This window comes from Papaver somniferum, chromosome 7 (genome assembly GCF_003573695.1).
Source record: "Papaver somniferum cultivar HN1 chromosome 7, ASM357369v1, whole genome shotgun sequence".
In the NCBI taxonomy this organism is placed as follows: Eukaryota; Viridiplantae; Streptophyta; class Magnoliopsida; order Ranunculales; family Papaveraceae; genus Papaver; species Papaver somniferum.
The window spans coordinates 80,889,850-80,961,938 of NC_039364.1; the positions used below are offsets into that span (position 1 = coordinate 80,889,850).

Here is a 72,089-nt window from a genome sequence, read left to right on the forward strand (position 1 = left end):
AAATCCGGTAGCTAAGGTACGCATACCCGTACGCGTACTCAAGCTGGTTAATTCTCAAATCGGTTGTTCATGAGGAATGCGATATTTGCAAACCGTGGCTATATTGTTCATGAATTGATTCAAGTGAATCAAACTGATTTTGTTTCAATTGTGTCTATGAATAAAGACCTAAACAATTGAACAACTCTTGAACTAGTTCTTATGAGTCATTTGAACTAGTTATGAGAAAGATGAATACGGTTAATATGAAAGTGCTCATATGGCTAACCATTGGTTAACTATTTGTGAACCAACTAAGTGTACACATTTAGGTACGGTTACTCAAACCTAAATGAATACATTTCATTTGTGTGTGACAAGCTAAGTTTCGATCCAACGGTTGAAAGATATTAGCTTTGAGAAATCAGGTTTTTCATCTAACGATGAATATTGAATGCTTTGTTACCAAGGTAACTTGGATTGCAAACCATGATTTGAAAACTATATAAAGGAGACGTCTAGCAACTGGAAAAACTAATCCCCACACCTCCTGGTTTTGCTAGAGTCGATTCTCCTTTAACCGTAGGTTTCTTCTCGAGACCCTTTCGGTTAACGACTGAAAGACTTCATTGGGATTGTGAAGCCAGACGAAACTACTTTCTTGTAGTTCATCGATCCGATCTTGCCATTTTCTATAGTAGGAGTTCAATTGAATAATTGACTTGAGATTATATCTCCGATAGGGCAAGATAAAAAGAAATCACAAACATCCTCGTCTCATCGTTTGTGATTCCGCGATATCTAGTTTCGCTACCATACGATTTAGATTATTGTGAGGTGATTGATAATACTAGGTTGTTCTTCGGGAATATAAGTCTGTGTTATCAATTAGTTCCTGTTCACCTTGATTTATCAAAAGACGGAACAAAAACTCTTGGGTATTTCTGTGGGAGACAGATTTATTCAATCCTATAGACTTTTCTGTGTGAGACAGATTTGTCTATCAAGTCTCCGATTTTGGGTCATAGCAACTCTTAGTTGTGGGTGAGATCAGTTAAGGGAATCAAGTGCGTAGTATCCTTCTGGGATCAGAGACGTAAGGAGCGCAACCGTACCTTGAATCAGTGTGATATTGATTAGGGTTCACCTACAGTCCAGGCCGAAGTTAGTTTGTAGTAGGATAGTGTCTGTAGCGGCTTAATACAGTGTGGTGTTCAATCTGGACTAGGTCTCGGGGTTTTTCTGCATTTGCGGTTTCCTCGTTAACAAAATTTCTGGTGTCTATGTTATTTCTATTCCGCATTATATTTTGTTATATAATTGAAATATCACAGATTGTGCGTTGAGATCAATCAATTAGAATATCCAACCTTTGGTTGTTGATTTACATTGATTGACACTTGGATATTGGTCTTTGGTACCATCCAAGTTTATCTCTCTAGTATTTGATAAAGACTCGCAGATTCCCATTTGCTTTAGTAAAGATCAAATCGAGAGATAGAGATATTAACTTCTTGATATACCTTTTATTAAGATTGAGTCTGACTGTCTAGTTGAATCTCTCTTAAAAGTATATTAGAGTTATTCCATACAGACTGCTAATCGAAATATTAGGTGAGGTTGTTGTACCCCCGCTTTTTCACAAGTCATTTGGAAATGATATATATATGTCTCATGGCCTCTCTGATCATGATATAATTTAACAGATTTTACTTTATATATCGTCCAAAAAACTAACCATTATTTACATTTTTGTGACACTTCACAACCTCATAACATATATCTTCCTCACATGGGGTTTTGAGGTGATCACTATGTCTATTCTTTCTCTTAGTTTTTGTTAGTTTCGACCATAATTAATGTGTTATTGATGTAACATGTTGGTTAGCACTATTCAATTTTCTTGGTCATATTCTTTTCGTTGGAGTTTTTTACTAATTATAATATTTTGATTCATACATGTAATTCCATTGTTGTTGTTATTCCACTTGGGATTGAGATGGATGGCCTCTCTATTGGCAGCAAGTACTAGCAATATATGAAGGTTTATGTGTGTGTTCTTTTTTGGAGTTAAGGTGACTAAACTTCGTTAAGTTGTGAAACGAACTTAAATTTTAAACATAATGTAAATGATTGGCGGAAGAACTTACCAACTGGAATATGGGAATTTTGCACTTTGGTTTTGACAAGGTGCACAAATTTGCATTCTCGGTACATTGTATATGTAGCGATGCTGTATTTTTATTAACTAAAATTATAATCAGTGAACACAACTCAAATTATAAAATTGCCAAAATATGTTATTTTTGCGTACGTAAATATGATGGTAACCGAAACATATTAGTTTTTAAAACTTTTTTACTGACGTATATGGGTTGATTTTTCTGTGTATAAGAAACATTATATTTGGTTGATACAAATTGATAATTTCAATATGAAATCATATTAGTGCCGTTACGACACGGTTTTTTTCAAGTATACTACGATGTTGTATCAAACAAATTCTCTTCGTTAGATTATTTTATTTTTTTTGAGTTAAATTTCACTCACGCACTTTCCACTTCTTTATTAATATAAAATAGTTGGAAATAAATTTGAATTAAACCTAATTTTCATACTCTTGGAAAAGCATCATCAATGATAGTAACATATAAAAATCGGACAATGCATTGCGAAATAGTTTCTCTTTCTCGTTAATCTCTATCACTGGAATAAAACAATATGAGTTTATGCTACTAGATAAAGTCTTGTTATGTGGGAGAAAAAATTACTTTGAATAATTTTTAATGAAAATACATTTAAGTTAAATACATTTTTATTGTAATAAATATTTTATTTTTCATATCATACCTTTGTGATTAAATCTATTCCAAATTCACAAACCTATTAATCAAAGTCTATTCTTCCACTTTTTAAGCCCGAGTAACAAGAGGAAAAATTGAGAAATAAAAATATCATAAGTTCACAAATACATTTTTAACGACGTTAACTAACTCATCCATATTTTAAATCGTTGGTTGGGCAATCATAATTCAAAATTTTATGAATATCAGGACTAAAAACACGTATCTTGAAAAAATCATCTTTTATTGGTTGAAGCCATCGATTAAAACCCTAAAATCGTGGAATTGCTCAATGAATGTTGAGGTAGCTCCTAACCTTAAGCACGAAGAAGCTCAGCCTACATCTTATATATTCTCGGATTTATCATGTTATTTTCAATTTGAAGAATATAACGTCCTGATTTTTCGCGATGTTATCCTCTTGATTTATGATTATGGTGACTTGGTGTTGTTAGAAACTCTTTGTTTAACACTAATATTCTTTTTCAACTAAAGATTGTCGAAGAACCAGTTGTGGCAATACCTATCTCTTACAATGTGATTATTACTGGATCAAAACATAAAAAGAAATTGCTAATGCATATTCCTAACCTTGCTTGAAGGGTAATCACCCGTTTCTTAAGATTTCTGAAAAATGGATATCTTAGAGGTGTGGAGGAGTGCAAGAACAATCTTATATGTCGATTAATTCTTCCTAAAGGATCACCTCCATTGGATAATAATGATTCTAGAAAAAAAACTTCAAGCTTTGGTCTCAGCTAACTCATCTCTTCTTTAGGTAAAGGATATTACTGTTTCCGTTAATATTTGGTTAATGGACAACTAGATATGTTTCTTTGAAGCCGAGACCGTTACACTTGCAGGCGAACTCAAAATTTACAATCCACGCCAGAGTTTTTTTGGAAGTAGATATTTCAGAAAAGTTATATATAAAAAAAATCGAAAGGGGTTGCTTAGCATTCATGGATTATTTTACTTATAAGAGGTAGTCGTTCGTTTTGCGACTATTATAAGTCAACTGGTCATGGTTTGGGCGAATGTAAATATCGTAATGATATTTTAAATGAGAAGAAATGGTAAAAGGGGAGAACCCTGAACTAAAGGAAAAAAGGAAGATGTGATGTGTCCCTAAACAACAACACCAATATGCCTGGTCCATATTCGCTACTGCTAATCCCAATTTTTTCAGCTGAAGATAATGAGACGAATATTTGACAGTTGAAAACTCACGTGATATTTTGATAAGATTAGCACTCATATTTAGTTCCCAAAGGCATAAAAGGTTATCTTGTGGTCATGCGTGACATTAATGTGTCTAAGACTGATCCTACACTGGTCGAACAACTCGCATTAACAGTCGTTAACAGAGTGACTCAAGAAATATGATATATAAATACCGAGGTATCTAATGAGGTCTTATCGTTTGTTATTGTGAGTGCTTTTAATATTGCGAGTTCCGCCCTTTAAAAGGGACTCACCAGTCAGATTTGTCCGAGAAGAAATGTGAGGTTTGTTCATAAAAACAAGAAACAAAGAATAAATCTCCTCTAAAAACGTTAGTGCTAACACTGATATATTTAATTCGTACACATATAATAATGAATATGTGACTATCCAACGTTTTTATCATCTTTGGCATGAGAGAACATAGTGATAATGCTTCGAATAAAGTGATATCAAGTTCTGATTCTGACTTTCGTTTTCGGAGAAGCAATAGCACTACTGTTTTTGGTATCCAAATAGGATGTACTCCTTTTTCTATTATGCTTCTTTGTTTAGGAGATTTAGACTTTATGATGTTTGCAAGGTGTTTTAAAAAATTATAAAAATGATGAGGAAGATGATGTTCGGTTAAGGTTATTTTCCATTTTAGTAAAAAAAGAATTTTAATTAAAATCATGAAGTTTTTTTTTTTCTTTTTCTTATCTGGTTAGGCCTGTGCAATTCTTTTCTTCTAATAAGAGACATGAGCTTACATGCGTTTCCCAGTAGTTTCTTAGACAGTGACACAAAAGAAGTTAACGAGAGCAATGAATTACATTGAAATTTCCATTAATATCTCATTCTAGAGTCGTTTATTTTTTAATGATTCTAGAGTTAATACTCTGCAATCTTCATCATAACTTGATGATTAGAGAGATGAAAATAGGACGTTCATATCATGCATACGCAATGCATGTCAGCTAAACCAACGAGGGTGGTTAGTCTTAGTCGTTGTAGTCCACATTTTGACTTTTGATTTTTTGTTTTTTTCATTCTGAAAATTGAAGACGTAAATCTCTTCTTCTTTCTATATTCCCATTTTGGTTGTATGTTTGATATGCATCGGAAATTTAATAAAGCAAGACTTTAAACTCCCAACTGGAACTTTTCAGCTCCCTCCGCGAAATAGCTCTATAGTTGATTTTAATCATTAGATTCTAAAACTTGAATCAATAGTCAGCGAGAAAAATAAAACATCACTCAACCGTTTCAACAATAACTAGTGATTCGTAACTAGAGATTTCCCCTTTGCATCGGGACGAGTGCATATTTTTCTTTCTTTCCCTTGCTATCGTTTGAGTCGTGATTTTTAATTTTTGGGGTGAAAATGGTTACATTGCCAGGCCTCCGCGAACTTGGGGTAATTTGATCTAGCAATTCATTACGGGACCTCTAAGCGCACTGTTGGGGACACAGCCACCACCTTCTGTCATAAGTAGCTACTACCATCAGCAAACAAGCCACGCTTCAACAAATAAAAACAAAAAAAAGACAAGCCATTGAAACAAGAAAAATCAGACTGGATCCTTCATCATTCTCTGTCTCTTGAATAGACCACAAATTTAATGCAGGGGTAGAAAATATACAAATTTTTCAATGTCTGGTTTTTCTCCAACTGGTTAATTCAGAAGGGAGTAAACTTTCATCGCAGGAAAGTACAGCCTGAGCCATCAATTTTCCAAGCCAACCATGGTATAAAAGGCCCCTTGCTCCAAGCCCTCCAAATAACCAGTATTTTGTTTTACTGCTATGCTTGTGGTTGAGGTTATTCCCACCATCATGGAAAATGATATCATCCACACAACCCAAGAGAGGAATAGATCCATAAGGAGTCAATGGTGGCATGGACCTCACACCAGCTCTTGCTCCCGTGAATTCCCAGTTTACAACACTTGAGTATACAGCTGATGCCTTTGGTATAAGTTCCTCAAGAGCGTTCAAAGTTTCGCTTGCAGAGACATGTGGAGAATAGTTTCTTGAATTCCAATCCCATGTTGATCCCAGAACCAAGTTTCGTGGACCTTGGATTGCTAGCCATGCATCTGATAAGATAGACGGGCTGCGATCTCCATATTCTTTCCTGAGGCATAGAACAGTAGATTATTGATTTTAAGGAAACTTCATTAGAAGTAAATAAAATAAACATAAAATACAAGAGATATAAACTGAAAAAACAAAAATCATACCCCATGACATCATGAGGCAACTCAAGGTGAGTGACTACACCCCTGCATGTCCTCAAAGGGATCCTTCCAGAAAGTTCTTGAACCATGTCTGCTTTAGCCCCTAGACACACAATCACTGCGTCGTATTCCCCTGTTTGCTACAGTGAAATCACTCCCCATCAATAAACTATTATCCATTGCTAGGTCAAGCTAAATTCAATTTTACCATCCCCAGACAGAGTAATTAACATGCCTGAAAATTACAGACACAGTCACTGCCATCATAAAATTTTACGACAAAAAATCGTAAAATTTTGCGACACAATCACCGTTTGTATAATTTTGCAACTTTTTTCACCCAATAAAGACCTGAAAATTATTATATCTTAAGACTTCTGGAGCAAGTTTATCAAATTATTTCTTTCACCTGATAGTTCGAGGAGTGAATGAACAGACTTTTGGAGCAAGTTTATCTCTTTTGTGTCATAGCCCAACGTAGCCATATCATTCACTAGGTTCTTACAAGCTGTGAATAGTGCCTATAAACATACAAAGAATTTGTGAGATGTGCTGATAGTAAGTTCTTAAAGACCGGAAGGAAAATAAAAGAAGTTAAAGTATTCGGTTTGATTTTTTAGTCCCAACCTGAAGATATCGCGGTGGATGGACATTAACAGCTTGAGGCATATAGATGGCAGAATCCAAAGGCACACATATGTCAGGTACAAGTTTTTGTGCACCATATTTATCTATGGAAAGTAATCTGCAACTCTCAAGGAAGTTCTGGGAATTCTAATCACACGACAAGAAAGAAAATTCAAAGTAAGATCAGAGTAACATCAAAGTTTCAAAATGACAACCATTTTTATTATTCTTCTTACAGATCTACCTCTTTCAATATATCCACATTCTTTGTGTTTGTTACCGGTCTCAAGATTCCCCTGTAAGTACACCATATGAAATACAATTCAAGTTCAATAGCTACGTCATTTCAACAAAACAATAAGAAATACAATTCAAGTTCAATAGCTAAGTCATTCCAACAAAACAAAAAGAAGTAATTCACTACGAGTCTAGGATCCATAAATGATGAAAGATTACTGTAGTTACTCGAAAAAGTTAAATATAAGATTGATGCCATAGAAGGATCTCCAAATTAATAAATAAGTAAACTCGGAACTGTTTGTTATTTCTATGATTCAAGATATGAAACCTATACAGAGATCAAAATTCGAGACTTACTAAGTAATCACTATTTTTAGTTATAATCATTTTTGCCTGAAGGTTGAATGAAACAAATTTCTATTTCTCAATTGCCATTTGAACACTTTTACAACAATTCCCCCTCTAACAATTTTTAGATTTCTAAGGAACTAATCAACTTAGAAGCTTGTAACAATGGTCCTCTGTACTTTCGAGCAGCAATTAGTTTTATTATAATTACTAATTAGTTGAAAAGAAAGAAAACAATTAGCTCAAAGCGAACTAGTAGGTGGAAAGAACAAACTGAAAGCTAGTCAATCACTCAATGGTATTAATGGCTCTGCAGATAAGAGGCAACCGTGTCCTCATCAAATTCGATATGGAGAACAGAATTTTAGCTAACCTGTCCTTTTTGTTTGATCCATACTCATGAGAGATCTGCTTACAGGTAATAACATGAAAAGAAGGGGTCTCACTTATGTTGACACACACTATACGTTTACGGTTCATGAAGAGTTAATAAAACACCTTGTTATCCCTGTCATTGTGGTAGCTGAAGTCTGGAAGTATTTCCTGAAGGGTGTTAAGTCTTTTAGGGTATATGGACCCAACAAGTGACACTTTGGCAACTCAAGATAACCATGAGGTCACAATGGGAAAAAGGAAAGGCAGGCATTTGGGCTTCGCTCTCATATGCATTATATAGGGTGCCAATGACAAGGAATTGGTAAGGCTTTTGGGTAAGTTAAAGAATGTAAACAAAATAATTATTGAGGTACAGCCGTGTTATACTTTGGAGGCTCGAAGTCTGGCATCTTTAAGGACACTTTAGTGGCTTAGCCAACATGTGGCACATAATTGTAAAACATCTTTATTCAAAAATTTCCCCATTTCAATAAATTGTAACCTTTCGAACTCCTACAAAATGAACTTCAGCAATTTCTAGGAGTTAGGAGCTACTAGACACTGACATACTAGCCTGGGCATACAGACATTTATAGGTGAAAAAAATTCTAAGCCGGACTATAATCCATATAGATACTATACTACAGAAGAAACCAAATAAAAGCAAACCTTCTCCAGACCAAATTTTGTGTTTCAATGCTTGGATCCTTCGAAGCATTAGCCCTCTCAGCAATGTTTAACAAATCTAAAGACTCTTTCCAGCACTCTGAGCCTTTCCATAGAAGCTTAGCTGCAACAAACTGAAGAACTATAGTTGGCAACTTAACTAAAGAGTATTTTTCATAAAACCAAACCTCCCTTTTCAAAGAGATTATTTCATCTTTAGAAGTGGAGGAAAGACAGTAAAGCATGTAGACAAATTAGGTTATGCCAGGAGCTACATAAGGAAGAAACCAGAACCTTTAGGGGAATAAGGATGAAGAAGTCCTCCGGAAATCCCAGAAGCACCACCTCCAATGCCGATTTCATCGTAGATATCAATGCATACACGCGAGTCCTTAGAAGTATGCTGCAGATACACAATTCAATTGAAGATTCCGGACAGTCCCCATAGCTAAAGCAAAACATGGAAAACAATGCGAAAATATAGGAATTTCATCTTGCACTTCCACAGCTAATATTTGTTCAACATTTGCACAATGGTCACTGCACTGGACCAGAAAAAAATGAATCCAGTTTCCTGCTCTCACTATACTGCTAGGATCTGGAGTTCTATATTATATAAAAACGACTAAGAAGACCCATTTGCATTTCAATTGGGTTACAGGGGTTCACTTAGAACCATCTAAACAAAAGGAAGAATACAGAAACATAGAATACGAAGCCTATAAAGCTTTCATGACTGGGTCTAAACATTATGCTCATGAATTGGAGGACTATTCTTTGAGGAAACTGCCACAGCTTCATTTTATAAACCTTGCTGACAGGAGTGTCAAAAGCGATCTCATTGCGTTGCTGAAGGTCCATTCAATCCTATAAAAGGTAGACGAACAAAATTCAATGTATATTTCTACGCCTCTTGCAGTCTAAGCATGTTAGCATTGAGGCCAGTGACCCAGAAAAGGAAAGTACCACATAGCCTCGAGTTGCACGCACCTCAAAACTAAATAGGTCGTTCTATCAATCTTTAATTGGGAAAATTTAATTCAACAGTCAGTTTTCAATTTTTAATCTTCTTTATGCAGAAGTAAGTAAGAGTTGAAGGAAATCTTCACAGATGATGATGACTGAGAGAGGGATTAAACCAAACCTGTAAAAGATTCCAAACCACAGATAATCCAGCAAAACCAGCACCAAGTACTGCGAACTTGAGAGGTTGTTCTAAAATGGTAGAGGAGTGAGAAGAAGAAGATAGCACCATAGTATTCATATAAGAAGATGAATATTTTGCATTTCTTGAGAAACGGGGAAGGGACTTATTAGGGTTTGGCTTAGGCTTATTGTTTCTGAAGAAGAAGCAGCCTGACCAAATTCCAGTGTTGATAATCGAACTGCTCATGACTGTGTACGAAAAAAAAAAAAAGATAATCGAACTGCTCATCCTAAATAGAAGCGTATTTTCGAACATTCTATACAAAAAGCCACCTCGTAGGTATTCCTCAGAACCTCCCCATTCCGTTAGTCGTGTCGTTAACTGTGGATTTTTATTTTATTTTATTTTTGAAGATGCTGTGAAACTAGAAAAAAGAGAAGAAAAGACACAATGTAGAGACGAAGAAGGAGAGAATCTTTTTAGATGTGTACAATAGACTAATGTAGATCGGAAAAACGATTTGGTGGTTGTTTAGGGAATGGAGAGACGACCGTGTGGACGGAGGCTCCTCGACCGAGCAAACTGCCTATCCTCAAACAGATGCATTGCACGGGAGTGCTTTGAGTTCGAGAGATCAATCTGTAGGACTCCGGCCTAAACCAAGACAATGGTCGTTCCACAGTCAATTCGGTCACAAAGAGGGAAGAGGATTGATTTGTAGGAGGGGAGCTGAGAAGTGTAATGATGATCAAGGATTGAATGTGTTTAAGGTTTCTGCAAGTTTTCTGTGAACTGTTGAGTTCGAATAAGCTCTGGTCGATTGATTGAATAATTGAGAGTGATTGCTCGGATCAGAATTCTTCTGTTTTTGACGAATGTTGTCTTCCTTTTTCAATCGTGGATTCAAAGACTTATTAATATTGTCAAAATAGTAGACACATTGATCTCCAGTAAGTGTGACGGTTGCTCGAGTGACAGAGTGAGAAAGTGGGAAATCGTGATTTCACCAATTCCAGGTCGTGCCGAGACTTGGTTGATTGTCCACCCACTACTTTGCTAGCTCCCTCAACTGCTTGCACGACTTACTCAAATTTCTCATCGTGGATGAACACACGTGTTGTAGGTCGCCAGACCAAAACCCTAATTAATATCCCCCATGTGACGTGATTGATGTCTCACGAACGTGGAGTCTGCAAAGCAGACGTGTATTTGATTAGTCAGTCGTTGACTTGATTAGACGATGTGTCTAAGTATTGTTCAGTCGAGCATGATTGCTGAATGTCCTAGGATTCATGAATTGAACATGTCTGTTGGGACGTATAGTTCTCGAATGAATGATGTTGATAGTTGAACCAAATATTGCTCGTATGATGAATTACTGAATATTGATGGTTGAATCAATATTCGAGCATTTGAGCAAGTATTGCTCATTCGATAATTATTGAATATTGATAGTTGAATCAATATTTGAGCATTTGAGCAAGTATTGCTCATTCGATAAATTACTGATTGATGGTTGAGTCAATATTCAAGATGAGCAAGTATTGCTCACTCGATAAATTACAGAATATTGATAGTTGAATCAATATCTGAGCATCTGAGCAAGTATTGCTCATTCGATAAATTATTGGTAGCATGACCAAATAAAGTACTAATTAATATATTGGTAGCTGGACTGAATATTGTATAATTAATCTAGATGTTGATTGCTGGATCAACATAAAATTATTAGTGTTTGAATTTGCTCAAAATTATGATTTGCAGAGCATTTGTTCGAAACCCTAATTTTTGATCAATTGCTGATCAATTGTTGATTTACTGAAAATAAGTCACTGAGTGAAGGAGGGATCGGCTACATGGGATGATGGACGACAATGTAGCGCCCAAATGCTCGAGTGAGCATGCACCAAAGTTCTTTGTTGACCAGTTAGTGAAGGAATGATCAAATGTTGGTTTAATCATTTATTAAAATAGTGCTCGTGTGAGCGTTAGGTAGTAAAACCTAATTATGGAGAGATGAGGGACCGACCAAGGGGTCATGGGACCGGCCCTTGGTGGTCGATGGACCAGTTGACGGTCGATTGAGCGAGTTTCAAGTTGGTTGAAGAGAGTTTGGACCTAATACGAACAATTGATAGCAAATTAGGTCAAAATTATGAAGATGTGCGGGACTGGCTCATTGAAAGCCTTAGGGACGGCCTTGGTCGGTCAAGGTAGCATGCCCGTGTCACTACAGTGTCCGTGTCTCAGTCCTGAGAGTTTTGGTATTTTCTGGTGCGCGTTTGAGCAATATTTTGGATTTTCAGAAGAGTTTGATCTTGACTGAAACTCTCGATTTTGCTAGAATGACCAAGTAGAACTTTGCTTGTGCGACTTGTATTTTGAAATATTAAAATAATAATATTTTAATACTTGACGTGAGTAGCCTAGTCGGTTATGTGACCATTTGACTTTTGGCTTTTTTCATGGTTTGGGCAATGTTTGAGAAAATATTAAAAAATTAGGGTTTTCACTCAAACGATGGAGTTCCATGAGATGATGGAAATAATAATATGGGAAAATAAGGGATTCTAAGGTGTGGGACCGGCCACGGCTAGGGCTTGGCCGTCCGGCTAGGTGGCTCGGTCTCGTGACACCTTTCTTTATTTTTGTTCGATGAAAGTATGGAAAAACTAAGAGTTTCGCTCAAACTAGGGAGTTTGCTCAAATGAAGGAGTTTCCATGAGATGAGGGAAACAAATTAAAATAAAATAAAATAATGGAGACGGGGACCCCGGTCGGTGGGCCCGGTCCCACGCCTCTTTTTTATTTTGTTTAATATTATTTTCTTCATAAATTGTTTGTCCATATTTTCGAACGTTCGTTCGTGCGTTAGGGTGCTCGTTCGTGCACTATTGTCAAGTACACTTGCACCATTTTCTCGGGGATTACTCGGTGGTGGCCCAGACGCCCGATTGTTGAATATTTATTACTAAATCATGAAATTCAGGTGAGAATGATTCATGAAACGGAGTAATAAAATGAGTTGTGAAAAAGCGGGGGGTCTAACAACCTCACCCAATATTTTGCTTAGCAATCTGTATGGACTAACTCCAATATACTTTTAAGAGAATCAACTAGACAGTCGGACTCAATCTTAATAAAAAGTATATCAAAGAGTTATATCTCAATTTCTCGATTCATTCACAACTCAAACAAATAGAAATCTGCGAGTCTGAGTTGAATACAAGAGAAATAACTTGAACGGTACCAAAGACAAATGTTCAAGGATCAATCAACAACCAAAGGTTGGATGTACCAATTGATCGATACAACGCACAACCTGTGATATTTCAATTATATAAAAAATATAATGCGGAAAAGAAATAACATAGACGCCATAAGTTTTGTTAACGAGGAAATCGCAAATGCAGAAAACCCCGGGACTTAGTCCAGATTGAACACACACTGTATTAAGCCGCTACAGACACTAGCCTACTACAAACTAACTTCGGTCTGGACTGTAGTTGAACCCCAATCAATCTCACACTGATCCAAGGTACAGTTGCGCTCCTTACGTCTCTGATCCCATCAGGATACTACGCACTTGATTCCCTTAGCTGATCTCACCCACAACTAAGAGTTGCTACGACCCAAAGTCGAAGACTTTAATAAACAAATTTGTATCACACAGAAAAGTCTACAGGAATATATAAATCTGTCTCCCACAAAAATACCTACGAGTTTTGTTCCGTCTTTTGATAAATCAAGGTAAACAACAACCAACTGATATACCGTACTTATATTCCCGAAGAACAGCCTAGAAATATCAATCACCTCACAATAATCTTAATCGACTAGCGAAAAAGGATATTTTGGAATCACAAACAAAGAGACGAAGATGTTTGTGACTACTTTTCTATCTTGCCTATTTGAGAAATTAATCTCGAGCCAATTTTACAATTGTACTCAATACGATAGAAACAACAAGATCAGATCGCGCAACTACAGAGAAAATAGTTGGGTCTGGCTTCACAATCCCAATGAAGTCTTCAAGTCGTTCACCTACAGGGTCTCAGTAGAAACCTAAGGTTAAAGGAGAATCGACTCTAGCTTATACAACTAGTATCACACAGGAGGTGTGGGGATTAGGTTTCCCAGTTGCTGGAGTTTTCCTTTATATAGTCTTCAAATCAGGGTTTGCAATCAATGCTACCTTGGTAACAAAGCATTCAATATTCACCTTTAGATGAAAACCTGATTAGATTCAAGCTAATATCTTTCAACCGTTAGATCCAATCTTAGCTTGTTATACACAAATGAAATGCACGTTCATTTAGGTTTGTATAACCGTACCTAAACGTGTACACCTAGTTGGTTCAACAGTAGTTAACCAATAGTTAGCCATATGAACACTTTCATATCAACCTTATTCATCTTCACATAAGAACTAGTTAAAGAGTTGTTCAATTGCTTAGATCGCATAGAAGTATATAAGACACAATCGAAACAAAAACCATTTTGATTCACTCGAATCAATTCATGAACATTATAGCCACGATTTGCTAATATGCATTTCTTAGTTTATGTCTTAGTTCACGAATAAGCCGTTTTTAGAAAATAACCCACTCAAGTATGCATACCGGTACGCATACTTAAGTACTCGGATTGAGTTTCTTTTCAGTTCACAAACTCCAGCAGAAATTCACGGGATGTGAACTTCCGACAGTATGTGTACGGGTACGCAGACTTAGCTTCCGGACATCCTGAACCAGTAAAGTACACATACTTTAGTTCAAGGATTTTGGACTTACACAAGTATGAGTTCACATACAATATTTTTATTCGTTCAAGGTTATATATTCTAAACTCTCATTTCAATCATTTAAACATTCTTAGAGGATGTTAAATAGAGGTTATTCACACACTATTTTTCATCAAAGTGATTTTCAAGATATTGAAATAATCAACATGATTTTCATCACTTGTAAAGATGAACTTGGCCAAAGCGAAAGCTTACCAACACATATTTCGAGAAATAGATAAGCGAGATAAACTCGGCTCGAAATAATAAATATGTATAATCGAAGTCTTTATAGCAATACGACTTTTGTCTCAAGATGGGAGATAAAGTAGATAGACTTTTGAGTAATAGATAAGTTCAAGTGTCCACATACATTTTAGTCGATGAATTTCCACCAGTTCCTTGCGTAGTTCTTCGTCTTTGCATGATGAACGCCATGGAGTCTAGAGCTCAACTACACTTTCTATCCTAGTCCGAGACTTAGCTATAAGTAGACCAGAAATTAAGACTTATAGTTTTGGAAACTAAACTTGACAAACAAGCTTGAGATAGGAACCCTTGCGAGTTCGACCAAGCAGTGCTCTAACAAGTTGAGTGTCTATTACTAATCTATGGAATCCAGCTGGGGATTCAGGGAACGAAGTAATGAGATAAAATGGTTGTCTATTACTAATCTATGGAATCTAGCTGGGGATCAGCCATAGAATGGAGTAATGAGATATACTATATTATTTTCTAGGAATTCAGTTAGCGAATTGCACGCTAGAATTAATCTATTTGCAGAATCGAGATATGAGATAGTTGAAGCATCATATTCGTTTTGGGGGTGTACAGTCAGGGAATAACGAACGGCGTGACGTCTTGAAGGCGTTAAGCTCTCTAACAAACATTATGTCTAGGGAACCGTCCAATCATCAATATCCTATACACGGTCTCTTTACGTAGTCAGGGAACAACGAACGACGTGACATCCTGAAGGTGTTAAGCTCTCTAACAAACATTATGTCTAGGGAACCGCCCAATTATTAAGATTCTATGTAGAGGTGATGATGAAATGTATGAAGCGTCGAACGCTCAGCGGGAGGCCTTTCGAGAAACATATTCATCATAGCTCTGATAGGAATGTTCGCACAGTCAGAGATCGTGAAACGGTTCACCGATCATAAAATATGAATCATCACATACATTCTTGAAGCCGGGTCAGAAACATGCAGTATCATGATTTTACGATTTTGACCTTTGTCGAAAATCCACCATCAACAACTAACATTAGAGCCTCTATTTATAGGGCTAGACACAAGGACATCCCAGTATAACGGGATTTTCCCTAGATATTCTTAACATAATTATTACACGTTTATGACACTCCCCCTGATGATATTCTGTCTAAGCTAATTGCCTCGTTAAAACCTTGTCAAGAAATTCCAAAAGGACAAAACTTGATCGAAGGGAAAAGAGTACAATTGAGAAAACTTAGAAAAGATTTGGACACGCAAATGTTGCCTCATTAAAACCTTGACAAGGAAAACCCAATGAGAAAAACCTTGATGAAGGAAAAATAGTACAACGTGATAGTCCAGTAAAATACCTTCTAATTTGATACTCCCCTGATACGTACTTCAGTTAAATCTTGGCTTGCAAATCTTCGAGTCGAGCCAATTTCGATAAACTAATTTATTGAATGCTGGAGATAGCAATGCTTTCGTGAGAAATTTCCCAGTTGATGAAGTCTTTTTTTGTGTTAGTCTTCTAATGGTAGTGTTCTCCAGTCTTCACGCTTCTTGGATTACTAGCTTCTCGAAGATGATTTGTGGAAGTAGTTGATGTAATTTCTTCAACAAAGTGTCAATACGCAGTTACAGTACCATAGGTGTATGAATTTTGTAGTCATACTATGGATCAGAATGATATCCAAATTCATAGGAGATGGTTATGTTGATGTGGTCTAACAAAATAACCTAGTTAATGGTGGGATTCCACAAATTAACCAAAATCCATACAACTCTCCCTTGGATGACCACCATGTTGAATTAATTTGCCTCACTAAAACCTTGCCAGTAAAACCCAATGGGAAAAAAATTTGGACGAAGGAAAAAGAGCACAAATATCAACATTTTGAAAGAAAATTAAACGTCAACGAGATGTTGCCTCGTTAAAACCTTGTCAGGAAAACCACATGGGACAAAACCTGAAACGAAGGGAAAAGAGTACAACTTTTGACGTAAATATGGATGCTAATCAACTCAACTATATGAGCGTTATACAAACAAGCACCAAAATCACAACTATGGTCTATATTATAGACAAGTTTTAAGCAAGCATAATATTTTAACTGCAGATTTAAGAAAAATAATATTTATGCTGTTAAAGCATGGATTTTTGTGTTTTTAAGGACTCCTCGAGATACCTATAACGTTGAAATCATCAACTAATTAATCCGAATTTTTGTTTTTGCACCAAATTTCTAAAAACACATAAAGGATTGTTAAACCTTATGTAAGAAAAATAGGTGGTTGCCTAAATATAATTTGAATCCTCCGAGTATTACAAATAATATGTTCTCCGACCACATTTCTTGTGTGAATGCTATATGAGTCCTTCAAAGACTACCATGCCAAGTGCATTATGAAAAGCGGGGGTCTAACAACCACACCCAATATTTCGATTAGCAATCTGTATGGACTAACTCCAATATAATTTCAATAGAACAACTAGACAGTCAGACTCAATCTAGAGAAAAATATATCGAGGAGTTAATATCTCTCTCACTTGATTTGATCTTTACTCAAGCAAATAAGAATTTGCGAGTCTTTATCAAATACAAGGATAATAAACTTGGATGGTACCAAAGACCAATATCCAAGGATCAATCAATTTTCAATCAACAACCAAAGGTTGGATTTCACAATTTATCGATACAACGCACAACCTGTGATATTTCAATTATATAATAAAATATAATGCGAAATAGAAATAACACAGACACCAGAAATTTTGTTAACGAGGAAACCGTAAATGCAGAAAAACCCCGGGACCTAGTCCAGATTGAACACCACACTGTATTATGCCGCTACAGACACTATCCTATTACAAACTAACTTCGGTCTGGACTGTAGTTGAACCCTAATCAATATCACACTGATTCAAGGTACAGTTGCGCTCCTTACGTCTCTGATCCCAGCAGGATACTACGTACTTGATTCCCTTAGCAGATCTCACCCACAACCAAGAGTTGCTATGACCCAAAGTCGGAAACTTTAATAAACAAATATGTATCACACAGAAAAGTCTACGATGATAGATAAATATGTCTCCCATAGATAAACCTATAAGTTTTGTTCCGTCTTTTGATAAATCAAGGTGAACAGGAACCAATTGATAAACCAGACTTATATTCCCGAAGAACAAGCTAGTATTATCAATCACCTGATAATAATCTAAATCGTATGGTAGCGAAACTAGATATTGTGGAATCACAAACGATGAGACGAAGATGTTTGTGATTTCTTTTTATCTTTCCTTATCGGAGATATAATCTCAAGTCAATTATTTCAATTGAACTCGTACAATAGAAAATGGCAAGATCAGATCGCTCAACTATAAGAGAACTAGTTTCGTCTGGGTTCACAATCCCAATGAAGTCTTTAAGTCATTAACCGACAGGGTCTCGAGAAGAAACCTACGGTTAAAGGAGAATCGACTCTAGCAAAACCAACTAGTATCACACAGAAGGTGTGGGGATTAGTTTTTCCAGTTGCTAGACGTCTCCCTTATATAGTTTTCAAATCAGGGTTTGCAATCTAAGTTACCTTGGTAACAAAGCATTCAATATTCACCGTAAGATGAACAACCTAACTAATCCAAGCTAATATCTTTCAACCGTTAGATCGAAACTTAGCTTGTCTCACACACAAATGAAATGTATTCATTTAGGTTTGAGTAACCGTACCTAAACGTGTACATTGGGTTGGTTCACAAATAGTTAACCAATGGTTAGCCATATGAGCACTTTCATATTAACCGTATTCATCTTTCTTATAACTAGTTCAAATGACTCATAAGAACTAGTTCAAGAGTTGTTCAATTGTTTAGGTCTTTATTCATAGACACAACTGAAAAAAAATCGGTTTGATTCACTTGAATCAATTCATGAAAAATATATCCATGGTTTGCAAAGATTGCATTCCTTATAATTTATTGTTTTAAGTTCATGAAACTACCGATTTGAGAATTAACCAGCTTGGGTACGCATACGGGTATGCGTACCTTAGCTACCGGATTTGAGTTTACAAACTCAGCAGAAATTTTCGGTATGAAAACTTCCGCCAGTATGCGTACGGGTACGCGTACCTAACCTGTCTCCTTCACCAATACCACATTCACATATATGCACGCACTTGGTTTCCGGCACATGGATTTATACACTAATGTGCGAACACACTATATGCTTATATCCATAATTGCTAATCTCAATTCTACATTTCAATCATTGAAACATTCTTCTATAATGTTATAATAGTCGTTAGAAAAAAAGAATCGACTATCGTCACCAAAGTTATTTTCAAGATTGAAACATCATAATGACTTTCGTCACGGGTAAAGATGAAAATGGTTAAAGAAAAAGCTTACTAACAGATATTTCGAGAAACAGATAGGCGAGTAAACTCGGCTCGAAATAACAAATGTGTATGTATGAAAACTATCATACTTATACGACTTTTGTCTCAAGAGTAGGAGATGGAGTAGATAGACTTTTAAGTGACAGATGAGTTCAAGTCTCCACATACCTTTTGTTCGGATGAAGTTCCACTGGTTCCTTGAGTAGTTATTCGTCTTCGTAAGATAATCTCCATGGAGTCTGGAGCTCAACTATACCTAACTATCCTAGACCGAGACTTAGTCATAAGTAAACTAGAAATCAAGACATATAGTTTTGATCACTAACATTGACGAACATGCTTGAGATAGCAACGCATACGAGTTTGACCGAGCAATGCTCTAACAATCTACCCCTTTGTCAATTTTAGTGACAAAACTATCAATACATATGGATTACAAAATAGATAAAACTTTGTAGCTTCTCGTCCACATGCTTGATCTCCTTGGTGCTTCAACATTACTCGAAAACTTCGTCTTTTCCAAGTACTCTCATAATTCCATAGATGTTCAATTCAGCATCATAGTTGTTGAAGTTCCGTATCCATAACAATGAGAAAACAAAAGCTCTTGATCATTGTTATACAATGTCATAGTATTATCACATAGCATCAAAGTTCTTATATCACAACTTCGATAACAATACTATGGTGATATGTATCACCCCCCCCCCCCTAGTCAATACTTTCGTCTCAACATGAAAACCACTCCCCCTTAGATAATGACCCGTAAAACACGTAAATCATATGTATTTGTAGTGTGAACTACATATTAATTCTCCCCCTTTTTTTCAATAAAATTGGCAAAGGTACGAAAACGGGGTCCTAATGAAATTTCCACGAAGACGCTTCAAGACCAAAGAAAAGTACATATCAACTTATTTAGATGCAATCATAAAGCCTAAGCTAAATACATTCATCATGGAGTTTATAAAGATACAAGATAACCCCTAAATAATTCCACATCCGCACTTCCCACAAAGATATGGAAATTAAGCGCAAGTTCAAAAGAACTCCCCCCCATTTGATGTCATTCCCGAAAGAACAACAAGGGCGACCTTACTTTTACAAGAAAAGAAGGATTTTATTGGACACCAAAAACCATAATGGAATGATTTTTTATATCCAAAATTCTCAATTAAACTAACCACAAGTAAACCCATGATTAATTTAATCGGAGTACTCAATCAAATTAAACACAAAAGTGATCAATTTAATTGAACATGCTCGACATAAGAGAACTTACGGAGCTACGACTATGTTAACCATAAAAGAATGATTAACTCAATTGTTTTATGCTCAACACAAGAAAACCTTATGGAGCATTGCAGTATACACATAAAATATGGATCAGGGAAAGATCAATACTGCGGCATATACAAAGATTCATTCTATTTTCATCACTATTTGCATAACGACTTATAATAGACATAATATTTGTTAACAAATCTTCTATCAAAATTTGACATAATAGGCTTAACTTTTGTTTGTCAAAAGTTCATCGATCTTGTATCAATACTTGCATATCGACATATGAAAGAGATAACTTTTGACATCGTATGGGACAATAATAGTTCTCCGACGCAAACACACATATCCCATAACACATTGCAATATATAAAATCATAAAGATTAATACTGCAAAAATCATCTTCCAAACCAAACTTTAGAATTTAAACAAATAAATCTAAAAACATGATAATGAAAACGTTGGACATATCTATGTGTACTCACAATAATGGCTATTCAAAACTCTAGTTATTCTTCTAAACAAAACACGAAAATAGAAGATTTACTAGAAAAAATAACTCAGTTTTTTTTATTATTCCATACCTTTGAAAAGGTCCATCAAAATAGGAGTCACTGATATCCTTGATTTTCTTGACCGCGGAGACACCATGTTCATGAGTTAGAACATTAGTTTTTCAGTCAACAATGCGAGCAAGATGCCTGGCTTTGACGCAATCAAGGATGACCTTCTTATGGTTCCTGATCAAGATGTTTTGATTTTCAAGAACTTTTGATTGTCCATCAATGAGTTGGTTTATCTGCAATTGAAGGTTAGCAAGCTCGTTCTTAACCTCAGTCTGAGCGAAGATTAAATCCTTGACAGATTCTCCAATCCAAGAGTTATACTCTTTTCTTTCAAGCATCTTTTTCAGAATCAGATCTTGAGCTGAATCACATCCTTTGAGGTCTTCTTCCATTTCAATGTTTACTTCTTTTTGAGGTTCAACAGAGGTTCCCATAGACATATTTTTCTGGGAACAGGGTAAACACATACAAGGTACACATATGTTGTCAATCAAGGGAGACACCCTTGATAAAAACACTAGATTTCCTTAGAGAATACTTGGATGTTCGTAGACCTAGAAAATATATCAGAAACAAGAAGGACCCAAAAGGAAATAAATTGTTTCTCAAAATGTCTCTTTTAAACAAGGCTCAATATCTGAAGAGTTAGATAGAGCAAAAGAGATACATTAGATATAGAGAAAGTAACAGAAAAACTCAACTTGTAAAACAGACATCAACATAATGGATGATAATCGTCCTTAAGACTTGAGCATCTCATAAACAGACATCCTTGTGACTCTCAAGTTAGATACAAGGATGTGAATACATATAGTTAGGTAACAGGATGAGACATAATCTCACCATGAGTGTTTAGAGATATAGGGATATCATCAGTCAGTCTGTTTTTTGTATTCCTTTTCTCTCTTTGACTATTTTTAACTCCATAGAAGTTTCTTACAGTCCTTTGAGAGAATCCATTAAATGGAACCTTTTGATGACTAAGTCTAGGACCTCTAGAAATTGGTTCTAGAGGATTAACTGAGATAGGTCTCCACCTTCTAGACTTAGATCTACCAGTTTTATTCTCATAGACACTGGGAAGCTGTGTTTTTGTGATGTAGTTTGTACCATGAGTAAAAACATGATTCCGGCAAAGATTTTGAAAAGAGTGATCTTTAAAAATCTTTTTATGAGAATTCTGGTTTTCTGTGGGAGTGAGATCCATTGTTGATGCCGCCAGATGATTAACTCGGTTGGCGATAAATAGAAGAAGATTTTGAAGATCAGAGATCTGTTTCTTCCTAGCAAAACAATGTTTAGCACTATGATTCCTTTTCCCATAGATGGAACAATTTCGTGGAAAAGAATTGTTGAAGTATTTCTGATTCAAACCCATGTCTCGTTTGGAAGTGTGCCATTTATATTTTGCAGATACTTACTTTGGTGAGTGTGTCAGGTAACTCAGCATGTGACACAGAAGAATTTCTCATTACAGTGTTTTCTTTAGTTAAGGAGACAGACTGTTTTTGGGCTAAGTGAAGAGATGCAGCAATATTCTCTGTTTCAACATGAAGTTTGTTCAAATCAGAGAAGTGTGTCTCAATCAAACGTTTTTCTCTAATTGTTCCCTCTCTAACAATATTCTCAAGGATACTAATCTTTTCTTGTTGCAACATATTCTCCTGAGTGATTTTTTTAATATTGTTAGAAAAGGACTCAATAATCTTATAGAGTTCACGTTCTCGACTAAGAGACTTCTCAAATTCATCCAAGAGTTGAGAATGATTATGAAAATCAATTGTATCAGTTGAATTTTCTTTAGTTCTAGTGATATTCCTTTCTTCCTCTGACACCTTGTCAATTGTCTTGTTTCTTTCTCTGGATTCGGAAGAATCAGCTAAGCAGTTATCCTTTAAGGAAAAACCAAGACACTTGACATAGTCAAAAGTATGGGAAGACATAGACTATGCGTAGATAAGAGATACTACTTTGTCCACAGAATCAGATTGCTACAAACATATACTGTTAAGGCCTTTAAACGTGTTTGCCAGCTCTGATACCAATTGAAAAAGCGGGGGTCTAACAACCACACCCAATATTTCGATTAGCAATCTATATGGACCAACTCCAATATACTTTCTAGAGAATCAACTAGACAGTCCGACTCAATCTAGAGAAAAGTATATCCAGGATTTCTTGATTTGATCTTTACTCAAGCAAATAAGAATTTACGAGTCTTTATCAAATACAAGGATAATAAACTTGGATGGTACCAAAGACCAATATCCAAGGATCAATCAATTTCCAATCAACAACCAAAGGTTGGATTTCACGATTGATCGATACAACGCACAACCTGTGATATTTCAATTATATAATAAAATATAATGCGGAATAGAAATAACACAGACACCAGAAATTTTGTTAACGAGGAAACCGCAAATGCAGAAAAACCCCGGGACCTAGTCCAGATTGAACACCACATTGTATTAAGCCACTATAGACACTAGGCTACTACAAACTAATTTCGGTCTGGACTGTAGTTGAACCCTAATCAATATCATACTGATTCAAGGTACAATTACGCTCCTTATGTCTCTGATACCAGTAGGATACTACGCACTTGATTCCCTTAACTGATCTCACCCACAACCAAGAGTTGCTACGACCCAAAGTCGAATACTTTAATAAACAAATTTGTATCACACGGAAAAGTCTATGATGATAGATAAATCTGTCTCCCACAGATAAACCTATAAGTTTTGTTCCGACTTTTGATAAATCAAGGTGAACAAGAACCAATTGATAAACCGGACTTATATTCCCGAAGAACATCCTAGTATTATCAATCACCTCACAATAATCTAAATCGTATGGTAGCGAAACTAGATATTGTAGAATCACAAATGATGAGACGGAGATGTTTGTGATTTCTTTTTATCTTGCCCTATCAGAGATATAATCTCAAGTCAATTATTTCAATTGAACTCGTATGATAGAAAATGGCAAGATCAGATCGCTCAACTACAAGAGAAGTAGTTTCGTCTGGCTTCACAATCCCAATGAAGTCTTTAAGTCGTTAACTAACAGGGCCTCGAGAAGAAACCTACGGTTAAAGGAGAATCGACTCTAGCAAAACCAACTAGTATCACACAAGAGGTGTGGGGATTAGTTTTTCCAGTTGCTAGACGTCTCCCTTATATAGTTTTCAAATCAGGGTTTGCAATCTAAGTTACCTTGGTAACAAAGCATTCAATATTCACCGTTAGATGAAAAACCTGACTTATCCAAGCTAATATCTTTCAACCGTTAGATCGAAACTTAGCTTGTCTCACACACAAATGAAATGTATTCATTTAGGTTTGAGTAACCGTACCTAAACGTGTACGTTGGGTTGGTTCACAAATAGTTAACCAATGGTTAGCCATATGAGCACTTTTATATTAACCGTATTCATCTTTCTCATAACTAGTTCAAATGACTCATAAGAACTAGTTAAAGAGTTTTTCAATTGCTTAGGTCTTTATTCATAGACACAATTGAAACAAAAACGGTTTGTGGTAGGAATTGAAGGAAGCCTATGACTATGTCTAACTGCAAGTGCACATCGTTTATTGGAGACAGAGCAAATACAGGTCGATCCCACAGAGACAAGGTGGGTGTAGAAGTGATTTTAAAGCTTTACTAAACTGATTCAATGATAAGTAACACAAAATGGGTTTTGTTTGTGTCGATACGACGAGATGTTGGTAGTAACTGAAATAGTAAAACAAGATGTAAGACAATGAATATGAGGATACTAGGGTCTTCAAATCCACCACTAATCTACACTATGTCTTCAACTAATGATGTTATTCTTATCCTTATGGAAGATAAGGGTGACGATCAACTCTACCCTATATCTAAGGTGTTTCTCCGCTGGATGATTCAATCACAACTAAGGTATCTTTCCAAAGCATTAACTGTCTAGTTAAAGCACAACTAATCTATTGATCAATAACAATCTGTTTAAACATGAGTTGCAGCATAATCAACATAGTGGTATTCTAACTACAATGGATACATAACATACACTGTGAGAGCAAAATGTTGACGTACTTAGATTAAATTATATCCTAAACAATTCAAGCATCCAAGAACAACACACATAGTATGAAAAACACAGTAGCAGACTAGGGCTTCATATAAACCCTAGCAAAGGAAATTAGAACATTCTGAAGATGATTAAAACACAATTGAACTAAGATAACTAGTTGGTCCAACTAAATTTGGATGATTTCTTACATAACAGTAGCCCTATTTATACATCAATTTCTTCCCAAATACTAGAATTGATAAATTAGAGAACAACCACTCACTCGAATTATGTTTTTCCGACAAACCACCTCTGCAATTCTTCCTGCAACACTTGATTTGATGCTTGCTTTTAGCTATTGAGGATAACCCTAACTCTGTCTCTCTCAATCATAGCTCCTAGGATTACTGTTTTAGGGAAGAAGCTAAGATAGAAATAGAGACTAGGAGGTTGATTGATGGCTCTTGCTCAGAGATTTGTCGGGGATGGAATGGAGAGATTGCTGAACTGATAGTTTTGCAGGGTATGGAGAAGATGAAAGTACGAAGAGGAGTGTTTGGTTCTGCTCGAGTTGGGGAAGAAAATAAGAGTATACGGTGTGAGGCGTACGTATCAAGATCTGATGTGCCGTGTGTAGATGTTTTGGATCCGACGATTCAGGATAGAAACATGCTTGGGTCTTGGATATTTTCTCTTCTGGGCTCATGTCTTCTTCAAAACTAATATCTCAATCCCCAATCCCAGTTTTAAGTATTGCAAACAACATTATTCACTCGCGGATGAGGTGCATAAGATATTCTTCACTTGCTGATAATGTGCATAAATTATTCTTCACGGAAGATATTCTTCAATGCTTTCCAGCGGGAGCCTTTGTTGTCTCTCTTCCATTTTCACCATTTCTCTGCTCTTTTGGCTTCGTAATTCATCCAAGCTTTATTTAGTACCTAAAAACACAAAATTAATTAGTACAAGTATTTATTCTTGAAAACAAAGAAAATACAGAATTCGGGATAATATATGATTTTAAAGTGCAAAAGATGAGTTAATTGCCAATAAAAAGGTGTATAAATATGCACTATTTGGCACTCATCAGTTTGATTCACTTGAATCAATTCATGAACAATATATCCACGGTTCGCAAATATTGCATTCCTTATAATTTATTGTTTTAAGTTCATGAAACTACCGATTTGAGAATTAACCAGCTTGGGTACGCGTACGGGTATGCGTACCTTAGCTACCGGATTTGAGTTTACAAACTCAGCAGAAATTTTCGGTTCGAAAACTTCCGTGGGTACGCGTACGGGTATGCGTACCTAAGGTGACTGGTTTACTAGTTTGCAAACTTACAAACTCATCAGAAATTTTCGATATGAAAACATCCGCCAGTACGCGTACGGGTACGCGTACCTAACCTGTCTCCTTCACCAATACCGCATGCACACATATGTACATACTTGGTTTCCGGCACATGGATTTATACACTAATGTGCGAACACACTATATGCTTATATCCATAGTTGCTAATCTCAATTCTACATTTCAATCATTGAAACATTCTTCTATAATATTATAATAGTCGTTAGACAAAAAGAATCGACTATCGTCATCAAAGCTATTTTTAAGATTGAAACGTCATCATGACTTTCGTCACGGGTAAAGATGAAAATGGTTAAAGCAAAAGCTTACCAACACATATTTCGAGAAACATATAGGCGAGTAAACTCGGCTCGAAATAGCAAATGTGTATGTATGAAAACTATCATACTTATACGACTTTTGTCTCAAGAGTAGGAGATAGAGTAGATAGACTTTTAAGTGACAGATGAGTTCAAGTCTCCACATACCTTTTGGTCGGATGAAGTTCCACTGGTTCCTTGAGTAGTTCTTCGTCTTTTTAAGATAATCTCCATGGAGTCTAGAGCTCAACTATACCTAACTATCCTAGACCGAGACTTAGTCATAAGTAAACTAGAAATCAAGACATATAGTTTTGATCACTAACATTGACAAACATGCTTGAGATAGAAACGCATGCGATTTCGACCGAGCAATGCTCTAACACATTGTATAAAGAGAACTATTAGTAAATCAATCCTAGGGTCTGAAAATAAATAAGACCACGAAATCGTTTTTAAAAACGTACAAGTTTCTCGTATAACGATGCATTATGACTACGCCAACCTATAATTAATAGTCTTCTTATGTTTAAGTTGTTAAGTTTTGGATCCAATGCATCATTCGAGAGATTAATCCAAACTAATTTGGATTGCATGCCATCCAATCACATATGCCGATATTTCTCTTCAGAGGGGTTCACAACCACCATCATTTATTTCAGTATCAACTGTAAATGAATGTTCGACCATATTTAGCTATTCACGATCCCACAAAATTTTCCAGTGTATGCATATCTTGAAAAAAAATCAATCAACTGGTACAAGCACTACATGTAGCCTCAATTGGCCCGCGGGCATAATAATCGCATCATTATCAAGTGAGAAGATATTAAAAAAATCAATCAACTGGCCCACGGGCATTATAATCGCATCATTATCAAGTGAGAAGATATTAAATTTAAGAATGTGAATCTGTAGGAGGGAAGCTGAGAATTGTGTGGGATCAGTGATGATCGAGGATTTTGGGTGTGTTGAAGGTGTCTGCAATAATGGTGAACTGTTGAAGTTGAGTTCTGTGAATAAGTTTGTATCGAGTTGTTGACGGAAAATGTTGATACTGATGATATCTGTTGTCCTCGATTTTTGACTTATTTATATTGCAAGAATGATGAACCACTAATCCCTGTAAGTGTGACGGTTTCTTGAGTGAAAGAGTGGGAAAGTGGGAGATCGTGGTAAAGTCAGTTCCATGTCGTGTGGAGACTTGACTGATCGTGCACCCACTACTTTTCTAACTCCTTCAACCGTTTACACGACTTACGCACATTTCTCGTTGTGGATGAATCCACGTGTCGTAGACCGCCAGACCAAAATCCTAAGTGATATCCCCCCATTTGTGACGTGATTGATGTCTCACAAATCGTGGAGTCTGCGGGGTAGATGTGTTTTGATTAGTCAAGTGTTGACTGATTAGACAATGAGTCTAAGTTTGGTGAATCAAGCATGGATAGTGAACGCTCGGAGATTCATGGGTTGAACATGTAGTTCTCTGAAAAGATGTCAGTATGATGGATTACCAACTAGTTGAGCGATTGAGCAAGTATTGCTCAATTCTGCGAATTAGGAGAATTTAATGAGCAACTGAGCAAGTATTGCTCAATTCTGCAAATATTGAGAATTTGATGGACAACTGAGCAAGTATTGCTCAACTCTGCGAATTATCGATGAATTGCCGAATATTGATTATATTCGGGTAATCGAGCAAGTGTTGCTCGATTCAGCCAATTATTTACTGGTGACGTGACCCAGTAAAATATCAATTAAAATATTGATGTTGATTAGTGAATCAATGTAAATTTTATTAGTGTTCGTAGAGTGCTCAAAATGATGGTTTCACAGAGCGTTCATTCGAAAACCCTAATTTTTGGTCAATCCTCCATCAATTGGGGAATTGCTGAAAATTGATCATGAATCAAGAGGGACCGACCACATGGGATGAGGAGTGTCCATGTGGTGCCCAGTGCTCGAGTGAGCACGCACCAAGATTCTCAGTTTTAGAATTGGTGAGAAATCATGAATAAATGGTGGATTCGCCATTTACTGAAAATATTGTTGTGTTCAGCATTAGGTGTAAAACCTAGGTATGAGAGATGAGGACCAACCAAGAGGGTATGGGACCGGCTCTAGGTGGTCACGTGACTAGTTGTTGGTCGTTTGGAGGAATCTCCAGTTGGTTGGAGAGAGTTCGGGCCCAGTATGAGCAATTGAGCAAATTAGGTCAGAATTGCAAAAACGTGTGGGACCGGCTTCGTGCAAGCCCTAGGAACGACCTGGTCGGTCATAGAGGCACACACGTGTTACCATGATGTCTGTGTCTCCATACTGAGAGTTTCGGTATTTTCTGATGCGCATTTGAGCAATATCGTGAATTTTCAGAAGAGTTTCATCTTGGCTGAGAATTCTCGATTTTTTGGTGGAATGAGAATGTATGCTCAATTCATCAATATTTTAAAAATATAAAAATATTTTAATATTTAAAATTTTTGTGAGAGGCTAGCCGGCCGTGTGACCATGTTGGCTTTTGGTTTTTTCGTGATTCGAGCAATATTTGAGAAAATATGGAGAACTCACGAATTTTACTCAAACCCAGGAGTTTCATGAATTGGGAAAATAATAATTATGAGAAATTGCGGATTGCAAGGTGTGGGACCGGCCACGGCTAGGGAATGGCCGTCCGGCAAAGTTGCACGGTCCCGCACACCTTTCCTTATTTTATTATTATTTTTCATGAATCCTTGAGGTTATGGAGAGTCCTTGAAGATATGGAGAATCCATGAAGATATGGAGAATCTATGAGTTTTTATTGAAACAAGGAGTTTAATTATAAAAAGCTAAGGATTGTGAGGTGTGGGACCGGCCACGGCTTGCGCATGGCCGGCCGGCTGGGTTACCCGATCTTGCACACTTTTTCTTATTTTATAATATTATTTGGAGAATCCACCAAGTTATGGAGAATCATAAGTTTTGCACAAAATAAAGAATTTTTCTAAGATGGAGAACCCTCATGAGTTTATGAAAATAAAATAAGGAAAAATAATGGAAGGGGCGCGGACCGGCCGGCCGGCGGGCCCACAGTGAGCGCCTCCATTATTTTATTATTATTTTAATGTTTTCTCTTGTTTTGCGAGGGATTCCCCGTTATTTCATATCTTTGGATGCTCGTTCGTGCATCTGGGTGCTCAGTCGTGCATCATTGTCGAGTACACTTGCACCATTTTTGTGGGGCTTACTCAGTGATGGTCCAGATGCCCGGTTGTTGAGTATTTATTACTAATTTATGAAATTCAGTGGAGAATAATTCATGAAACTGAGTAATAAAAATGAATAGTTGTTCATTATTAATTCATAGGATCAGATGTGGATTCGACTATGAATTCAGAATAATAAAACGAGCATTACCATCCTATGGGATCGTGGATTCGACCATAGAATCGGAGTAATTAAGATTTATCTATCACCATTTCATGAGACCAGTGGGTTCGATCATGAAATCGGAGTAATGAGATAATACAGTTGTTTCATTGCTATTCTATGAGATCAAGCGGTGGATTCGATCATAGAATCAGAACAATTGTTTATTGCCATTCCATGGGATCATGACGTGGATTCGACCATGGAATATGAGAAATTGTTATTGCCATTCCATGGGATCGGGTCGTGGATTCGACCATGGAATAGGAGCAATTGTTATTGTCATTCCATGGGATCAGGCCGTGGATTCGACCATGGAATAGGAGCAATGATAGATTATTTTAGGAATTCAGTAGTGAATGTCATGACAGAGGTAATCTACTTCAGAAAAGATATTAGCCAGTTAAAGCGTCACATTTATTCTGAGTGGTGCACAGTCAGGGAGTCACGATGTTGTTTACGACCTGAAGGCGTTAGTGTTCTCAATCTACGGAGAACCGCCTGAATCTATGCACTCTCTCCACATAATCAGGGAACGGTGAAGTGTCACCGATGTCCTGAAGGCGTCCGCCGCCCAACTATTCTTCTATGTGGAGGTGGGTCACTCTCCTGCAGTCAGGGAACATTGAGTATCACCGACGTCCTGAAGGCGTTAAGTCCTCAATCTACGGAGAACCGCCCAAATATGTTATTCTGCATAGAGGGCACGATGAAATGCCATGGATTGAACGCTCAGCAGGTGGAGGCTTTTCGAAAACATATTCATCATGGCTTCATAAAATATGAATCGTTGCATGCCTGAAAACCGCGTCAAAAAACATGCCTCATGATTTTACGGTTTTTCCCTTTGTTGAAAATCCGCCATCTACACTTACATACAAAAACAAGTTTCGTCAAGTATTATCCGATTAATTCGAGATATATACTTATTATGAAATATGTCTTTCGACATAAAAAATGTAGTCTTAATAGACATACATATTTACCATCAACCATGGATTATTTTTAGAACAAAATAAAATAAAATTAAATGTCAAAACCAAAAGTATTAGAAATATGCAAACAAATCTCCGATAATTTCGTGATCTCAAGGAACAATGAGATATTGAGAATGATATTATGGACGCTTTCTTTTTCAAAAGAAAATAAATTCAAGATCAATTTAGTCAACAAAGACTAATAATATAGGCTAACAAGCCGGGTGCGGACCCTTTGATCTTTAGTGTCCTTCGGTGTTCCAACTACAAGTGGAGCAATCCGAATTTTGGAGACTATTATCACGAGGAAACAATAATTGATCAATATCCCTAAGGAATGTTACAATTCCTCGTTTTATTGGTATTGGCAATAGTAACGATATGTTATCCCTTTAAGATTGATAGGGAAAAACTAAGCTTAATTGGCTTATTGATTTCTTTGAGAAAATACAGAAATCATTTTCGTTATGGTTTTTAGAGAAAATTCACTTTGTGGTTGGTGAATGGTTTCTTAGATAAATAGAAGCCAATGGTTTATTATTTGATAAAACCATATCTAATGGTGCAAGTTCGTTTTCGAAATCACACCTTATTCGCAAAATTTAGAAAATATGCCAATATATTTTCTCATCTAAAAGAAGCGATGGAGAAAATCAACATGAATTAGTTTCTACGATTTACCAAAATTGTATCGACAAAAGAATAAAAGAACAAAATCCACTTCGTGGTCGACGGATGGTTTTTTGTAAAAAGAATAGAAACCATATGCAATCACATGATCCTTGCCTTGAAGACAAAAATACCAAACTTAAGGGGGAATGAGTGTTTACACGTATGAGAATCTTCATATTAGAGTCTACCCATCAAACTTTTGAAAATATGAGTTTACCCACAATTTGAAATCTCTAATCCGTTTTACAATTTTGAATATGCAAATAACCATAATTGTGTTGCAATTTACTAACTGTGTCATTCTGTAAAAACTGAAAAATCAAAAATCAAATTCGTGAATATTATCTTTTGCGGTAATATTAGTTTTATTCACTAAATATTTGACCCCTTTTTTTGGGAGGTTTGAATAAAAGTAGACTAAATCCCCTAAAATCTAGATGAATCAGGATAGATCTTGTTACATATTTATTTATTTTGTTTATGCGACAATTCTAGTTTCGGTTTCTACATTTAAGCCATTGCACACTATATGCAATTGAGTTTTTTGATTTCGGTTTTGCCTAATCATATGCTATACCGCTTGTGATTGAATCAGGTACCAAGGATCAAACTGAAAGGTATGGTTGCACTGAACAGATATACTGATATCTGGTGATAGTATATTATTATATTTGAGCAAAAACAGATCTGTTTTGAGTTTGTGTTGAATCATATGATTTGCAGAACAAGAACCTGGGTGAATACTAGAAAAGTCATTACATGAGAGTTATTGGAATAACTTGTTATGAATGTATTCGTGGATATGACAGATTATTGATTGGTTCATGGGGACACTGCAACATAAAGAAAAACCTGGGCTTTATAATTAGCGTACTGCCTTTTTCAGTCCTTCGTTGTGGGTAAGCAATACAAATTTTTGTATACACTAAACTTGGTAAACTGAGTATTTATTGTAGCATTAGTATTATCGTTAAACACCTGTATCGTTTTTGCGATGTAGTGATGCGTCTCTACTATTTTTGGGCCACTGCCCCACATCCAGAATCCTCTGTAGAAATGTGAATAATGAATAGAATCAATGTTGAATGATGTTATGCAAAAGGCAACCATACAGAGTACAGATGCAGTTTTTAATATTTTCCTTTAACCCATCTGGGAATCATTGGTTAGCCAAGAACGCAGCTGGGTGCACTACAACTCAATGAAGGCGCAAGGTGGAAAAGATTTGCAGCTACCCGAAACAGCGAAATTAGTATGTAAAATCATCTTTTCTAGTTTGCTCACGCTTTGTCATATGCCTTTCTTTGTTTGCGATCGTAATACCAATGAGTATCCTTGTATTTGTTTAATATTGCAACAAGCAAATGTGGTTTTGGCAATGATCAAGTGTCGTCCGAACAGGTCTGGAACCCCTATTCATACTATGAAAATAATATCGGAAAAATGTCCTCAAAAAAATTCTGAGTATGTGACCTTCTGATTATCGAAATAATCAATTTTGTTGAGTAATAAATGAATAGATGTCTTTTGTAGCTTACCATGTTACCACCCATTTTTCAGCTGTCATTGTGCTATATATGTATATAAATTCATGAAATGGCACATCACCTGCACGGTTCATTTTTTGGGTTGCGAATAAGCAAGTGACATTACCATAAAAATCAAAAGAATGAGGGCCAAGATTATGTACAAATTGCTTGTTGATCCATCGATAACTCGACAAAGACGGGAGTTTTTCCGGAATGAATTAACATGTGGAGTTACAGTTGTTGTTTTTATACTTTTATGATTTGCAAAAACTTAATTGCTACGGTGTTAGTCTTCTTTTCAATCAATATACTGACAATTATGCTTTTCGTTTGGCTTTGGAGATTTTGTTTGTTGAATAATGCATTTTTCTAAAATTCATGTTTCAAATTTTCAAGTAAATTTGTGTTGGAATAAGAAATGTTCTATTTGTCTAAAATTTAGCAAGCAACTCTTGTATGTGCTTCTTTAGATTGTATGTGCCCCTTGGTTCTGCAGAACTAAGAAAGCCTGGATAAATGGATACGGATGACTGACAATACTGTAAATGCCTGAATGATGCACAAATAAATATCCACAACACAGAGAAAACTAATTTTATTATGATGCAACAATTTCGTATTTCTATGACTGCACATACTACATATGCGGTTTGTGGTACATACCATTCTTACATTTCAGATGCTATCTTTCAATTGCATCGTTGATACAGTACTACATTAGTGTTACCGTCAAAGACTGACAATTCGCATGATAAGGAGTTAATAAATTTGAAAATCTTTCGGTGCATATTATAACACAAGGACGTGCATGGTAAAATGAAGAACAATTAGATGATAACACAAAAACTGCACGCAATGTTTAAATTCCTGATCCAAAAAATTCAGCAGCCGGAACATGAGGTCTAAAACAAGTCAAGTCAGTTTATCTCTTTGATATAATGTCACTCGGTGAGAACAAATTTGATATTTAGCTCTTCAAGTTTGATATAATGTTACTCCTTAAGAATCGGTAAATGACTTGAGTAAATTGCCTACAAAAGAGGGAAACACCTTGACTCACCGTAACACAAACGGAAAACGTGAATAATAAAAAGAAATCGTGAGAAATGGTTAATGTTTTAGGAAGGATAAAAATGGAATACTAAATAAAGTAAAAGTCTAAAAAACCCTTGTATTTGGTTATAACTACGGTATCACCTAGATATTTGTGTAAACACCTGTTTTAAGTTTTCCTATGTGTAAACACTAATTTGAAGAATGTGTGACTGGTAATCACTCCATTTTTACAAACTTAATTGGACGGAGGTTTGTGAACCGTGCATGTGACTATTCATCGTAAAGATAATAAAAGCTACGATGATACCAGCTTTTACAATTTCATTAGAGGAATAGAAATCGTAAACAATCTTTCGATAGATTTCTTTTTTCTTTTGAGGGAAGAAATAAAAAAATCTAATACCAATGGATAAAATTTGTCGGAATGCCAATTTTTACATCTCCCCCGTGTAATTGAGGGAGAAAACCCAATTGGTTTGTACGATTTATGACAATCCCAACGACTAAAAAGAATGTCGTTTTATAATGATCAGGACATATATTAGAAAAAATAGAAGAAGTATGCAGTGGTTATTGACATGAATACAAAAAACTCACAATGCAGTAGTTCGTTTAGTAGTACCGTCATAATTTTCGGACAGCGGTTACCGAGATTAGGTGCAGAATAGCAGAGTCCCCCAAAAAATCTGAACCAGCTTCTGTAATATTGCGCAAAATTAAAATATTTTAAGAATCTGTGAGTGCTTAAAAAAACATGACTAAGCTAGTAAGTCTAAGCATTACATGCACTTGATGTAAATATCATGATTAAAAAAAAAAATTGTCCGCATAACCCAACAAATCTTCGACTACAATTATTTCTACATGGTCAAACCAACAAATATATACGAATATATTTGTCAATATATGCATACCAAGATGTAGACAAAAGTATGTGAAACTAACAAGGAAAACTTCTTTCGATCTGTTAAAAGAATTGTTCATAGAAGAAAAAGAATAAATCCTTTTTAAAATCATGGATTCATATATTCTTTATGTCAGATTATTAGTTTGATTACAGGACAATCAAATCAATAAACGTAGGAAGATTGTTCCGTGTAAATACCTAATACAACAATCAAAAGAAAAACCGATATATATATAAAAAAAAAGGGTTTATGAAAAGAATAGCACAGTGATTAGAGCTTCGTGCATGATAACGTTTCGTGAAACTAGAAAATAGAGAAGGAAAGACACAATGTAGAGACAAAGAAGGAGAGAAAATCTTATTAGATGTGTACAATCACCTAATAATATTAGAGCCTCTATTTATATGGCTAGACACAAGGACATCCCAGTAATAAACGGGATTTTTCCTAGATATTCTTAACATAATTACACGTTTATAACAGAAACATGCATTTTATTGAGTTAAACTGAGATTACAAATTGAAATGTTATGCCCACAGAGTCTGCTGTTATAATAGAATTTATAGGTGGGGGAATCACATTATCCCACACTGTTGTTGCGAGCTTCCCTATAGTGCAATCATCTGCCGCTCGATTTGCCAACCCGTTTGCTGCTTGATTTCCTTCCCTGTAGACATGCCTAATAGTATATTGCTGAATTTGGGTAAACCTATACTTGATTTCTGCAATCTGATTAGAAATATACCATGCATCGTCGGTGTCCGAGGTTAGAAATCTCGTTAAGTTCTCCGAGTCTGTTTCAAATTGAACTTTTGGCCATCCTCGTTCCGTCGCCATTATAGAAGCAATGAGCATGGCCCAAGTTTCCACTGCAAGTGCATTAGTGATACCCAGTGGTTGTGCTATTGCTAAAATTGTGTCGTCCCCTTAGTTTCGGCATATAATACTTGTTCTCGCTATTCCAGGATATCCATTGATGCTTCGTCCGTGTTAATTTTGATCCAATATAAGTGGGGTTTGAGCCATCCCACGAAGATGGTTGTTGTTGCTAGTGTTGTTTTCCCTGGGTTTGGATAAGGTTGCATCCCAGTTAGAACTGGTGGTAGGTGGTTTTGAGCCTAGGCATATTCCTGTTGGAGTTTGATGGCCATCTGCATTACGTTCGTCGGATTTGGCAGTTGCTGGCGATAGACTGCGTCGTTCCTAGATATCCATAAGGTCAAAAAAGGAAGCAAAAAGTTGTGGTAACGAGTGCAGGAGCTTTTGTTTTGAGGAGTAGAGAGACTGCCGTCTGATGGGGAACTGAGGTGGGTATGTTATGAGTAGGGTTTTGGTTGTTTGTAAGATAAGGTAGTAGGAGGTTCCAGGAATCAATGGTTGTTTTACAATGAAGCAAAATATGACTGGACGTTTTAGGACTAAAACTGCATTGAGAACATAGGTTGGAATTGGTGAGTTGGATGCGGTTGAGAATGTTGAGGGTTGGTATGCCCTCATTAATTGCTTTTCAAAAGAAAAGTTGTATACTTTTGGGGGACACGAGAGTGTCCAAATGAAGGTAGTTGGTGAGAGAGGGTTTTGGTGGGTTTGTGCAGAGTCGTTGATGAGGCAGTTATATTCTGATGTCGTCGTATATTTTCCTCTTTTGGTAAAAGGCCAAATGATCTTGTCTGGTTGGTTGTTCCGTGGGATGGGAATGTTGATGATTCGTTGAGCTATGGGCTGGGGAAGTAGATTCAGCCTTTCCTGATTCCAGTTCCTTGTTGACGGATCGATGATGTCAGCAACTGATTGTATGAGATAGCATAGGGTTGGGTTAATGTTGTTATTGAATTGTAAAATCCAGTTTGATTGGTGTTAGAGCACTTCTCGGTCGAACTCGCAAGCGTTCCTATCTCAATCTTGTTTGTCAAGTTTAGTTGTCAAAACCATAAGTCTTGATTTCTAGTCTACTTATAGCTATATCTCAGATTAGGATAAAATATGTAGTTGAGCTTTAGACTTCATGGCGTTCATCGATTGAAGACGAAGAAATACTAAGGGGATCTTGTGGAACTTCATCAACAAAAGGTATGTGGAGACTTGAACTCATCTATCACTCAAATCCTATTCTATCTCCTATTGAGACAAAGTCGTATAGCTATATAGACTTTACATTATACACAATTAATACTTTGAGTTGAGTTTAACTCGCTTATATCTTTCTCTAAATATGTGTTGGAAAGCATTTTGCTTCAACTATGTTCATCATTATTCTTGACGAAAGTCAAAGGATGATCATGTGAAAATCACCTGGTAACATCTTACATGATTTGTGTGAGACATTCATTTTATGTAGACTCAGAATGTTTCGCATTGATCATTCGATTACTTGAAAATTGCTTATAAGCTAATAGTTTGTGTGAGACAGATATTGTCGTCTTCTAAGAATGTTTCAATGATTGAAATGAGAGTTAAGAGCTAAAACCCATGTCTAGATACATTACGGTTTATGTACTTAGTGTACGAACTGTTTCGACGGAATTCAGGATCAGAAGTTTGCATACCCGTTCGCAAACTTATTCAATTGTTTAAGTCAGGGTACTTAAGTTCGCATACCCGTTCGCAAACTGATTTAACTGTTGAAGTCCGTGAACCAAGTTTGCATACCCTTTCGCAAACGGTTTCAACTGAGTTCGGTCCGGAGCTAAAGTTTGCGTACCCGTTTGCAAACTGCCGGCTTGTGACCAATGTTCGAAACTGAAGTTTGCGTACCCGTTTGCAAACTTAAGTAGTTCAAGTTCAAAAATGGGCAAAGTATGACTTCATACTCATGAACAAATACATTTATAAATTAAGGAATGCAATCTTTGCAAACCATGGATAAAATGTTCGTGAACTGATTCTTTTGAATCGATCCGATTTTGCTTCAATTGTGTCTTGTATACTTCTATGAGAATATAACAATTGAACAGCTCTATGAGTAACACAATTAGATTCATTTGATTATCAATTGATCTAGAAGTGTTAAGATGAACATAGTTAAGAGAAAAATGCTCATATGTCTAATTTCGGTTAACTGTTATCGAGCCAACTCAATATACACGTTTAGGTACGGTTACCTATATCTAAATGAAGGTATATTTCATTTGTGTGTAACAAGCTAATACCATATAACGATGGAAAGATATTAGCTTGAATATCGAATCAGGTATCATCTAAAGGTGAATATTGGTTGCTTTGTTCCAAAGTTATCAAACCCTGATTTGAAGACTATATAAGGGAGAACTCTAGCAACTGGGAAACCTAATCCCCACACCTCCTGTGTTATACTAGTTGTGACTAAAGTCGATTCTCCTTTAACTTTTTTTTCCTAAAACCGTTATAGGTTAACGACTTAAAGACTTCATTGGGATTCCGAGCCAGACCCAACTATTTTCTCTGTAGTTGCGTGTTCTGATCTTACTTTGTTCTATCATATTGAGTACTATCTTCTCTAAGATTTTTTCGAGATTTATCTTCGATAGGTAAGATATAAAAAGTAGTCACAAAGCTCTTCGTCTCATTCTTTGTGATTCCACAACAACTTGTTCTACTACCATATAGTTAAGTTATTGTGAGGTGATTGATATTTCTAGGATGTTCTTCGGGAATATAAGACCGGATTATCAATTGGTTCTTGTTCACCTTGATTTTATCAAAAGACGGAACAAACTTCGTAGGTATTTCTATGGGAGACAGATTTATCTATTCAAATAGACTTTTCGGTGTGAGACAAATTTGTTTATCAAGTCTTCGACTTTGGGTCGTAGCAACTCTTAGTTGTGGGTGAGATCAGCTAAGGGAATCAAGTGCGTAGAGTCCTACTGGGATTCAGAGGCGTAAGAAACGCGATTTTACCTTAATCAGTGTGAGATTGGTTAGGGATCAACTACATTCCAGTCTGAAGTTAACTTGTAGTAGGCTAGAGTCTGTATCGGCTTAATACAGTGTGGTGTTCAAATCTGGACTAGGTCTTGGGGTTTTTATGCATTTGCGGTTTCCTCGTTAACAAAACTTTTGGTGTCTGTGTTATTTCTTTTCTGCATTATATTTTCTATATAATTGAAATATCACAGGTTGTACATAGTTCAATCAATTAGTAAATCCAACCTTTGGTTGTTGATTGAAATTGATTGACACTTGAACATTGGTCTTTGGTACCGTTCAAGTTGTTTCTCATAATAATCAGGCTCGAGGATTTCTATCTGTTTGATTTGCTGATTATATTTAGAAACAGAGATATAACTCTTGGATATATTTTTCTTGATTGAGTCTAACTGTCTAGTTGATTCTCTTGGAATTATATTGGAGTTAGTCCATACAGATTTCCTATACGAAATATTGGGTGTGGTTGTTAGACCCCCGCTTTTTCAATTCGATAAGGGTGTTTAATCCATCTCCAATTTGATGGAAGAGAAGATGTTTGAAGGTTGGTATAACTGATGCTAGTTGTCTCCATTGTGGGCTGGGAGATGACGAGAGGGGAGGGATGTTTTCGAAAATGGATGTCTGTTTGAGGTATTTTGCATTGTATAGTGTGGCTAGCACGGAGGTAGGTTCTCGTGAATGTTCCAGATTCGTTTCACGAGAAGTGTTTTGTTGTGCTCCTTGCTGCTTCTGATGCCTAGTCCTCCCTGAGATTTGGGTTTGTATAGCTTGTCCCTTCCTAGTGGGTGGAGCTTCTTGATGGAAGATTCATGGCCCCAAAAAAAAATTTGTTGCAATACGATCTATTTTTTTGTGGATGTGTGTAGGAATATTTTGTGTTTGCATGAGGTGATTAGATGTAGGGGTCAGAGACAATTTTATGAGTGCGAATCTGCTAGCTTGGTTTAGGCATTTATCATCCAACCTTTTGCTTTGCGAGTTAGGCGCTGAAGGATTGGGGAAAAGATATGGCTGGAAGATCTTTTCCTACAAATCGGTATTCACACTTTATGAGATTGTTTATGGATATGAGATCGAGACAATACGACTACCAAAGTGTGATTACTTGATAATAGGTATGGACTTAAACAAACTCTATAGGATCACTATAAAGTAAAACGGAGTTAATGTTTGTGTAATTTACTTCAAAATATATAAATAATAATAATTGCGGAAATAGAAAAGTAAATCACACAGCAAGATTTTGTTAACGAGGAAAACTGCAAATGCAGAAAAACTCCGGGACTTAGTCCAGAATTGAATACTCTCGGAATCAATCCCCTATACAAAATCTAAACCAACTTCGTATAGTTGATACCAAGCAACTACCCCTAGTTCACTTAGTTTCCTCAGTATCCCTGCGCTTCCGACTTCGATGAGTGCACGCACTGGAACAATTCCTTTGGATCGTATTCTAAATAGTAAAGGAACAACGAATTTGTTTGGTAACAAATTTATTGATTCTTTAAGATAAGATATCTCAAGTCATATGTAAAGGCTCTTCCGTTTAATCTAATAAACTCCTTTGCCTGGTTAGATCAATCTATCCAATAACTACCTAAGTAGCCAAGTTTAGATTCACACTCAATCCAAATAAACCGCAAAGAGATATATTGAGAATGCCGATCTCGCGCAACTATCAATCGAATAAATCCGATTCTAGTTGGATCCCAGCCGATCAGGGTTTGTGCAACACAAAGATATGAGAAACCAATAAGAAATCTTCTTCGTCTTGAAAATCTTCTTTAATCTTCAATTAAACCTGCACAACACCACTTGAATCTATTGTGATCAATCACGCACAGAACGGAGTCTGTTAACAATGGATTATCACAAGATGTCTTTAGATCTACAAACAGTTCTAAAGATCTCGTCAATACTTCGATCTAGTTTGAGTGAATCTTATATCAGAAGAGAAGATTCTCAAAATAAACAAACTAGGTGCAATCAAAGTTTCAACAACCGTTAGTCAATCAAATCAATCGAAAACTAATAACACTACAATTATCTAGTTTCCCACCAACGATACTCGTAGAGCTTCTTCACCCCACAAAAGTCTTTAAACGAGCGGTCTTAAGAGATTTCGCCTAATTAGGGGTACTTTCCTCTCTGAATAGACGATTCCACCAGAAACAACAAAAAGATGAAGTTTTCCTGGCTCTTAGGATAGTTTGCTAGAAATGCAAACTTAGGTATTTATAGACCAAGGAAGTTTGGACACCAAGGAATTTCCAAAACCGAAAACATTTTCAAGATATGTAATGAATGACAAGATTCGGTTTTCATAATTCCAGTAAATGTTTGCCCAATATTTTCCGAAATCTCACAATAGAAAATCTCCAATCAGTAAATGCACATTACTAATTTTTATTCTCTAGAGATATGCATTTAATTGTTGGTAATTAAAAGCATATATAACCAAAAATCTTAATTAAAATATTCTCAATTAATTTCGGTACAAGATCTCTTCTTGAGTACTAAGGAATATCTTTGAACAATAAATGATAATAATTAATATCCATGTTCAAAGTATGTTGACATCTTTTCTCTGTAAATCATCTTTCATATTTACATTCTTGGAATCGGTTATACCACACTTCCAAACAAGTTTAGAATTGGTTTACCTGTATTCCAAGACTACTATGTGATTGATCAAATATCAAATCACATACATGGGTTCAATCGGTTCTACCAATCACTAGGATCGGTTATACCCTAGTATGGAAACACTTTTGATCGGTCACACACGTTACCAGGACCGGTTACATCAGTTACTAGGATCGGTTACATCAATTACCAGGATCGGTTACCATATACTTATAGCATTGCTTGTGATCGGTCACACCAGTCACTAGGATCAGTTACAACAATTACCAGGATTGGTTACACCAATTACTAGGACCGGTTACACCAATTACAAGGATCGATTACTCAACACTCTATGATCGGTCACACCAATTATAAATATCGATCATACCATCTCAGGTGATTACTTAGGATCGGTTTAATCAAAGCTAGTCATACCAAATTATAAGTCAGGCATTGTGATTAGTTGTACCAAGATACATAACAAAGTTACGATCGGTTTTACCATCTCATACATATTGGTAATCCAAATATTTGCAATGAATAGCTGTACCAATAAGCCTAGCGATTTCTCTTTCGATTCATAAAACAAGTTCATGAATGTACTTCCTTTAAACAAATGTAAAACATTGTTTCCTAGGATGAAATCTTCACCATTACCCATTCACATAATCATAACAACATTCATAAGATTATGTCGATGTCATATCTACGAAGTTCAAAAGATAAGCGTTATACTTCGTAGTCCAATTCCCTAATACTATGATCATGTGATCAAGTCTCACTATTAGAGTAATATATCCAACACACAGATTCGCAGTTATGTTTTCAATATAGCACGACTTCAAAGATAGGTTAGGAATGAAACAGTTCAAGTAAATATTACTAACCTCAAGAGGAAGGATGATGTCGTCGTTGTATCTCGTTACTTCTTCACGTTATTCAGGTCTTCGAGTAATACTTGTATGTCTCAACATTCCTAGACTTTCTAGTCTAATCAAAACGAAGTTGTCTCTAGTACATAATCAAGCGACTCTTAGATGAGTTTTGACATACTAAAATATGACAACCAAACTTGACATACCAACGCTTGGCGGGTTCAACCGAGCTATGCTCTAACAATCTCCCCCTTTCTAAAAAAAAGTGACAAAACTCTTAATACATATGGATAAGCAAATTACAAGAATTCATTATACATACGCTTGATTCCAAGTTTCAACAACACAATAACCTGCATATATTCAATCAATAAATGTCGTTGTTGACATCTGAATAACAAAGCTTATACTCACCCTAAAGGTAAGATAGGTAGATATTCAGTCTGAACATCTTTGTTATTCCCCTTTTTGTAGTCAAGATAACTACACCAACAATATGATATGTTTCTCCCCCTTAGTCAATGCTTTACTCTTTCGTTAGATGTAACGTTTAAGCACAATTTCCTTTCCTTAGTGAATGCAAATCACTTTTTTACTCCATATATTTCTCCCCCTTTTTGTCACAAAATGATAAAGGTCCGAGTAAATAAAGGTCAAACCAAAAGGATCTTACAAATCTAAAAGACTTGTAAACAACCTATATGAGTTAAGCACGAAGGTTTCACATACCACTTTAGATAACCAATATTAAAACCAAAACTACAAGTAATTTAGTTTTAATATGTTATCAAGGAAAACTAATGCCCGAAGCAATTTTACCTAATAGTGTAACAAATTGACTAAGAAACAGTTCCCTTGTTAAATCGATTGTAAACATACAATCGCTTATTTCGATAAGACCAAAATAAAGATCAAAATTAACTTTATTTCTCTCATCATGTTTTAATTATTCAGACAATAACTTGGACCTTTCTCTTTAGAAAAGACAAAACACTAGGTTAGTTAACTAGCTTATCTTGTCAAGACATTCAATTAGACTTGAATAACCGAATCCTTCAATTTGATAAGTCTACCTAAGATCAGAATTAAATTAGTTTCTCTTATCCAGAATCGAATTGGACTAAACATGTAATGACCCGTCCCTCCACCGATACTGTCCCCACTTAGCCACTGCGGTTATCCGGCAGTGTGGGGTTTTCAACGGGCATCGCTGCGGTAATCCAGCAGTAACTTCCCGGATGGTCACCCATCCCTGGATTGCTCCCGCCCGAGCACGCTTAACTGCAGAGTTTTCTGCCAACTCTGGAGCCAATTGTGCTGAAAAGGCCTCGGTGTTAGGGAAGGACAAATCATTACTTATATTCCATTCGGCCAACCACTGCCGAATATCGGGGTATTACAATACCACCACCTTAAATTGGATCCGTCCTCGGATCCAGAATATATTCGCAAGCTCAGATCTCCGACGTTCCCTACCCCTCATGAGAAGTACCTGGAACAACCCCGTCCAGCGTACCTTCTCACCCTCGGCAGGTGAACCGTCGTCGGCTCTGATACCATTTGTAATGACCCGTCCCTCCACCGATACTGTCCCCACTTAGCCACTGCGGTTATCCGGCAGTGTGGGGTTTTCAACGGGCATCGCTGCGGTAATCCAGCAGTAACTTCCCGGATGGTCACCCATCCCTGGATTGCTCCCGCCCGAGCACGCTTAACTGCAGAGTTTTCTGCCAATTCTGGAGCCAATTGTGCTGAAAAGGCCTCGGTGTTAGGGAAGGACAAATCATTACTTATATTCCATTCGGCCAACCACTGCCGAATATCGGGGTATTACAAAACAAATGATCCCATATTTTGTTAAGTCATAAACAATAGATACAAACCAAAATAAATTGACTTCCACAATTATTTTCTTAACCCGAAACAATTGAAACAAACATAGACATTATAGCACCGCAATTGCACCGAGATTTCGTTAAGCAAAAACACTTGATACCCAAACAATAAAGAAGATACCAAACAATAAGCCAAATAAATTGACACAGTTTTTCTTAACCGGAAATAATTGAATCACAAACATACACACATACATCCATACACATCATATGGAATATATCAATTGTACCAAAATTTTTTTAAGCAAAAGCAAAATATATGTGAAAATGCGGGGGTATAACAACCACACCCAACAATTCGTTTGGCAATCTGAGAGGACTTACTCGAATATACTTTCTAGAGAATCAACTAGATAGTCACACTCAATATAGAGCGAAAAGTATATACAAGAGTTTATATCTCTAACTCTTAATTCAATATGCAATCAACAAATAGAAATTTACGAACCCTATTGAATATGAGAGAAGTAACTTGAACGGTACCAAAGACCAATGTTCAAGGATTAATCAATTTCAATCAACAACCAAAGGTTGGATTTCCTAATTGATCGATACAACGCACAACCTGTGATATTTCAATTAAACAATATATAATGCAGAAAAGAAATAACACAGACACCAGAATTTTGTTAACGAGGAAAACCGCAAATACAGAAAACCCCCGGGACCTAGTCCAGCTTTGAACACCATACTATATTAAGCCGCTACAAACACTATCCTACTACCAATGAACTTCGGACTGGACTGTAGTTGAACCCTAATCAATCTCACACTGATTCAAGGTACATTTGCGTTCCTTACGTCTCTGATCCCATCAGTATACTACACACTTGATTCCCTAAGTTGATCTCACCCACAACCAAAAGTTACTACGAGGTCGGAGACTTGATAAACAAATCCGTCTCATACAGAAAAGTCTATTGGAATAAATAAATTTGTCTCCCACAGAAATACCTATGAGTTTTTGTTCCGTCTTTTGATAAATCAAGGTGAACATGAACCAATTGATAAATCAGTCTTATATTCCCGAAGAACAACCTAGTATTATCAATCACCTCACAATAATCTTAATCAACTAGCGAAACAAGATATTTTGGAATCACAGACGATGAGAAGAAGGTGTTTGTAATTACTTTTCTATCTTGCATATCAGAGATATAAATCTCGAGAAAATTTTACAATTGTAATCAACACGATAGAAACAACAAGATCAGATCATGCAACTACAAAGAAAATAGTTGGGTCTGGATTCACAATCCCAATGAAATCTTCAAGTCGTTAACCTACAGGGTCTCGTGAGAAACCTAAGGTTAAAGGAGAATCGACTCTAGCTATGCAACTAGTAATACAAAGAAGTGTGGGGATTAGGTTTCCCAATTGCTAGAGTTTTCCTTTATATAGTTTTCAAATCAGGGTTTGCAATCTTAGTTACCTTGGTAACAAAGCATTCAATATTCACCGTTAGATGAAAGATCGGATTCAACCAAGCTAATATCTTTTAACCGTTGGATCGAACTTAGCTTGTTGCGCAGAAATGAAATGTACCCTCATTTAGGTTTATGTAACCACACCTAAACGTGTACACCATATTGGCTCAACAATAGTTAACCGAAATTATCCATATGATCACTCTCATATCAACCTTATTCATCTTAACCATAACTAGTTCAAATGACTCAAATGAAACTAGTTAAAGAGTTGTTCAATTGCTATATTCTCATAGAAGTATACAAGAACACAATTGAAGCAAAATCGGTTTGACTCACTCAAATCAACTCATGAACATTACAGCCACGGTTTGCAAAGATCGCATTCCATATTATATAAATGTTTAAGTTCATGTACACAACCGATTTTAGAACTTTAACCTTCAAGTATGCAAATGGGTACGCATACTTGAAATACCCGGACCAAGATTGGGTTTCGCCAGTACACAAACAGGTACGCGTACTTCCAATCCCAACAGAAATATTCGGACATGAACCTTACGCCAGTCTGAGAATGGGTGCGCATACTTAGGTTCCCGGATTTCTCAAGCCAACAGGTACGCGTACGGGTACGCATATTATGGTTCCCGGATATAGATTACATATGTGCAGGAGTACACAACATGTCATATCCAATAATGGTTAAGTGTTCTAAACTCTTATTTCAATCATCGAAACATTCTTAGAGGATGACAATAGCCGTTTTCACACACTATTAGCATCAAAGCAATTTTCAAGTTAATGAAATAATCATAACGAAACATTCCAAGTCTACACCAAATGATTGTATCACACAAACTATGTAAGATGTTACTCGGCAATTTTCACATGATCATCTTTTGACTTGCGTCAAGAATATAAGATGAACTTGGTCGAAGCGAAAGCTTGCCACCACATATTCCGAGAAATATGTAAGTGAGTTTAACTCATCTCGAAATCTCAAATGTGTATAATAGAAAACTATATCGTAACACGACTTATGTCTCAATATAGGAGATAGAGTAGAAATAGACTTTCCAATTGATAGATGAGCTTCAGTCCCCACATACCTTTTGTTGATGAAGTTCCACAAGCTCTCCTTAGTAGTTCTTCGTTTTCAAATGATGAACGTCGTGAAGTCTAAGGCTCAACTACACAATCTATGTCCTATTCCGAGACATCTATAAGTAGACTAGAAATCAAGACTTATAGTTTTGATCACTAACATTGAAAAACATGCTTGAGATAGAAACGCATGCGAGTTCAACCTAGCAGTGCTCTAACAATCTCCCCGTTTGTCAATTTTAGTGACAAAACTATCAATACATATGGATTACAAAATAAATAAAACTTTGTAGCTTCTCATCCAAATTCTTGATCTCCTTGTCATCTTCAACACGACTCGAAATCTTCGTCACTTCCAAGTACTCCATGATTCTAAACGTGTTCAACTCAGCATCATAGTTGTTGAAGATCCGTAGCGATAACAATGAGAAAACAAATGCTATCAATCATTGTTATACAGTGTCATAATATCATTACACAACACCAAAGTTCAATTGTATCACAACTTTGACAACAATACTATGTATCACTCCCCCTTAGTCAATACTTCATCTCGACATGAAAACCACTCTTCCTTACATAATGATCCGTAAACCGTATGTATTTGTAATATGAAACTACACATTAATTCTCCCCCTTTTTGTCAATATAAATTGGTAAAGGTACGAAAACTAGTGGGATCCTCATAAAATTTTCATATAGACACTTCATGACCAAAAGAGAATAACATACCAACTTATTTAGATGCAATCATATAGCCGAAGCTAAATGCATTCATCAAGGAGTTTATAAAGATACAAGATAACTCCTACAATATTCCACAGCCGCACTCCCCACAAAGATTTGGCAATTAAGCACAAGTTCAAAAAGAACTCTCCTCCATAAAATGTCATTCCCGAAAGAACAACAAGAGCGACCTTACTTTTATGAAAAAAGAAGGATTTTCAAAGAACACTAGGATACTTAACAGAAACACATCTACTAGAAACAAATGCAAAATTGAAGCAACACTACTCTACGAATTCCAAACTCAATTGCCCAACAGATCGATATAAGTGCAGGGGCAAGAGTTATGGAAGACTAATGAACCAGAACAACACCAATAGACTGCAATGAGTGTTGAAATGTAGCAGTGTCTAATGGTTTGGTGAGAATATCATCCAATTGTTGTTCGGAAGGCACAAATTCCATATTAATGATACCATTTTTATATAGATCTCGAATAAAATGATATCTTATGTCAATGTGCTTGGTTCTTGAGTGCTCAACAGGATTCTCAGTTTTACGAATCTCACTTGAGTTATCACAAAAGATCTTCATTATTCCAGAGTCAATTACATAATCAATAAGCATTTGTTTCATCCATAGAAGTTGAGTACAACATGAGCCTACAACAATATATTTTGCTTCACATGTTGAGAGAGATTGTGAATTTTGTTTCTTGATATTCCAAGCTACAAGATTCAATCCTACATAGTAGAAACCCCCTGATGCACTCTTTCTCTCTTCCACACATCCTGCACAATCAGCATCTAAATAGGCAGTAAGATCAGTGTTAGTATCAAAAGTGTAGGCAAGACCATACCCGACAGTGTGATTGATGTAGTGTATAATCCTTTTTGCAGCTGCAAGATGAGATTCCTTTGGATTCTCCTGAAACCTAGCACAACAACCAACACTAAAAGCAATATCAGGTCTCGTGGATGTGAGATATAAAAGACTTCCAATAATAGATCGATAAAGTTTTTGATCCACATTTAAACCTTTCCCATCTCGATGTAGTTTACCAGTGGTGGGCATAGGAGTTAGTTTTGGAGTTGACTTATCAAGACCGAATCTTGAAACAAGATCTTTCGCGTATTTCTCTTGAGATAAGTAAATTGCATCCTTGTGTTGTTGAACTTGTAAACCCAAAAAGAATTTTAATTCACCAACATTGCTCATTTCAAACTCCTTACCAAGAGAGACTTGAAAGTTTTGCAAGTTTCTCCGATGTTGATCCATAGATGATATCATCTACATAAACTTGAGCAATCACAACATCTTTCCCACTCCATTTGGTAAACAACGTTTTATCAGCTCCACCTCTCGAAAAACCTTTCCTAAGAAGAGATGTAGTCAGTTTTTCGAACCAGGCACGAGGCGCTTGTTTTAACCCGTATAATGCCTTGTTGAGCTTAAGGACATGATCATGGAAATCAGGGCTTCAAATCCCTTAGGTTGAGCGACATAGACTTTTTCCTTTAAGTTTCCGTTTAGGAAAGCGTATTTGATGTCCATTTGAAACAACTTAACCTTAAGAAAACAAGCATGAGATAATAAGAGTCGAATGGACTCAAGGCGTGCCACAAGGGCAAAAGTTTCGTCAAAGTCGATTCCTTCAATCTGTGAATATCCCTGAGCGACAAGTCTAGCTTTGTTCCTGGAAATGGTGCCGAACTCATCAGACTTGTTCTTAAATATCCATTTAGTACCAACAATATTGATATTGGGGGGGGGGGGGGGGGGACAAGGTACGAGCTTCCATACATCTTGTTTTTGAAATTGATTTAACTCTTCATGCATTGAATTTACCCAATGGGGATCACTAAGAGCTTCATCAATATTCCTTGGCTCTACTTGAGATAGATAACAACCACAATTGCAAATATTTTGAAGTTCTCCTCTCGTCTTAGCAGTAGACTCCCTACCTCCAATGATATTGTTAGTATCATGATTCCATTGAACCCAGAGATGCCTTGGAGGAGCACGATCTTGTTCAACAGGAATATCCTGACTAAATCTTTTCTACTCATCACTAGAGACATCAGGATCAGCCACCATTGTGACAACTTCTACTGATTCTGAAGTTTCTTTGATTTTCTCAATTGTCTCGGTTGGAGGCAATTCAGCAGGAGAGTCATCATGACGAAAATTACTTAGATCATCAATTATAAAATTTGCAGATTCCATCATGACTTGGGTTCTGAGATTAAACACTCGGAAACTACGACTGTCGGATGCATAGCCAAGAAAAATACCTTCATCGCTTTTTGAATCAAATTTCCCTTTCTGTTCACGGTCCTTTAGAATGTAGCACTTACTGCCAAACACTCTGAGATAGTGTAAGTTGGGTTTCTTACCGTGCCACAACTCATGGGGAGTGTTTAAGGTCTTTGACCGTAAATAAACACGATTGATCAAGTTGCAAGCCGTAAAGACAGCCTCACCCCAAAACCTTAACGGTAAGTTTTTTTTATGGAGCATTACCCTTGCCATTTCCTTAATGTTTCTATTCTTCCTTTCTGCCACACCATTTGCTTGTGGAGTAATAGGTGGTGAGTATTGTTGAATAATTCCCAGAGAGTCACAGTATTCAAATATTTTGGTGTCTTTGAATTCAGTGCCACGATCGCTTCTAATTTTCTTTAGTTTGTGACCCTGTTCATTCTGGATTCTATTAACAATAATCTTGAACTCACTGAGTATTTCATTCTTGTGAGCCAAAAATGCCACCCAAGTGAATCTAGTGTAATCATCCAACTATCCAGCCACCGTAGATTGTTGAATTGGGCCGAAGAGATCCATATGAATTAAATCAAGTGGAGCTTTGGTGAGAATATCTCGAGATGATTTGTGTGGAACTTTCGTTTGTTTACCCTTTTGACAGGCACCACATACACCCTCAACCTTAGCATTGATTTTGGGAACGCCTCTAATAAGTTCTTTGTTAATGATCTTAGTTAGAAGACGATAATTGATGTGACCAAAACGCTCATGCCAAAGATGAGTAGATTCCACCTTAGTCAAATTGCAACAATTATTGAACTGAGTATCTAGAAGATAACAGTTATTTTTTCTACGTGATCCTTAAAAAATCACTTTTCCAGATTTGTCGACAATGTCACATCCATTAGCATTGAATAAAACCTTATGGCCTTTGTCACAGATTTGACTAACAGAAAGAAGATTAGCAGTCATATCTTTAACGTATACGACATCATGTATTTCAGGAACGCCAGATAATTTGATTGTCCCCTTCTTGCTTATGTAGCAGCAGTGAAAAGGCGAGGCTACCCAAATATACCTCAAGCTAAAAATTTTCCTACCTATAAGTCCTTTCTCCGAAAGTGATTGTCTATGGACTGAGTCGAGACAATACAACTAATCGGTTCACACTTCGTGTGATTGTCTATGGATACGAGATCGAGACAATACAACAACGAAGTATGTTTACTTGATACAAAGATTTGGATTTAACCAAACACAATAGGATTGCTTATCAAGTAAATAGGAATTAATATTTGTGTAATTTACTTTAATTATAATAAAACAATTATAATGCGGAAAATAAAAGTAAATGACACAGCAAGATTTTGTTAACGAGGAAACCGCAAATGCATAGAAACCCCGGGACCTAGTCCAGAATTGAATACTCTCAGGATTAAGCCGCTAAAAAAATTTACACCTAACTTCGTATAGTTGAGACCAAGTAACTAGCCCTATAGTTCATTTAGTTCTGTCTGTATTCCCACGCCTCTGACCTATGAATAAGTCACGTACTTGGAACAATCCCTTTGGTTCGTATTCCAAACAGTAAAGGAACAAGAAATCTGTTTGGTATCAACTCTATTCAACCAAGTGATATGAGTCGGACAAAGGGTCTTCCGTTTATCTTAACATAAACTCCTTCGTCGGGTCTAGATCTATCTTATGTTCAATCACCCTAAGGTAATCGTTTAAGATTAAGCCAACAACACCTTTAATCCGAAGAATCGTGTTGATTCCGATCTACTCAATTAATCATTCCAATCTACCACAAGGATAAACTGATTATTAATTGGATCCTCTTTTATCGAAACAAGTATTGTGCACACCAAAGATTATAAAATCCAAGTCAGATCTTCAATATCTTCTTTGTCTTCAAATCTTCTTAAATCTTCAATAAAAACCTGCACACAATCACTTGAATTCTCTTGTGATCAATCAGGCACAGAACAGAGTCTGTTAACAATGGATTATCACAAGATCGTCTTTAGAACTAACAACAATCTAAAGATCCCTGTCGAAACTCTGAACTAGTTTGAGTGAATCTAATATCAGAAGAGAAGATTCTCAAGAATAAACAAACTAGGTGCAATCAGATTTCAACCACCGTTAGTCAATCAAATCAATCGAAAACAAAGATAAACCGCAATTATCTAGTTTCCCACTAACTGGTCGCGCTAGAGCTTCTCAATCCCAAAGAAGACTTTAAAATGAGCGACCGAAAGAGATTTCACCTAATTAGATTACTCTCCTCTCCGATAGGCTGCTACACCAGTAACAAAGACAAAAGAGGAAGTCTTTTGTTACGAAGGATTAGTTTGCTAGAAAGGCAAACTTCGTGTATTTATAGACAAGCAAGTTTGGACACCAAGGAATTTCCAAAATCGGAAATATTCTCAAGATATTCATAAATGCACAGATTTGGTTTTCATAATTCCTGGAAATGCTCTGTCCAAAAATAACAATCGAAATCTCTTGGAAAATATAATTAGTAAATGCACATTACCAATTCTGTAATTTCCATACAAATGAAATTAATAACCTTAATTAAAATATTCTTAACTTATTTGTGTTTCGATCCTGGGATTCTCTTACCTAGCCGTTAAGGAATATCTTTGAACAATTATAGAAATAAACATTCTCAGCACGTGTTCAAAGTTTGCCGACATCTTTACTTTGTAAGTTATCTTCCACACTTACAACCTTGAAACCGATTTGCCACACTTCCAAACAAGTTTAGAATTGGTTCATCTTACTTTCAAGAAATATGTGATTGATCAAACCAACATTCAATTACAATCATGGGTTTACGATTCTACCAAAACAAGTTTCGGTTCTACCTCCATGTGAGTACTACGCATAGTCACACTAGCTTCCCAAAAGATTCGGTTGACTAGGTACTAAGATCGGTTCCCCACATATATATGGTATCTAACTTATATGTGTTGCACATGTTCACAGGATCGGTTCCCCTTTCTGATGTAAACCTTGTTGCACCCCATATAAGGATCGGTTCCCCTTGATGTACTGCACCCCTTATAAGGATCGGTTCCCCCTTTCTCATACTAGGATCGGTTCCCTTTTCCCTTACAAGGATCGGTTCCCTTTCCCCAAGGCAGACATAATCCGATCATACCAAGGTGATTACTTAAGATTGGTTTTACTAATAAAAGTTATACCAATACAAAAGTCAGGCCTTTGTGAATACTTCTACAAAAAACACAACAAGTTGTGAGCGGTTCTACTTTATCACACATATTGGTTGTTCATAAGATATGCAATGAATAACAAAACCAATAACACCTGGCAATTTCCTTTTCGGTTCACAAAACAAGTTTATGAACTTACTTCCTTAGAACACATGTAAACATTGTTCCCTAGGATGAAATCCTCACCTCATACCCATACATAATCACAATAGCATTCAAATGATTATGGCGGTGTCTTATCTACAAAGTTTAATGGTTAAGCAATAAATCTCGTATTGTATTCCTTAATATTATGTCTATCTAGAGTTCAAACATGCTTCGCAGTTATGTTTTCAATATGCACGACTTGAAAGATACATTAGGGAATGAAACAGTTCAAGTCAAATATCACTAACCTCAAGTGGAAGGATGATTGTTGTCATTGTAGCTCCTTGCTTCTTCACATCTTCAAGTCTTCGCAATACTTGTAATATCTCATATCCTAATACTTTCAAGCTAACCTATACGAATTTTAACTCTAGTACATAATCAAGCGACTCTTAACATGAGTATTGATTCACTAAAATATGACAACCAAACTTGACATACCAACGCTTGATGAGTTCAACCGAGCCATGCTCTAACAAGCAGCTTCCATCTCCAAAAGTTATAGGCCCACCATCAAAATCACTTGTGTTGATAAACCATGAGAGATTTCCAGTCATATGCACGCTACATCCACTATCAAGGAACCATTGAAAAGGTGATGTTGACTTTAGAGCAAAAGCTCCCATACTAGCACTACTAACCACATTTGGCTTTCTTGTTAGTGTTGAATGTCTTTTAAGAGTAGACAAAAGTTGTACAACTTTCTTATGAAGATTACAAGCAAATTTTAGTCTTTTCTTGAAAGGAAAACAAACATGTTGAAAGTGATCATGAGAACCACAAAACAAGCATGTACTAACATCATTAACCTTCTTCGAGAAATTCTGAGCACTATCAGGCTTCATAAAGCCTAGACCTCGCTTATCACCTGACTTACGACAATTCTTCAAAGAAGAGTTAGAGGAGTTATTTAAGACCATTGAAGATGATTTTACAGATTTCAAAACTTTAAGCTTTGCAATTTCTGCAGCAAGATCAGAGTTGATCCGTATTTGTTCATCTAACTTTTTCTGGAGGTCAACTACCTCTTCGGAACGTTCTCGAAGCTTAGATTTTTTGATATAAACTTCGCAATGAATACCATCAAATTTTCTTATCAAACGATGTTTTTCGAAACAAGGAAAATTGATGAGTTTTTTTAAATCAGGATTCTCAACCTTGTCGATGGTTTTTAGAACACGCTCGATGTTGAGTTTATCTATTCCTGGTGAAGCGTTTTCATAGACAATATTGTCCATCATCAAATCGCTACAAACACAGACTTATAAGGTATTAACGTGTTTGCCTGTTCTGAAACCAATTGAAAATGCGGGGGTATAAAAACCACACCCAACAATTCGTTTGGAAATCTGAGAGCACTTACTCGAATATACTTTCCAGAGAATCAACTAGACAGTCAGACTCAATCTAGAGAAAAGTATATACAAGAGTTTATATCTCTAACTCTTAATTCAATCTGCAATCACCAAATAGAAATTTGCGAGCCCGATTGAATATGAGAGAAGTAACTTGAACGGTACCAAATACCAATGTTCAAGGATCAATCAACAACCAAAGGTTGGATTTCCTAATTGATCGATAAACGCACAACCTGTGATATTTCAATTATATAACAAAATATAATGCGGAAAAGAAATAACACATACACCAGAATTTTGTTAACGAGGAAAACCGCAAATGCAGAAAAACCCTGGGACCTAGTCCAGCTTTGAACACCATACTGTAGTAAGTCGCTACAGGCACTAGCCTACTACCAATGAACTTCGAACTGGATTGTAGTTTAACCCTAATCAATCTCACACTGATTCAAGGTACAGTTGCGTTCCTTACGTCTCTGATCCCAGCAGGATACTATGCACTTGATTCCCTTAGTTGATCTCACCCACAACCAAGAGTTGCTACGACCCAAAGTCGAAGACTTGATAAAAAAATCTGTCTCACACAGAAAAGTCTATTGGAATAGATAAATCCATCTCCCACGAATATACCTACGATTTTTGTTCCGTCTTTTGATAAATCAAGGTGAACAGGAACCAATTGATAAACCGGTCTTATATTCCGAATAACAACCTAGTATTATCAATCACCTCACAATAATCTTAATCGACTAGCGAAATAAGATATTGTGGAATCACAAACGATGAGACGAAGGTGTTTGTGATTACTTTTCTATCTTTCCTATCGAAGATATAAATCTCGAGCCAATTTTATAATTGTACTCAACACGATAGAAACAACAAGATCAGATCACGCAACTACAAAGAAAATAGTTGGGTCTGGCTTCACAATCCCAATGAAGTCTTTAAGTCGTTAACCTACAGGGTCTCCTGAGAAACCTAAGGTTAAAGGAGAATCGACTCTAGATATGCAAGTAGTAACACACAGAAGTGTGGGGATTAGGTTCCCCAGTTGCTAAAGTTCTCCTTTATATAGTTTTCAAATCAGGGTTTACAATCTTAGTTACCTTGGTAACTAAGCATTCAATATTCACTGTTAGATGAAAAACCTGATTCAACTAAGCTAATATATTTCAACCGTTAGATCGAACTTAGCTTGTTACACACAAATGAAATGTACCCTCATTTAGTTTTATGTAACCGCACCTAAACGTGTACACCATGTTGGCTCAACAATAGTTAATCGAAGTTAGCCATATGATCACTCTCATATCAACCTTATTCATCTTAACCATAACTAGTTCAAATGAATCAGATGAAACTAGTTAAAGAGTTGTTCAATTGCTATATTCTCATGGAAGTATACAAGAACACAATTGAAGCAAAATCGGTTTGGTTCACTCAAATAAATTCATGAACATTATAGCCACGGTTTGCAAAGATTGCATTCCTTATTATATAAATGTTTAAGTTCATGTACACAACCGATTTTAGAACTTTAACCTTCAAGTATGCAAACGAGTACGCATACTTGAAATACCCGGACCAAGATTGGGTTTCTCCAGTACGCAAACGGGTACACGTACTTCCAATCCCAGCAGAAATATTCAGACATGAACCTTACGCCAGTACGCGAACGGGTGTGCATATTTAGGTTCACGGATTTCTCAAGCCAACAGGTACGCGTACGGGTACGCATACTATAGTTCCCGGACATGGATTATATATGTGCAAGAGTATACAACATGTCATATCCAATAATGGTTAAGTGTTCTAAACTTTTATTTCAATCATTGAAGCATTCTTAGAGGATGACAATAGCCGTTTTCACACACTATTAGCATCAAAGCAATTTTCAAGTTATTGAAATAATCATAACGAAACATTCCGTCTACACCAAATGATTGTATCACACAAACCATGTAAGATGTTACTCGAAAATTTTCACATGATCATCTTTTGACTTGGGTCAAGAATATAAGATGAACTTGGTCGAAGCGAAAGCTTTCCACCACATATTCCGAGAAATATGTAAGCGAGTTAAACTCAGCTCGAAATCTCAAATGTGTATAATAGAAAACTATATCGTAACACGACTTATGTCTCAATATAGGAGATAGAGTAGAAATAAACTTTCCAAGTGATAGATGTCTCCACATACCTTTTGTTGATGAAGTTCCACAAGCTCTCCTTAGTAGTTCTTCGTCTTCAAATGATGAACACCGTGAAGCCTAAGGCTCAACTACACAATCTATGTCCTAGTCCGAGACATCTATAAGTAGACTATAAATCAAGACTTATAGTTTTGATCACTAATATTGACAAACATGCTTGAGATAGAAATGCATGCGAGATCGACCGAGCAGTGCTCTAACAATATGCAAATAAACAGGGTTTTCTTAAATAGGAAAACGATTTACTAACAAATTCGTTACCTCAGATTCCGCATCCTCTTCTCCCCGGAAAGATATATCATTAAGTGCAACTTCAAGTAAGAACTCTCCCCAGTATATTGCCATCCTCTCGCAAGAACAAAAGAACAACAACAAAGGCAACCTTTACCAGAGAAAGGTTGAATCGGTTTTCAACTAATGTGGCCAATAGCAAAAGTTGAAAACCCCGAAACACATATGTTATTCTAAACACAACTCATGTAAACACAAATTGATTCAACATATTGTGACTTTTCACATATGAGTTTCAATCGGAACACCTTATAATCTTTTGATAAAGCCTACCAACATGGGATGGAACTTAATCTCGCTAAATCAAAAAGCCACACAAACCATAAGGGTTCACATCATATGAGATCGAATATTAAGGTTAATAAAACCGAAATTAGACATCCCATAAACCGAAAACACATAGCAGAAGTATAGACATTCAAGCACAGGCTATGTAATCGGAAACTATCACAAGAAAAATTATAAAATAATAATTTTATTAATAAATAACTAATAGTTTTATTCAAAAATAGACCTTATGCAATAATCGAAATAAATCAAAAAGTGATGTCTATTTTTCTTGGATTAAGTATTACAGCATATAACATCCCTAGAAGTGTTCTGATTGTTCACTGAGGTTTCTTCAGTGTTCAAGTTCAAGAGTCTTTCATATGATTGAGATTCACCTCCACGATCAACTTCAAAAGATTTGACTCGAGCCACTCCTCATTCTTTACAGACGCTTCCAATTGTTCACGAGCAATTTCAAAATCTCGCATTAGGAAAAGCATTAGCTCCAAAGATATTTGATTCTCCTTATGTTCCTTTGAGAAGTAGCATTTAATCTCAGCAGGAGGGCAAGTTTCAAGCATCCGTAATTGAGAATCAATATCAATAGTATTTTCACCCATCTTGAACTGCAAACAAAACGTAGAGGAAAGAATAGGTTCAATAGACTTTTTGTATATCAAACAACACTTGGTTTCCAAGTTTTAAAACACCTAACAAGGTATTTTTATTTGATAAAAATAGTCATGAAAATACACAAATTCGGAAATAAAATCAAGAAGGACTTTCCGAAATATTATTGTCAAGAGAGTCTGAATATATCTTGCACCATTTTGTCATGAACTTTCCTAAGATTGAAAGTATTCTTCTAAAATAGAAAAAGTATTCCAAATCCAGAAAAATACTTTAGTTGTTCATGATACAAATATATCAAATATAGTTTTATACTTTTCTCATGTTCCAGTGCTCTTTTAAGAATTTCCCATTTACTTAAATCGAGCACAAAGTTGGGAAATTCCGATCAACAAACTTAGTTGTTGAAGTGATCCCTTAATGGCTCATCTTTGTTTGTGGAACACGATCTATCTTGATGTTTTCAGACATCCTTTTTCCGTTTTCTGCTTTGTAGCAGATTATTGAAGGATACTAGTGTATCAATATTATTGGATGTCTTTAAATCCTTCTTGAGTCTTAAGATTAGACATTCATAGTCATCTTTATCTAAGATTACAACATGGTTGTTTTTCTTAGTATTTATTTTAGATGACCCCTTTTTAGCTTTCACTTTAGACTTTGGTATCCACTTGTAGGTGGATTTGGGATTGAGGTCTTTCATCTCTTGCAACATTGCATTTTTCAAAGCTGAAACATCAGAGCTCATATTCATGTTGACAAAGGCATTACCCTTTCTATCATTGTTCCTTTTAGGAAAACTCCTTTTAGGATAGGAATTTGAATTACTAGAATAATTCTTTTGTCTCAAAATAGGACAGTGGTGATCTGAGGGGTTTTTAGAGGTAAATTTACTCAATTCTTTTGAAACAAAAGATAGAGCATCCTGCATCTTTCGAATTTTACAACCCCTTTGCATATGCCTTTATTCCCACAATAATAACAATGCTTACTAAAATGAGTGCAGTTTTAGGAATACCTTTTATCGATGTTCTGCGCTTATGCTGATCTTTGATCTGAGACTTAGCATGATTGCTTCTGAAACTATTTTCTTTTATAGTCTCACTCGAGCTCTTTGGAGAATCAGGAGTATTAGTTGGTTTAGGTAGATCCCCTGTCGCGGAAAAACATGCAGCTCTTACAAATTTTATTTCTTTGTTGGTGTAGGAAGTACCGATTCCTTGATATCCCAAGCCGCGCATATCACCATGACTTCTTCTTGTTTCCAAAAAGGTAGATAAGTTGGTTGTGCTAACATTGAGCCTTTTTAGTTTTTCAACTTCTTCTTCCAAAAGCTTAACTTTGTCAAGAGCATTGATAAGGTCGACCTAAAGAAGGTTCTCTTTGGAAGAAACAAACTCTTCTTTTTTTCCACACATTAAATGTTGAGAATTAATTCTTGCTTCGGTTTCAACAAGTTTCTTATTCAACAAATAATATTTCCTGTTGGGATTTTCATAATCAAGAGTCTTTAAATTTAGGTTTTCCTTGCAGTCCTTGAGAAAATATCTGGTATTTTGCTATTCATAATAAAAACCAGAGAAAATTTTTCTGAGTTTCCTATTTTCTCTGCAAAGAGGGGCAAGAAGCCCAGCCACATCTGAGGTAGACGGCCTTTTGTAGAAAGTGCACCCAATAGTGAAGCAAATACAAACACATCTTCTTCAACATCTTGATCAATTTCTGAGTCACCATCTTCAGAAATTTCATCAAGTTGTTTTCCAAGGCAAGTCTGCCAGTCATCAGAATCTACATTGTATGGATCAGCTTGTTCGGTAGATTCACAGAAGATGACATTATTAGTGAAAAAGCGGCGGTCTAACAACCACACCCAACAATTCGTTTGGAAATCTGAAAGGACTTACTCCAATACACTTTCTAGAGAATCAACTTGACAGTCAGACTCAATCTAGATAAAAGTATATCAAAGAGTTTAATATCTCTAACTCTTAATTCATTTCGCAATGAGCAAATAGAAATCTGCGAGCCCGATTGAATATAAGAGGAGTTTACTTGAACGGTACCAAAGACCAATGTTCAAGTGTCAATCAATGTAAATCAACAACTAAAGGTTGGATATTCTAATTGATTGATCTTAACGCACAACCTGTGATATTTCAATTATATAACAAAATATAATGCGGAAAAGAAATAACACAGACACCAGAATTTTGTTAACGAGGAAACCACAAATGCAAAAAAACCCCGGGACCTAGTCCAGATTGAACATCACACTGTATCAAGCCGCTATATATACTAGCCTACTACCAATGAACTTCGGACTGGACTATAGTTGAACCCTAATCAATCTCGCATTGATTCAAGGTACAATTGCGCTCCTTACGTCTCCGATCCCAGCAGGATACTACTCACTTGATTCCCTTAGTTGATCTCACCCACAACCAAGAGTTGCTACGACCCAAAGTCGAAGACTTGATAAAAAAATCTGTCTCACACAGAAAAGTCTATAGGATTGAATAAATCTGTCTCCCATAGAAATACCCAAGAGTTTTTGTTCCATCTTTTGATAAATCAAGGTGAACATGAACCAATTGATAAACCAGACTTATATTCCCGAAGAACAACTTAGTATTATCAATCACCTCACAATAATCTAAATCGTATGATGGCGAAACTAGATATTGTGGAATCACAAATGATGAGACGAAGATGTCTGTGATCACGTTTTATCTTTCCTATCGGAGAAATTACAATCTTAGAGAAGATAGTACTCAAACGATAGAATCGGGAAAGATCGCAACACGCAACTACAAGAGAAATAGTTGGGCCTGGATTCACAATCCCAATAAAGTCTTTCAAGTCGTTAACCTACAAGGTTTAGGAAAACCTAAGGTTAAAGGAGAATCGACTCTAGCTTACGCAACTAGTAACACACAAGAGGTGTGGGGATTAGGTTTCCTAGTTGCTAGAGTTATCCTTTATATAGGTTTCAAATCAGGATTTGTAATCCAAGTTACCTTGGTAACAAAGCATTCAATATTTACCGTCAGATGAAAAACCTGATTCAACCAAGCATTCAATATTCATAATAAAAAAATTCTCTGGTTTTTATTATGAATATCAGAATACCAGATATCTTCTCAAGGACTTCAAGGAAAACCTAAATTTATAGACTCTTGATTATGAAAATCTCAACAGGAAACATTATTTGTTGAATAAGAAACTTGTTGAAACTGAATCAAGAATTAATTCTCAACATTTAATGTGTGGAAAAAAAGAAGAGTTTGTTTCTTCCAAAGAGAACCTTCTTAAGGTCGACCTTATCAATGCGCTTGACAAAGTTAAGCTTTTGGAAGAAGAAGTTGCAAAACTAAAAAGGCTCAATGTTAGCACAACTAACTTATCTCCCATTTTAGAAACATGAAGAAGTCATGGTGATATGCGCGGCTTGGGATATCAAAGAATCGGTACTTCCTACACCAACAAAGAAATAAAATTTGTAAAAGATGCATGTTCTTCCGCGACATAGGATCTACCTAAACCAACTAATACTCCTGATTCTCCAAAGAGCTCGAGTGAGACTATAAAACAAAATAGTTTCAGAAGCAATCATGCTAAGTCTCAGATCAAAGATCAACATAAGCGCAGAACATCGATAAAAGGTATTCCTAAAACTACACTCATTTTAGTAAGCATTGTTATTATTGTGGGAATAAAGGTCATATGCAAAGGGGTTGTAAAATTCGAAAGATGCAGGATGCTCTATCTTTTGTTTCAAAAGAATTGAGTAAATTTACCTCTAAAAATCCCTCAGATCACCACTTTCCTATTTTGAGACAAAAGAATTATTCTAGTAATTCAAATTCCTATCCTAAAAGGAATAATGATAGAAAGGGTAATGCCTTTGTCAACATGAATATGAGATCTGATGCTTCAGCTTGGAAAAATGCAATGTTGCAAGAGATGAAAGACCTCAATTCCAAATCCACCTACAAGTGGATACCAAAGTCTAAAGTGAAAGCTAAAAAGGGGTCATCTAAAATAAATACTAAGAAAAACAACCATGTTGTAATCTTAGATAAAGATGACTATGAATGTCTAATATTAAGACTCAAGAAGGATTTAAAGACATCCAGTAATATTGATACACTGGTATCCTTCAATAATCTGCTACAAAGCAGAAAATGAAAAAAGGATGTCTGAAAACATCAAGATAGATCGTGTTCCACAAACAAAGATGAGCCATTAAGGGATCACTTCAACAACTAAGTTTGTTGATCGGAATTTCCCAACTTTGTGCTCGATTTAAATAAATGGGAAATTCTTAAAAGAGCACTGGAACATGAGAAAAGTATAAACCTATATTTGATCTATCTGTATCATGAACAACTAAAGTATTTTTCTGGATTTGGAATACTTTTTCTATTTTAGAAGAATACTTTCAATCTTAGAAAAGTTCATGACAAAATTGTGCAAGATATATTCGGACTCTCTTGACAATAATATTTCGGAAAATCCTTCTTGATTTTATTTCCGAATTTGTGTATTTTCACGACTATTTTTATCAAATAAAAATACCTTGTTAGGTGTTTTAATACTTGGAAACCAAGTGTTGTTTGATATACAAAACGTCTTTTGAACCTATTCTTTCCTCTACGTTTTGTTTGCGGTTCAAGATGGGTGAAAATACTATTGATATTGATTCTCAATTACGGATGCTTTAAACTTGCCCTCCTGCTGAAATTAAATGCTACTTCTCAAAGGAACATAAGGAGAATCAAATATCTTTGGAGCTAATTCTTTTCCTAATGCGAGATTTTGAAATTGCTCGTGAACAATTGGAAGCGTCTGTAAAGAATGAGGAGTGGCTCGAGTCGAATATTTTGAAGTTGATCGTGGAGGTGAATCTCAATCATATGAAAGAAAAGAGAAGACTCAAGAACTTGAACACTGAAGAAACCTCAGTGAACAATCAGAACACTTCTAGGGATGTTATATGCTGTAATACTTAATCCAAGAAAAATAGACATCAGTTTTTGATTTATTTCGATTATTGTATAAGGTCTATTTTTGAATAAAACTATCAATTATTTATTAATAAAATTATTATTTTATAATTTTTCTTGTGATAGTTTCCGATTACATAGCCTGTGCTTGAATGTCTATACTTTTTCTATGTGTTTTCGGTTTATGGGATGGCTAATTTCGGTTTTATTAACCTTAATATTCGATCTCATATGATGTGAAACCTTATGGTTTGTGTGGCTTTTTGATTTAGCGAGATTAAGTTCTATCCCATGTTGGTAGGCTTTATCAAAGGATTATAAGGTGTTCCGATTGAAACTCATATGTGAAAAGTCAGAATATGTTGAATCAATTTGTGTTTACATGAGTTATGTTTAGCATAACATATGCGTTTCGGGGTTTTCAACTTTTGCAATTGGCACGCATTAGTTAAAAACCGATTCAACCTTTCTCTGGTAAAGGTTGCCTTTGTTGTTGTTTTTTTGTTCTTGCGAGAGGATGGCAATATACTAGGGGAGAGTTCTTACTTGAATTTGCACTTAATGATATATCTTTCCGGGGAGAAGAGGATGCGGAATCTGAGGTAACGAATTTGTTACTTAATCGTTTTCCTGTTTAAGAAAAGCCTGTTTATTTGCATATTGTTAGAGCACTGCTCGGTCGAACTCGCATGCGTTGCTATCTCAAGCATGTTTGTCAATATTAGTGATCAAAACTATAAGTCTTGATTTCTAGTCTACTTATAGATGTCTCGGACTAGGACATTCCAAGATAACACCAAATGATTGTATCACACAAACCATGTAAGATGTGACTCGACAATTTTCATATGATCTTATTCGGACTTTCGTCACGAATTTAAGATGAATTCGGCCGAAGCGAAATAGACTTTCCAAGTGATAGATAAGTTTCAGTCTCCACATATCTTTTGTCGATGAAGTTCCACAAGCTCCCCTTAGTAGTTATTCGTCTTCAAGAGATGAACGCCGTGAAGTCTAAATCCCAACTACACAATCTATGTCCTAGTTCTGAGACATCTAAATAGGCTAGAAATCAAGACTCATAGTTTTGATCACTAAAATTGACAAACATGCTTGAGATAGCAACGCATGCGAGTTCGACCGAGCAATGCTCTAACAATTAAACGTTGATTCTTCATCTTATTTCACGTTAACTGAATCATTTACAGGTTCGAATGTATCTGTTTTTTATTCAATTCTTATAGGTTGGATCGCACCAAACACAGATTGTTAGATCTTTTCGTGTTTGCCTGCTCTGATACCAATTGAAAAAACGAGGGTACTCAGATACAACACAATCTTTAATTTATCCACCTATAAGTCCTCTTACCAAAAGTGCTAGTCTATGGAAAAAGTCGAGACAATACTACAAATCGGTATCACACTTTGTGTGATTGTCTATGGATACGAGATAGAGACAATACGACTACCAAATTGTGATTACTTGATAATAGGTTCAGACTTAACCAAAATCTATATGATCACTATCAAGTAAAACGGAGTTAACGTTTGTGTAATTTACTTCAAACTATATAAACAAATATAATTGCAGAAATAGAAAAGTAAATCACACAACAAGATTTTGTTAAGGAGGAAAACTGCAAATGCAGAAAAACCCGGGACCTAGTCTAGAATTGAATACTCTCAGAATTAAGCCGCTATACAAAATCTGAACCAACTTTGTATAGTTAAGACCAAGAAACTACCCCTAGTTCACTTAGTTTCCTTAGTATCCATGCGCTTCCGACTTCGATGAGTGCACGCACTGGAACAATTCCTTTGGATCATATTCCAAACAGTAAGGAACAACAAATCTGTTTGGTATCTTTAAGATAAGGTATCTCAAGTCATATGCAAAGGCTCTTCCGTTTAAGCTAATAAACTCCTTTGCCTGGTTAGATCAGTCTATCCAATAACTACCGAAGTAGTCAAGTTTAGATTCGCACTCAATCCAAATAAATCACAAAGAGATATATTGAGAATGTCAATCTCACGCAACTATTAATCGAATAAATCCGATTCTAGTTGGATCCCATCCGATCAAGGTTTGTGCAACACAAAGATATGAGAAACCAATAAGAAATCTCCTTCGTCTTCAAATCTTCTTTAATGTTCAATAAACCTGCACAACACCACTTGAATCTCTTGTGATCAATCACGCACAGACTGGAGTCTGTTAACAATGGATTATCACAAGATGTCTTTAGATCTACAAACAGTTCTAAAGATCACGTCGATACTTCAATCTAGTTTGAGTGAATCTTATATTAGAAGAGAAGATTCTCAAGAATAAAAAAACTAGGTGCAATCAAAGTTTCAACAACCGTTAGTCAATCAAATCAATGGAAAACTAATAACACTACAATTATATAGTTTCCTACAAACGGTACTCGTATAGCTTCTTGATCCCACATAAGTCTTTAAACGAGCGGTCGTAAGAGATTTCGCCTAATTAGGGTACTCTCCTCTCCGAATACACGACCCCACCAGAAATAACAAAAAGATGAAGTTTGCCTGGCTCTTAGGATAGTTTGCTAGAAATGCAAACTTAGGTATTTATAGACCAAGGAAGTCTGGACACCAAGGAATTTACAAAACCGAAAATATTCTCAAAATATGCAATGAGTGGCAAGATTCGGTTTTCATAATTCCAGTAAATGCTTGTCCAATACTTTCCGAAATCTCTCAATAGAGAATCTCTAATTAGTAAATGCACATCACTAATTTTTATTATCTGGAGATATCCATTTAATTTCTGGTCATTAAAAGCATATATAACCAAAAAAACTTTAATTAAAAGATTCTCAATTAATTTCGCTACAGGATCTCCTTGAGTAATAAGGAATATCTTTGAACAATAAAGGATAAAAGTTATTGTCTATGTTCAAAGTATGTTGACATTTTTTCTCTGTAAATCATCTTTCATATTTACATTCTTGGAATCGGTTATACCACACTTCCAAACTAGTTTAGAATTGGTTTACTTATATTCCAAGACTACTATGTGATTGATCAAATATCAAATCACATACATGTGTTCAATCGGTTCTACAAATCACTAGGATCGGTTATACCCTAATATAGAAACACTTGTGATCGGTCACACAAGTTACCAGGACCGGTTACATTAATTACCAGGACCAATTACCATATACTCATGGTATTTCTTGTGATCGGTCACACCGGTCACTAGGATCGGTTACACCAATTACCAGGATCGGTTACACCAATTACCAGGACCGGTTACACCAATTACAAGGATCGATTACACAACACACTGTGATCGGTTACACCAATTACTAGGATCGGTCACACCAATTACAAATATCGATCATACTATCTCAGGTGATTACTTAGGATCGGTTACACTAATTAATCAAAATTAGTCGTACCAAATCATAAGTCAGGCATTGTGATTAGTTGTACCAAGATACATTGCCATCTTACACATATTGGTATTCCAAGGATTTGCAATGAATATCCGTACCAATAAGCCTAACGATTTCCCTTTCGATTCATAAAACAAGTTCATTAATGTACTTCCTTTAAACAAATGTAAAACATTGTTTCCTATGATGAAATCTTCACCATTACCCATTCACATAATCATAACAACATTCATAAGATTATGTCGATATCATATCTACGAAGTTCAAAAGATAAGCGTTATACTTTGTTGTCTAATTTCCTAATACTATGATCATGTGATCATGTCTCACTACTAGAGTAATATATCCAATACACAGCTTCGCAGTTATGTTTTCAATATAGCACGACTTGAATGGTATGTTAGGAATGAAACAATTTAAGTCAATATTACTAACCTCAAGAGGAAGGATGATCTCGTCGTTGTAGCTCGTTACTTCTTCACGTTCTTCAGGTTTTCAGGTAATACTTGTATGTCTCAACATTCCTAGACTTTCTAGTCTAACCTAAACGAAGTTGTCTCTAGTACATAATCAAGCGACTCTTAGATAAGTTTTGACACACTAAAATATGACAACCAAACTTGACATACCAACACTTGGTGGGTTCAACCGAGCTATGCTCTAACATTATTAATAAGTTATCTGCATACATGAGATGTAGTATTGGCGGGGCCTTCTGGGAAATGCAGAGCCCTTCTATATTTTTCTGGTTTTCAAGAATTTCCAAATTTGTGGATAATATTTCCGCGCATATAATAAATATATAGGATGAGAGAGGATATCCTTACCTTATTCCCCTGGTCTGGTTGGAGTGATGTACGCATGTGGAGTTCCATTGATATTAATAGAGTAGGTAGCTGTTGATATGCACATCATAATGTAATCCACGAAGGGTGAGGGGAAGCCTAAGGTGGTGAAAGCTTGTTTGATGAAACCCCAATCCAATGAGTCATAGGCTATTTGAATGTCTAGCTTTAGGGCTATTTTGGGATCCTTGGTGCGGTTTGAGGTACTGATGTAGTGAAAAAGTTCGACAGCGATAACTATGTTGTCGTGAATGGATCTTTGTGGCACAAAGGCACTCTGATACGGGCTTATGGGAAATGGGAGTAGAGGTCTGATGCGATTGACCAGTATTTTTGAAATAATTTTGTAAGTGACATTACATAGTCCTATCAGCCTAAACTGGGAGGGTTTTGAGGGGTGATCAATTTCCGGCATTAATGTAAGGTTAGTATGGTTCATGAGAGGGTGGATGCTAAGGAAATTAAAGAAACTTCGAACCATCTCAATCAGTTGTGGTTTGTTCGTTTCCCACAATACTTGATGGTATATCCATCCAGTCCCGGGGCACGTTCAGATCTTATGGAGAAGAGCGTTTCTTTGATTTCCGCAGGGGTCACCTCGGTTGTTAAACTATTACAATTATTAAGGGGTTAACCTTGGTGTTATTGCTTCAAATAGGCTTTCATCAATTACTCTATTTGGTGTGGTATAATGATCTGTGAAGTGTTCGATCATGAGCTTGATAATTTCTTCCCTATCTGTAATCCAAGTGTTTTGATGATCTTGGAGTTGTTATATGTTGTTACAGCTTCTATGAATTGTATCCTTGGTATGAAAGAACGTTGTGTTGTGGTCTCCCTATTGAAGCCATTGGATTCTGGATCTCTGCTTCCAGTAAGTTGTGTAACAATCAAGTAAATTGATATGTTCAAGTCGGAGTTGCTTTTCTTGTTGAATCCAATTTTCCAATTCAGTACCAGTCTGCGTCGCACATTGATTCTGGGCTGCTTTCATTTTCGCGGTCAATTGGTGGGAAGGTGACCGTAGTTGATCTTGTTCCATTATGTTAGGGTTTCGCTGGAAAATTGGTAATTCCTACCTATTTTATTAAGGGAAATTTCCACCCCATAGGTAATTCCTACCTATTTTATCCCTTGACTTTTTAGTTGTTATTAACCTACTTGAGGCTGGTTAAGGTGGGACTAGAAGAACTGAATGACAATCCGCTTTAAAGCCCATTTAACAGTCCGAAGAAAGTTTTCGGTTGAAAATGCTTTATATCCACCGTTTTTTTACACTAAAAATTACCCCATTTATGTGTCGTCATCGTATCTGTCTATGGCATTCTGCCCAAGACCCAACGCCGGTTTTAAAGGGTTCAACACTTTTCATTCAAGGGCTTAGATCTTATGTGTCGCTACCGTACTGGTCCATAACATTCTTCTCAGGACCCAACGCAGGTTCAACACTTTCCAATCAAGGGCTTAGATCTGTGGCACATAGGGGTGTAAAGATGTGTGGGGGGGGATCGGTAGATATGTAGAAACTTCGGTTGTTGGAACTGTTGGTTTCTTCGTATGTGGGGATCCTAGAACAACTATTTTGATAAAATATTTTAATAAATCTCTTTATTCGTAAGGTTATATTATATTTATGGTTTCTCGATTCTTTACAAAAGTAGAAAATATGATACCTTGCAGAGGATTTCTAATGAGCAATTATGTGTAAGAACAACTGTTAGAAAGTGGACCTTGATCTAAGAGTATAACTACTAGTATAAATCTAATAAATTCATAAATCTTAATGTGTTTGACTAAATTACATCTTGAGTGATCTACTAATAGGTGATTTAGATAAATAGAATCTGGTAGGAGAGAACTTCCTGTCCGGTGAAGCAAGGAATTTAGTGGTTAACACTGATATAATTGCTTTATCTACGATTGGTGATAATTTGTGACTACTAACAAGTGGATAAAAAACATAACTTGAATCATTGTTTTGTAATGAAGAACGATTCCTTGATCTTATTTCTCTTATTGATTTCAACTTTATCTTTTCAATTGCTTTTTAAAACCTAAAACAAAACCCCCCTTTGTGAAATTATAAGACAACTAAAACCTCTTGCTCCTCATGGGAACAGACTTGAATATACTATATTACTTGTTAATTAAGTGGAAAAATATTCACTAATTTGTTGAGGCTACGACAGGCATCATTCTTCTTAATCTTCTTTTTTAGATCCTAAGCATCAAGAGATGATGCAGATTTGTTCAAAAATAACTGTTTCAGATCAAGCACCTTCGAGAAAGAACCCGCGGATTTTCGATCTATAGTTTTGATCTGAACAAACTATAGAAAAATACAACATTTATATCTCCGAAAAGATATTTCGGTGATACCACAAAAAATAACTGAAAATATACTCTCCTAAAAATAAGGATATTTAACTAGATTTATGAAAAGACGAGGGTACCCAAATACACCACAATCTTTTAAATATCAACCTATAAGTCCGGTATCTTAAGTGATTGTCTATGGACAGATTCGAGACAATACAACTTAAGTCATATACCTTGTGTGCTTGTTTATGGACGAGGTCGAAACAATACGACAATAAGATATTTACTTGACAATAGTTACGGTAATAACCGATTGACTATTAGGATCAATGTCAAGTAATCTGGATTAACGTACGTGTGTAATTTACTTAATTATAATAACGATTATAATGCGGAAAACAAAGTAAATGAAAAAATAAGATTTTGTTAACGAGGAAACCGCAATTGCAGAAAACTCCCGGGACCTGGTCCAGTTTTGAGTACTCTCAGAATTAAGCTGCTATAAAACATCTAATACCAACTTCGTATAGTTGAGACCAAGTAGACTACCCATAGCTACTTAGTTTCCTCAATATCCCTACGCCTTCGACTTCTAGAGTCGCGCACGTGATTAACAAGTCCTTTGGATCGTATTCCAAATCGCAAAGGGAGAACTGTTTGGTAACCATTCTAATCAATCTTTGCTATAAAAAAATTGTTGAGTCGTTGGAAAGGATCTTCCGTTTAATCTAACAAACTCCTTTGTCTGGTTAGATCAATCTAAACTTTGGTTACCGAAATAACCAAATTCTAGATTTGCAGTCAATCAATATAGAACTCAAAGAGCAACTATAAAGTGATGTATATCTCACGCAACTAGACAATCAAGTCTATCAAAGATAAACACGGTTCTAGTTGGATCCCAGTCGATCAAGGTTTGTGCACTAAATCCACAAGATACGAAAACTAATAAGAAATTTTCCTCGTCTTCAAATCTTATATTGTCTTCAATAACCTGCACAATACAACTTGAATCCTCTTGTTATCAATCGCACATAGAACGAAGTCTGTTAACAATGGATTATCACAAGATATCTTTAGATCCGAAAATGGTTTTAAAGATCCCGTCGATACTTTGATCTAGTTTGAGTGAGCCTTATATCAGAAGAGAAGGTTCTCAAGAATAAACAAACTAGGTGCAATCAAAGTTTCAACAACCGTTAGTCAATCAAATAAATAATAGAAAACTAAAATAACAATGCAATTATATAGTTTCCCACCAACGGTACTCGTAGAGCTTCTTGATCCCACAGAAGTCTTTAAACGAGCGGTCGTAAGAGATTTCGCCTAACTAGGGTATTTTCCTTTCCGGATAGACGATTTACCAGAAACAACAAGTATGAAGTTTGTTTGGCTCTTAGGATAGTTTACAAGAAATTCAAACTCAAGTATTTATAGACAAAGGTTGTTTGGATAACAAGGAAATTCCAAAACCGAAAATATTCTCAAGATATTAACATTAAAGTACCTAATTTCAGTTTTTCCTATTTCCACTTAAATGTGAAACCATATTTCCGAAAACTCTCGTAGAAAACTTTTATTATTAGTGTAGCACATTAACTAATAAAATTTTCTTGAGGATATGCTTTAATTGCTGGTAATTAAAACATATATGATGAAAAACATAATTAAATGCTTTTCAATATTTCGGTATGGAATCTCCTTGAGCATCAAGGAATATCTTTGAACAATTAATGATAAGAATTATGTCATGTTCAAATGAAGTCGACATCTAGAAGTTTCTCTCAGCAACCCTAATTTCAAGTTCACACAAAACATAAAGAGATATGCAAATACTGGAAACTCGGTTTTGTTCCTTGGGATCGGTTGTACCAAACTCACAATATAAGTTATGATCGGTTATACCATGCTTCCAAAACTAGGTTGTCACCGGTTACACCATGCTTCCCAAAGTACGTTGTCATCGGTTATACCATGCTTCCCGAAGGTATCTTATGATCGGTTACACCTTACTTCCCAAGACAGCTTGTGATCGGTTACACCTTTCCCGAGTTAGCTTGTGATCGGTTACACCTTGCTTCCAAAGGTAGCTTGTGACATATTATAACTAACTTCCCAATGTAGCTTGTGACCGGTTACACCTTGCCCACAAAGTAGCTTGTGACCGATTACAACTTGCTACATCCTATAGGCCATGACCGGTTAAACCACAATTCTCAATATAAGTTAAGATAGGTTCTACCTTGTCATCTTGTATTGGTCATTCAAAAGATATTCAATAAAGAACTTGACCA

General features: G+C 36.1%; 1 protein-coding gene across 2 annotated transcripts; it reads right to left on the reverse strand.

The window, feature by feature from the left end:
* Positions 1–5,584: 5,584 nt before the first annotated feature.
* On the reverse strand, positions 5,585–10,059 carry LOC113297737. Of its 2 annotated transcripts, none has more exons than XM_026546315.1 (8): positions 9,669–10,059; positions 8,819–8,927; positions 8,528–8,648; positions 7,140–7,191; positions 6,896–7,042; positions 6,678–6,789; positions 6,272–6,401; positions 5,585–6,165 (listed from the first exon to the last, which is right to left on the reverse strand). In XM_026546315.1, the coding sequence occupies exons 1-8, from the start codon at positions 9,984–9,986 to the stop codon at positions 5,679–5,681; spliced, it is 1,476 nt and encodes a 491-aa protein (XP_026402100.1). In that variant the 5' UTR covers positions 9,987–10,059; the 3' UTR covers positions 5,585–5,678. The 2 variants fall into 2 exon arrangements, with proteins under 2 accessions (XP_026402100.1, XP_026402101.1); XM_026546316.1 differs by having other exon boundaries at positions 8,528–8,658; positions 9,669–10,058.
* Positions 10,060–72,089: the final 62,030 nt, after the last annotated feature.

Excerpts from the sequence above, each read along its gene's own strand:
- LOC113297737 (XM_026546315.1), bottom strand. The coding sequence starts at position 9,986 with ATGTTCGAAAATACGCTTCTATTTAGGATGAGCAGTTCGATTATCTTT. Across the intron at positions 8,649-8,818 it reads TCATCCTTATTCCCCTAAAG|CTAAGCTTCTATGGAAAGGC; the intron begins GTTCTGGTTTCT and ends AGTTTGTTGCAG. Across the intron at positions 6,402-6,677 it reads TTCACTCCTCGAACTATCAG|GGGAATACGACGCAGTGATT; the intron begins GTGAAAGAAATA and ends TGTAGCAAACAG.